Here is a 72,089-nt window from a genome sequence, read left to right as displayed (position 1 = left end):
TGAAGATTTTCTTCAGCGGGACGAACCTGCCAGTCCTATCCGACCTCCTGGAGCCCTTCTCCGGATACGCGATGCTGGATTCCTCGGTGGAGATTTTTACCTTCAGACTTAGTCGTTTTTTCGAGGTGAAAATCCTTCGACCGGGGTAAACCTGGATCTTGATCCGACGTCCATGGAGCCCTTCTCGGATACGATGGCTGAGAGGTCCCGGTCAACTTTTTACCTTCGGACTTAGGTGGTCATTCTGACCTCGGCGGTAAAAGGCGCCTACCGCCGGTCAGAAATCCTCCATAATCCCGCCGCGGTCGCGGAAACCCGCCACGGTCATTCTGACCCGCAGAAGGCAAACCTCCGAAAATCCGACCGCCACAACAGACCGCCAGACCAGCGGTCGGCGGAAAGGTGGAGGTGACAAAACCTCCACCGTCACGCCAACAGAAATACGCCCATGCCATTACGACCCACGAATCCACGCGGCGGTCATTCAAACGCGGTATTCCATTGGCGGGACACACCGCCGCGGTCAGAATACACACAAACGAACAAAACTCAGCCACATTGGACGATTTGAATCCCACACACCTGATACACATACACACACCACTCCCACACACACAATACAATATAAAACACCCACCCACATCACCCACAAACCCCTACGCTAAAAAATTCGTAAAGAAGGCAAGAGCGAGACACCAGCATCCAAAAAATAACAGCCACAGCCACTCAACACCATCACCCACACACTATCCACACAAAAACAACACACACCACCACACTCAACTCACTTAAATACACATACTCCACCCCACACATCATACACACCACCCCATGGCACCCCAAAGACAACCCCACTTCACAGACGAAGAACTCAGGGTCATGGTGGAGGAAATCGTTCGGGTAGAGCCCCAGCTGTTCGGCACACAGATACAATACACCAGCATTGCCCGGAGGACGGAGCTATGGCAGAGGATTGTCGACAGGGTGAACGCAGTGGGACAGCACCCCAGAAATCGGGAAGACATCAGGAAGCGATGGAACGACCTACGGGGGAAGGTGCGTTCCATGGTATCCAGGCACAACATCGCCGTGCATAAGACTGGCGGAGGACCCCCACCTCAACCCCCACAATTCACATCATGGGAGGAGGAAGTCTTGAACATCCTGCATCCTGACGGCCTCGCAGGAGTCGGCGGAGGAATGGATACTGGTAAGTTGAAGCTTCAATACTGCTTCCCCCCCACCTGCATGCCAAATCAGACCCCAACCCTCACCCCCATCCTCGAACCCCACCCTCACCCCCACCCCCATCCTCACCCCCACCCTCACCCCCACCACCATCCTCACCCCCACCACCATCCTCACCCCCACCACCATCCTCACCCCCACCCCCAGCACACCTATTCCCCGCCAATGTCTCACCATCACAACCCACACATCCCAAAACCTAGGCCTGCATGCGTCCACTAAGCATGGACACCCATCACCAAAGCATGCCCAATGCATATACACATCCCCCCCACAAGCCACCCTCACCAAAGCCCCCACACACGAATGCCAGCACTTGGGGACACGAGAACCCACAGATACACCCATATGCCACACATTGAAACTATAACCATACCTCTATACCCCTGCAGGACCCGACCGTCAACACACCGCGGCGGAGGGGCCAGAATTCTCCACACCCCCCACCCAAGAGGCCGTCAGCGATGACAGCAGCTCTGTCGACCTGGACACCGATGACCAGCCCGGACCATCGGGGACCTCTGGACAGTCGGTTCCCCTCACACAGGCCCAGGCCACTACAGACCCAAACCCCTCTGGGAACACCAGCACAGCTCCCACCCAGCGGGCCCATGCCTCTGTCTCCAGGGAGCGTCAATCTGCGGTGTGTCTACCACTACAGGGCACCCAGGATAACCCACCACCCCAACAACAACAGGGACCTGGGGGCAGTGGTAGTGGGCACACCGGCCAGGGGGCAGAGGCCAAGGGAAACAGGGGAACTCGGAGGGCAGCTGTGCGACAGGGGGGGGAGGAGAGGCCCAGGGAACCCACTCTCCACGAGGTCCTCACCACCATCATGGGAGCATACAACCGCTCCCAGGAGACGATGGCGACGGTACTGGCCCGGTTCCAGGAGATCCAGGTACTGCAGGAGGAACACTATCGGGGGTACAGGGAGGACATCAGAGCCATCAACACCACCCTGGTTACCATGGTAGGGCTGCTGCAGGACCTCGTCAACAACAGGGCGGACACTGAACAACACCCAAGGGCCCCTGCCACTAGCCTGGACCAAGAACAGCCAACCACCTCCGCCGGCGCTAGTGGACAGGAGGCCCCCGCACAGCAGCAGCCCACCAGACCCCCACCTCCTGCAGGAGAAGAACCACCCCGCAAGAGGGCCCTGAGATCTCGCAAGAAGACAGAGTAGGATGTCAAGACCCCCGCCAGCAATGGATACCACCTGATGTCATCCCACTGTCCCACATTGTCACCCTGTCCATCCTTGAACTGCCCATGCTCCATCTCTCCACAGGCCTCTGGACAATGCACCTGTGTGACTGTGACTCTGGACTCTGCCATGGACATTCCTTCACCATAGCCCCCACCCACTTGAAACCACCCATCCCATTTTGAGCACTTCAATAAACACCTATTTTGCACCAAAATATCTGGAGTCTGGCTGTGATTTCAATATATTGTAATTGACATGACAGTGCAAATATGTCCTTGTACATGGTGAAGTCAACAAACAGCTGCCACAAAGCTGTAGTCCATGGGGAAACGAAGCACAGGACTCGTAGTGGGGACCCCAGATCTGAAATAGGGAGGGAAAAGCCAAAACTCAGTCATCATACACTGGGGCAAATAGACAGGCAGCAGAGATGCTGGAGAGTAGTTAACATTTACTAAATTATCTTTGAAATGTTACCTGTGTCCTATTGGAAGTACTGTTCAATGATTCTGTCCCTGTTGTCTGTTTCAGCCCCGTCGTCTTCCTCCTCGTCACTCTCCTCAGGTTCCACCGCTGCCACAACACCACCGTCTCGACCATCCTCCTGCAGGAAAGGCACCTGGCGGCGCAAAGCCAGGTTGTGAAGCATGCAGCAGGCCACGATGATGTGAGACACCTTCTTAGGTGAGTACATTAGGGATCCACCTGTCATATGCAGGCACCGAAACCTGGCCTTTAGGAGGCCAAAGGTGCGTTCGATCACCCTCCTAGTACGCCCATGGGCCTCATTGTACCGTTCCTCTGCCCTGGTCCGGGGATTCCTTACTGGGGTCAGTAGCCACGACAGGTTGGGGTACCCAGAGTCCCCCACTAGCCATACACGGTGTCTCTGTAGCTGTTCCATCACGTAAGGGATGCTGCTATTCCTGAGGATGTAGGCGTCATGCACTGACCCTGGGAATTTGGCATTTACATGCGAGATGTACTGGTCAGCCAAACACACCACCTGGATGTTCATTGAATGGTAATTTTTTCTGTTCCTGTACACCTGCTCCCTGTCTCTTGGGGAACCAAAGCCACATGGGTCCCATCAATGGCACCAATTACGTTGGGAATATGTCCAAGGGCGTAGAAATCACCCTTCACTGTAGCCAATTCGCCCACCTCAGGGAAAATGATGTAGTTCCTCACGGATTTCATCAGGGCAGACAACACTCTGGATAACACCTTCGAAAACATGGGCTGAGACATCCCAGAAGCAATTCCCACGGTTGTCTGAAATGACCCACTTGCCAAGAAATGGAGTACTGACAGGACCTGCACCAGAGGGGGAATCCCTGTGGGTTGGCGGATGGGGGACATCAGGTCGGGCTCCAGCTGGGCACACAGTTCATGTATAGTGGCACGGTTAAGACGGTAGGTCAGGATAATGTGGCGTTCTTCCATTGTCGACAGGTCCACCAGCGGTCGGTACACGGGAGGATTCATCCGTCTCCTCGCCAAACCCAGCGGACGGTGCCTAGGAAGGACAACATGGAGCACACAGTCAAGCAACCCACAGGTACGTACTCACAGCTAGCACAGTAAACGATTCTCTATGCAGTGAATGGCGTGTCTGAGTGGCTATGCAAGGCCTAGGCCTGTGTGACGCAGTTGAAATTGAGCCATGTGGGCCCTGGAAATGGCGGCTGCCTGACCTGTGAAGTGTGACAATGGGATGTGAGGTCAATGCGCTGGCGTGGCACACCGCGGCGGGCGGCGGGCGAAGACCGCGGCGCAAAGCCGCATTGGTTAACATTGAAGCCTATGGGTTTCAGGAACCAATGGCGAAGGGCGCCGGCGGTGGCGGGACGCACCGCCGCGGTACGCACCGCCGCGGACGTCACCGCCATTTTCTATCTACTTATCCACTTGCGACTTGAACTTTCACAGGAGAGGACCTATACTGCAAGTGTTGCTGTGACCTCGGTCTGGAAGGGACAATGGCTGCTGCGCCTGGGGAAAGGGCCCCTGCCTTCACTGGAGAGGAGTTGGAGAAACTTGTGGATGGGGTCCTCCCCCAGTATGCGCTACTCTACGGTCCTCCAGACCAACAAGTGAGTTTAATTCAATATGGATTTGGGGCCACTGGCTGGCTTGGGGGCCTGGCGGGGAGCCTGGCGGGGATGGGGGGGCATGTTGGGCCTGGCGGGGGGCATGGCGGGGGGCCTGGCGGGGATGGGGGGGCATGTTGGGCCTGGCGGGGGGCATGGCGGGGGGCCTGGCGGGGATGGGGGGCATGTTGGGGCTGGCGGGGGGCATGGCGGGGGGCCTGGCGGGGATGGGGGGCATGTTGGGCCACTGGCAACGAAAATGCAGACAAACTTGAACGTGGTATTTCTCCCTCCCTGTACGTGTCACATAGGTCCGCGCCCATGAGAATATCGGGATTTGGCGTGCCATCGCCAAGGAAGTCCGGACCCTGGGGGTCCACCATCGACGGGGCACCCACTGCCGCAAGAGGTGGGAGGACATCCGCCGCGGGACCAAGAAGACCGCCGAGTCTCTGCTGGGGATGGCCTCCCAACGTAGGCGGGGTGCCTGCCGTCAACTGAGCCCCCTGATGTTCCGGATCCTGGCGGTGGCCTACCCTGAATTGGATGGGCGCGTGAGGGCAGCACAGTAGACACAAGGGGGTGAGTACAAGCATTATCTACTCTGTTGTCGCGCAGTGGAGGTGTCTGGTTGGGGGAGGAGGGCTGGGGGTCCCCCTAGGCCAGGGCGATATCTGTAGGCTGGGCACCCCCGTAAGCCCCTGTGTCCCCAGCCACCACCCTCAGTAGTTTGTCAGTACAGCCATCCCTGGGCCGTGTCATCCATGGGTGCAGTTGTCAACTCTAGGCGTGTAGGACATGTTCCACGGAATGCGTAGCGGACCCCAAGTGCGCAACTTAGTGCAGGGGGCATCTGTGTCTGTCATGTCCGCTAACTGTACCGGAGATCCATGTACTCAATATCCCTTTATTTCTCTCTCCCCCCCCCTTTTTGTTTGTCTTTCTGTGCTTGTGTGCATCAGCATCATCAGGCGGAGGAGAAGTGGCATCGGGGCAGGAGGGAGCTGCATCTCACATGGCCCAGGAGGGCCATGCCACAGAGTCAGACTGGACCAGTGAGACGGAGGGCGAGGGGAGCTCCACGACGGGGACGACTGGACCCTGCAGCGACACGGACACGTCCTCGGAAGGGGGCTCCCTTGCGGGGGTGGCACCATCCGTGCCCCCCGCCATTACAGGTACAGCCGCCACCCAGCGCACCATCTCCACCCTCCCAGCAGCCCCTCAGCGTTCGCCCCGTGCCCGCTCTGCCAGGAAGCCGGGCATCTCCTTCGCCCCAGGCACCTCAGGCCCTGCCCCTGTTACCCCCGCTGCCCTCAGTGAGGAGGTCATTGACCTCCTCCGAACGCTCATTGTTGGGCAGACTACCCTTTTGAATGCCAACCAGGGGGTGGAGAGGGAGGTTCATCGCAGCAATGCGTACCTGGAGGGCATTCATTCGGGTCAGGCTGCCCATCAGCGATCGTTCCAGGCTCTGGCCTCAGCACTGACGGCAGCCATTGTCCCTGTCTCCTGCCTGCCTCTACTAACTCCCTCCTCCCAGTCTCCTGTTCCTCTGCCTGTCCCACCCACACCATCAGACCAGCCTGCACACACCTCAACACCCAAGAGAAGCTCATCCAAACATAAGCACCACAGATCACGCAGACATTCACACACGCAACATTCCGATGCAGACATGCCAACAGTCACTACCACCTCTGTGACCCCCACCTCCTCGTCTCCCTCCTCCCTCCCTGTGACGTCTACACTCACACCTCCATTCACCTCACCATCAGCCAGTGTTTCCATCACCAGCACACCCTCCACTCCAGTCCGCACACGTGCAGTCAGCACCCCCACTGCCATTTACACGTCCCCTGTGTCCTCTCCCACTGTGTCTGTCACCCCCTCTTCCACACCACACAAACGCAGCCACCCACCCACCCAACAGCCATCCACCTCACGACAGCCTATCCCTCCTGCACCTGCACCCAAAGACAGCAAACGTGACTCACCTACAACCACATCCTCTCCCTCCACTCCCATTCCCACTGTACCTACCACTCTCCATTGTCCCAAGAAGCTCTTCCTCGCCACTACTAACTTCTTTCCTGACCCTGAGCCCCCCCCTCCTTCTCGTCGGGGTAAGAAGAGCACCTCAGCCACCACCAGCCCTGCAGCCCCCTTGACAAGGGTGCAGGGGTATTGGAGCCCGCCAGCCCGCATGTCTGGTTCTTCGCCCAGCAGCAAGGGGACAGCCAGCCCACCCCCTGGGAAGAGGAGCAGAAGGCGGAAGGGGCGCCGCAGGAGCCCGCCTTCTACATCCCCCCCGGACACCACCCAGAGACAGTCACCAGTCACAGCTCCAAAGGGAGGAAAGGGCCACAGGCCCACGACTAAGGAGGGCAAGGGCAGCAAGTCGGAGAGGTCAGGCAGCAGGCCTGCTGCCCAGGAGGAGCCCACAACCCCCATAGCCGCTGCCCCGGGAGGAACCGGCACAGCTGCCCCGGGAGAGCCCACCACCCCCATAGCCGCTGCCCAGGGAGGACCCAGCCCAGCTGGCCAGGAGGGCCCCACCACCCACAGCCCAGGTGGGCAGTGAAGGAGCACCATCCCCGCTGCCCAGGAGGGCACCACCAGGCAATTAGCAGTTGGCCATAGACCGGCCGCCGTCTCAAGAACCGCTGAACTGGGCCCCGCCGTCTCACGCACCACTCCGCTGGGCCCCGCCGTCTCAAGAACCGCTGAACTGGGCCCTTCAAGGCAAGAACCGCTGAACTGGGCCCCGCCGTCTCACGCACCGCTCCGCTGGGCCCCGCCGTCTCAAGAACCGCTGAACTGGGCCCTTCAAGGCAAGGAGCGCTGAACTGGGCCCCGCCGTCTCACGCACCGCTCCGCTGGGCCCCGCCGTCTCAAGAACCGCTGAACTGGGCCCTTCAAGGCAAGAACCGCTGAACTGGGCCCCGCCGTCTCACGCACCGCTCCGCTGGGCCCCGCCGTCTCAAGAACCGCTGAACTGGGCCCTTCAAGGCAAGGAGCGCTGAACTGGGCCCCGCCGTCTCACGCACCGCTCCGCTGGGCCCCGCCGTCTCAAGAACCGCTGAACTGGGCCCTTCAAGGCAAGGAGCGCTGAACTGGGCCCCGCCGTCTCACGCACCGCTCCGCTGGGCCCCGCCGTCTCAAGAACCGCTGAACTGGGCCCTTCAAGGCAAGGAGCGCTGAACTGGGCCCCGCCGTCTCAAGAACCGCTTAACTGGGCCCTTCAGGGCAAGGACCGCTGAACTGGGCCCCGCCGTCTCAAGCACCGCTCCGCTGGGCCCCGCCGTCTCAAGAACCGCTGAACTGGGCCCTTCAAGGCAAGAACCGCTGAACTGGGCCCCGCCGTCTCACGCACCGCTCCGCTGGGCCCCGCCGTCTCAAGAACCGCTGAACTGGGCCCTTCAAGGCAAGGAGCGCTGAACTGGGCCCCGCCGTCTCAAGAACCGCTTAACTGGGCCCTTCAGGGCAAGGACCGCTGAACTGGGCCCCGCCGTCTCAAGAACCGCTCCGCTGGGCCCCGCCGTCTCACGCACCGCTCCACTGGGCCCCGCCGTCTCAAGAACCGCTGAACTGGGCCCCGCCGTCTCAGGAACCGCTGAACTGGGCCCTTCAAGGCAAGAACCGCTGGCCCTTTGGCAGACGTGGCAGGGCAGGATCTATCTCGGGCAGGGCTGCAGGATGTCCTCTGGCCAACTTGCCTCCTCCAGTGGCAGTGGGGTCTGTTATGGACTGTATGGACTGTGGCTTTGCTCTCCCCAGGATGGCCCAGTGGGCAGGCCACCCACTGTATGGACTGTTTGGACTGTGGCTTTGCTCTCCCCAGGATGGCCCAGTGGGCAGGCCACCCACTGTATGGACTGTTTGGACTGTGGCTTTGCTCTCCCCAGGATGGCCCAGTGGGCAGGCCACCCACTGTATGGACTGTTTGGACTGTGGCTTTGCTCTCCCCAGGATGGCCCAGTGGGCAGGCCACCCACTGTATGGACTGTATGGACTGTGGCTTTGCTCTCCCCAGGATGGCCCAGTGGGCAGGCCACCCACTGTATGGACTGTTTGGACTGTGGCTTTGCTCTTCCCAGGATGGCCCAGTGGGCAGGCCACCCACTGTATGGACTGTTTGGACTGTGGCTTTGCTCTCCCCAGGATGGCCCAGTGGGCAGGCCACCCACTGTATGGACTGTTTGGACTGTGGCTTTGCTCTCCCCAGGATGGCCCAGTGGGCAGGCCACCCACTGTATGGACTGTTTGGACTGTGGCTTTGCTCTCCCCAGGATGGCCCAGTGGTCATGGAGTCCCCTCGTGGATCTGGCGTCGTGTACTCAAGTGGCTGAGGTGCCCCCCCTTCCCTTCCCCCTGAGGTGCCTGTCCTATTTTCTTTCTGATGCCCCTGCAGTGTTCTCTCCGTGGAGTTCTTGTCGTGGGACTGGGCCTTGCCCCTTTGCACAGGACCCCTGTGATCCACGGACAGTGGTTGGACTACATTTAGTAGCTGTATATATTTTGTACATAGTTTATTTATTTATTGGGATTACTGGTGTACATATTTCAATATATCTGCCCGTTTATGATCTCTTCTTTTGGTCTTTGCATTATTTCGGAGGGGGGTGGTTTGTGGGTTGTGACAGTGATCTGTGGGAATGCATTGATGTGTGTGTTGTAGTGGGTGTGGGTGGGTGGGTGTGTGCCGGTAATCTTTTCCCTCCCCTGTGTCGTAGGTGCAGTACTCACCGTTGTCTTCCGCGCCGCCGGGCGTACTCCTGGTATATGAGCAGGAATAGGAGTGCGGGGATGACCTGCAACTCTGGTTCCATACTGCCGGAATCTCGCGTGGAGTGCGTAGAGGTGAGCGTTTTCCCGTTCGTAGTCTGTTTCCGCCGTGTTCTTATCGGCGGTGCTCCCGCCCCGGAAAAGGTGGCAGATTGGTGGGTCGTAATAGGGTGGGCGGTACATTGTCTGCCGCCTGGCTGTTGGCGGGAACCGCCGCGCTGTTTGTTTGTACCGCTGTGGCGGGCGGAGTGTTAAGTTGGCGGGCTGTGTTGGCGGTTCCCGCCAGGGTCAGAATTGCATATTTTTGACCGCCGGCCTGTTGGCGGCTTGGCCGCCGCTTTATCACCGACCGCCAGGGTCAGAATGAGGGCCTTAGTCTCTTTTTCGGAGATTTTTCTTTACCGGGACGAACCACCAAATCAGGCCGGGTCGCGGTTGAGGCAAGTCGGCTAGAATTTCCGCGGCGGGTCGGTCCCTCTATGGAACTTTTTTGCAAAAATTCTCAAATCTTCTCCAAACTTCTGGGGCTTCACCCAGATGTTCTTTTAAGGTTCTTTTGGGGTCCACAGCTCACCCCAAGGGTCCAGAAGTTCTGAGATGGTCCTTGGGGGGTGCGGACTACCACTCCCAGAATGCACCTGGCGCAAACTCCTTTTTGGCCACTGGACAGTGGTCAGCTGGTCACTTTCTTCAGGAGTTGGTGCAGGGGACTCTGGATAGCAATTTATCACCTGTAGCAAACAGGGAGTCCCTCCTTGAACCAGTTGAAGCCAGGCAAAGTCCTTCTTGTGGTGAAGCCCAAGTGTGCAGCTGGTGCAGTCCTTCTGAGTGCAGGTTCCAGGTGCAGGCCAGGGGTCCAGCAAGGCAGTCCTTCTTCTCCTTTAGTTCTTTTCTTGTTGAATTCTGGTGGGGATCTGAGGTGTGGGTGCAGGTCTGCCAGTTTTATCCTTGCTCCTGGGTGAAAAGCAGGGGGGTCCTGGTTCTCCAATCAGGTACAGGGTCGTCCCCCTGTGATGACCACTTCCTGGGAAGTGTGGCAAAAATCCATCCCAGAGGGCAACATTCTCTAAAAATCCAACATGGCTGAATCTGATTTTTGGAGGTTACATCTGGCTGAGCCCACCCACTGGTGTGGCTAAAAATCATAAACACACCCCTCTCCTGCCCTCTCCTAATCTAATCAAGGGGGCACCTAGTTGTCTGGGGTTGCAGGATGTGGGGGTGTTGCTGGTTGCTCCAAATGTCCTTCTCTGCCTTTGAAGACCAGTTTGGCAGCCCTCCCCCTTCCTACCTCACCATCTGCTGAGGGGAGATTCTCTCCCACAAGCACATTCCTTTGTGTGAAGCCAGGCCACTTCACACCTCATCAAGGCAGCTTGGCTAAGCTGCTGCAGGCTGGCCAATCAGAGCACAGCAGCAAAAACAATGCAGGGCTGAAATTGGCAACTTTTTAGGTAAAGTCTAAAACTCTTTACCTGAACAAGTTATATTAAATCCAACAACTGGAAGTTGTGGGATTTATTACAACAATTAATTTGATACCAAATTCTTGGTATGCATCTTTTAAGGAGACTTTAAAATTTAAAACAAAGTCTCCCCATTCTAGCCTATGAAGGCCATTTACTTCAATGAGGGAAAAACGAATTTGGCTGTTTTTACCTCACCAGGGTTTATAAATCTATTTTTATAAAGTCCCTGCTTATAGTTACATGGCACCCAGCCCTAGGGGCACATAGGGCACACCTTAGGGGTGACTTATATGTAAAAATAAGGTAGTTTAAGACTTTGGAACTACTTTTAATTCCAAAGTCGAATTTGCATATAACTTTAGTTTAAAAGCAGCCAGCAAGGCAGGCCTGCCTTTAAAATGACACTGGGCCCCTCAGCAGTGCACCTATGGGTGCACCACCTATGCTGTGGTCCCTAAACCTACATGCCCTACCATATACTAGGGACTTATAGGTAGGTTAACTTAGCCAATTATAATTAGCCTAATTTGCATATCCATTTTACACAGAGCACAGGCCCTGGGACTGGTTAGCAGTACCCAGGGCACCATCAGAGTCAGGAAAACACCAGCAAAAAGTGGAAAATGGGGGCAAAAAGTTAGGGGGCCTCTGCAATCAGCCCTGTTTTCTCACACAAGCCCCCCCCAGCCCACACGCCCAGGAGACTCAGCCCAACCCTGGGAGAGTCTTCCTGTCTTGTTAGGCGAGGAAGACAGTGAAGAAAACTGGCTGTCCCTTTGCAGGGCCTACTCTGCCTTACATCCTCCTGTCATGGTCACTCCCTCTGGGTAGTGAAGCCATCCCAACAGTGAAAGGACCCATCTCAAACTGAAACTTCCCTCTAGGGGGGTCTTCCTCCTCTCTCTCTGCCAACTTGGGTAGTGAGGTGCCCACCTCCCCTACTCCTAACTTTGCTAGGGCAACACCTAGCTTACCCAAAGAGGTCACCCAACACTTGAGCAACCCCACCCTGACCAACAGGGTCAGGGGGCCTACTTTGCTATTGGCCCTGGGGTCTGCCTCCCAGGCCAAGTACAGTGCTGCCAGGAAGGCTAGCACCCAGCAGAGGCTACTGACAGCTGTCAGTATCCAGAACCACACCCTAAGCTCTCCACTGACAGGTGGCTGAGCTGCTTTAGTGGCAACTGTGGGGCCCTGGCACCCCTCTTGCTGTCTAGAGTGGGAGGCTACCACCTCCTGTGGCAGACACCCTCCTTCCACTCTCCCTTCTGTCAGTGCAGGGGCAACACCCTGCATCTGGACAGCTGCCTGACTACTCAGGACTTCCTTGGGGTCAGGTGAGGCCTCACCAGTGCCAACTCTGGGCTCCCCCCCTACTGGGGCAGAAGGCCTTTGGCCCCCTGGAACTCTCTTTAAGAGTGGCCTACCCTTCCTTTTCTTCTTTCCTTTTCTTGGGGACCCCTGTCTCCTAACTGTAGGGACTGACTCCCCAGGACTTTGGGTTGGGGGGGCGCCCTGGGCGACCGCCCCATCTGGGACCAGACCCACCTCTGGGAGGTCATTGCCCAGGATACAATCTAGGGGGAGGTCAGCACTGACTACCACCCTAAACCAGTCAAGGATACCCTCCCTCTCTAGGGGCACTATGGCTACAGGTTTGGAGGTGACCTCCCCTGTGGCTATCCTGACTTTCCTGGTCTCTCCTGGGACATACATGTCTGGGGTCACTAACCGGTCACTCACTATAGTGTGACTGGTACAGGTGTCTCTCAGGCCAGTGGTAGGGATCCCATTCACCTGAATGGGGTGGAAGTGCCTACTTCCACCCTCAGGGATCACCAGCTTACCATCTGGTCCTGTCTCCCAGCTCAATGCTAGGAGGACTTCATCATCTGAGGAGTCCTCCTCCATGGCTACACTGGACAGCCCAGTGCTAACCACCTTCTTTGGACAGGCTGCATCCCCTCTGAAGTGACCTGTCTGCTGACAGTCAAAGCAAGCCCTACTGTCCAAGAGCTTTTTTAACCCTGGGTCTCCCTGTCTCTGCTTGTCAGAGTGGGAGTGGGATTTACTCTCCTCCTTCTTAGGGTTCTGGGGTACAGAGGGAGTCTCTGTGGTGGGCTTACTACCTCCCTCCTTAGGTTTTTGGGGACCTGACCCCCCCTTCTTGGAGTCTCCCACCTGGGACTTGACAACCACCCTGGTTCTCAACCACTCATCAGCTGCCTCCCCTAGCTCTCTAGGGTTGGTCTGCTTAGAGTCCACTAGATGCTGGCGTAACCTTTCTTGGGTACAATTGGTCAAGATGTGCTCTCTCATGATCAGATTGTATAACCCCTCATAAGTATTTACTTTGTTACCAATAATCCAGCCCTCTAGTGCCTTTAGTGAGGTGTCTACAAAGTCAACCCAAGACTGGGTACTGACCTTCTGGGTGTCCCTGAACTTCATTCTATACTGCTCTGGGGTCAGACCAAACTTCTTGGCTAAGCACCTCTTCATACTAGGGTATGAATCTGCCTCCTCCCCCCTTAAGGTCAGAAGCCTATCCCTCCCTGAGTTGGGGACCAACTCCCACAAAAGGGAACCCCAGTATTGAGGCCTAACCCTTCTCATTTGGAGTGCCCTCTCAAAGGCCTCCAACCACTTGTCTATATCATCCCCCTCTACATAAGCAGGAACCACCCCCTTGGGTAATCTGGGGCAAACTCCCCCACCCATGGACACCTCAGCTTCTTTATCGCTGCCACCATCTCTTTTCTCCTTGTTTGCCCACTTTTTCTTTTCTAGGGCCAGCTTGTATGCTTCCAAAGCTATATATGCTAGCTGGGCCTCCAGCTCTCTTTCCCTGATGGATGGGTTCTCTCCTCCTGAAAGGACCCCCTTCCCACCACTAGCTTTGGGTCTGCCCCTAGTGACTGTATGTACTGAGGACCGTTCTTCCTCATCCTCACTTAGGCTCAGATGCCCTCCCTCCCCTGAGTGGTTAGAGCTAGCACCTTCCCCTGTTTCTCCCTCCTCTGGAGCTTCCTCTGGGTCTACCTCTCGGGCCTCAGCCCATGCTGTCAGGGATTTGATCAGGACTTGCTTCCTGAGGTCAGTGGTTGCAGGCAACCCTCTTTCAGTACACAACCCCCTAAGCTGGACTACTGTCAGTGTGGGTAGGCTAGCCAGATCAAGCTCCATGGTTCTCTAGTTTTGTGTCAACAAAAACTTTTTGCAAAAATTGGAAACAATAATTTAGAAAAATTACAAAAAATCAATCATAGAAATTAATCCAAATTAATAATTTTTTTTTTTTTAAACAACAATTTTTGCACTAAGACAATTTAAAGGATGTTTAATTTGTTTTACTTAAAACTGTAACGTGATACTGAACACAAGTACAGGATCCCACCGCTGCCACCAAAAATGTTGGAAAATGGGTTATTGGTAAGGGCAGGTAGGTACCTACACCTAGCAACAAGCCACTAACCTCTACTTAGGTCCAGTTAGGTCTCAGTAAATTAACCCCAGCTCAACCCTTGGTAGCTTGGCAACGAGCGTCAAGGCTTAACTTAGGAGACAGTGTGTAAAGCATTCAAATATCACAAAACAGTAATTAAATAAAACACAGGAAACAGTTTAAAAATCCAAAACCAATTTATAAAACTAGTTTATATTTTTATCTTTAAAATGACACCAAAACGAATAAAATCGGATAAAAGGAACCGGAGATATGAATTTTTAAAGAATTATTATTTTTCTAGCGCTTAGAAACAAAAAGCGCCAATCGGGTCATCTGGTTGCACCTCGACCGGGGCAAAGTCAAAGTTTCAGGCCGACCGCGATGGAGCCCTGCTCGGCTACAGGTCGCGGGAGGCCTCGGTTAAAAAGTTACCTTCTGACTTAGTCTTTATTTTGAAGATTTTCTTCAGCGGGACGAACCTGCCAGTCCTATCCGACCTCCTGGAGCCCTTCTCCGGATACGCGATGCTGGATTCCTCGGTGGAGATTTTTACCTTCGGACTTAGTCGTTTTTTCGAGGTGAAAATCCTTCGACCGGGGTAAACCTGGATCTTGATCCGACGTCCATGGAGCCCTTCTCGGATACGATGGCTGGGAGGTCCCGGTCAACTTTTTACCTTCGGACTAAGTCTCTTTTTCGGAGATTTTTTTTACTGGGACGAACCACCAAATCAGGCCGGGTCGCGGCTGAGGCAAGCCAGCTAGAATTTCCGCGGAGGGTCGGTCCCTCTATGGAGCTTTTTTACAAAAATTCTCAAATCTTCTCCAAACTTCTGGGGCTTCACCCAGATGTTCTTTTAAGGTTCTTTTGGGGTCCACAGCTCACCCCAAGGGTCCAGAAGTTCTGAGATGGTCCTTGGGGGGTGCGGACTACCATTCCCAGAATGCATCTGGCGCAAACTCCTTTTTGGCCACTGGACAGTGGTCAGCTGGTCACTTTCTTCAGGAGTTGGTGCAGGGGACTCTGGATAGCAATTTTTCACCTGTAGCAAACAGGGAGTCCCTCCTTGAACCAGTTGAAGCCAGGCAAAGTCCTTCTTGTGGTGAAGCCCAAGTGTGCAGCTGGTGCAGTCCTTCTGAGTGCAGGTTCCAGGTGCAGGCCAGGGGTCCAGCAGGGCAGTCCTTCTTCTCCTTTAGTTCTTTTCTTGTTGAATTCTGGTGGGGATCTGAGGTGTGGGTGCAGGCCTGCCAGTTGTATCCTTGCTCCTGGGTGAAAAGCAGGGGGGTCCTGGTTCTCCAATCAGGTACAGGGTCGTCCCCCTGTGATGACCACTTCCTGGGAAGTGTGGCAAAAATCCATCTCAGAGGGCAACATTCTCTAAAAATCCAACATGGCTGAATCTGATTTTTGGAGGTTACATCTGGCTGAGCCCACCCACTGGTGTGGCTAAAAATCATAAACACACCCCTCTCCTGCCCTCTCCTAATCTAATCAAGGGGGCACCTAGTTGTCTGGGGTTGCAGGATGTGGGGGTGTTGCTGGTTGCTCCAAATGTCCTTCTCTGCCTTTGAAGACCAGTTTGGCAGCCCTCCCCCTTCCTGCCTCACCATCTGCTGAGGGGAGATTCTCTCCCACAAGCACATTCCTTTGTTTGAAGCCAGGCCACTTCACACCTTATCAAGGCAGCTTGGCTAAGCTGCTGCAGGCTGGCCAATCAGAGCACAGCAGCAAAAACAATGCAGGGCTGAAATTGGCAACTTTTTAGGTAAAGTCTAAGGGCCTGATTACAACTTTGGAGGACGGTGTTAATCTGTCCCAAATGTGATGGATATACCACCTACTGTATTACAAGTCCATTATATCCTATGGAACTCGTAATACGGTAGGTGGTAAATCCGTCACATTTGGGACGGATTAACACCGTCCTCCAAAGTTGTAATCAGGCCCTAAAACTCTTTACCTGAACAAGTTATATTAAATCCAACAACTGGAAGTTGTGGGATTTATTACAACAATTAATTTGATACCAAATTCTTGGTATGCATCTTTTAAGGAGACTTTAAAATTTAAAACAAAGTCTCCCCATTCTAGCCTATGAAGGCCATTTACTTCAATGAGGGAAAAACGAATTTGGCTGTTTTTACCTCACCAGGATTTATAAATCTATTTTTATAAAGTCCCTGCTTATAGTTACATGGCACCCAGCCCTAGGGGCACATAGGGCACACCTTAGGGGTGACTTATATGTAAAAATAAGGTAGTTTAAGACTTTGGAACTACTTTTAATTCCAAAGTCGAATTTGCATATAACTTTAGTTTAAAAGCAGCCAGCAAGGCAGGCCTGCCTTTAAAATGACACTGGGCCCCTCAGCAGTGCACCTATGGGTGCACCACCTATGCTGTGGTCCCTAAACCTACATGCCCTACCATATACTAGGGACTTATAGGTAGGTTAACTTAGCCAATTATAATTAGCCTAATTTGCATATCCATTTTACACAGAGCACAGGCCCTGGGACTGGTTAGCAGTACCCAGGGCACCATCAGAGTCAGGAAAACACCAGCAAAAAGTAGAAAATGGGGGCAAAAGGTTATGTGGCCTCTGCAATTAGCCCTGTTTTCTCACACAAGCTCCCCCCAGCCCACACGCCCAGGAGACTCAGCCCAACCCTGGGAGAGTCTTCCTGGCTTGTTAGGCGTGGAAGACAGTGAAGAAAACTGGCTGTCCCTTTGCAGGGCCTACTCTGCCTTACATCCTCCTGTCATGGTCACTCCCTCTGGGTAGTGAAGCCATCCCAACAGTGAAAGGACCCATCTCAAACTGAAACTTCCCTCTAGGGGGGTCTTCCTCCTCTCTCTCTGCCAACTTGGGTAGTGAGGTGCCCACCTCCCCTACTCCTAACTTTGTAGGGCAACACCTAGCTTACCCAAAGAGGTCACCCAACACTTGAGCAACCCCACCCTGACCAACAGGGTCAGGGGGCCTACTTTGCTATTGGCCCTGGGGTCTGCCTCCCAGGCCAAGTACAGTGCTGCCAGGAAGGCTAGCACCCAGCAGAGGCTACTGACAGCTGTCAGTATCCAGAACCACACCCTAAGCTCTCCACTGACAGGTGGCTGAGCTGCTTTAGTGGCAACTGTGGGGCCCTGGCACCCCTCTTGCTGTCTAGAGTGGGAGGCTACCACCTCCTGTGGCAGACACCCTCCTTCCACTCTCCCTTCTGTCAGTGCAGGGGCAACACCCTGCATCTGGACAGCTGCCTGACTACTCAGGACTTCCTTGGGGTCAGGTGAGGCCTCACCAGTGCCAACTCTGGGCTCCCCCCCTACTGGGGCAGAAGGCCTTTGGCTCCCTGGAACTCTCTTTAAGAGTGGCCTACCCTTCCTTTTCTTCTTTCCTTTTCTTGGGGACCCCTGTCTCCTAACTGTAGGGACTGACTCCCCAGGACTTTGGGTTGGGGGGGCGCCCTGGGCGACCGCCCCATCTGGGACCAGACCCACCTCTGGGAGGTCATTGCCCAGGATACAATCTAGGGGGAGGACAGCACTGACTACCACCCTAAACCAGTCAAGGATACCCTCCCTCTCTAGGGGCACTATGGCTACAGGTTTGGAGGTGACCTCCCCTGTGGCTATCCTGACTTTCCTGGTCTCTCCTGGGACATACATGTCTGGGGTCACTAACCGGTCACTCACTATAGTGTGACTGGTACAGGTGTCTCTCAGGCCAGTGGTAGGGATCCCATTCACCTGAATGGGGTGGAAGTGCCTACTTCCACCCTCAGGGATCACCAGCTTACCATCTGGTCCTGTCTCCCAGCTCAATGCTAGGAGGACTTCATCATCTGAGGAGTCCTCCTCCATGGCTACACTGGACAGCCCAGTGCTAACCACCTTCTTTGGACAGGCTGCATCCCCTCTGAAGTGACCTGTCTGCTGACAGTCAAAGCAAGCCCTACTGTCCAAGAGCTTTTTTAACCCTGGGTCTCCCTGTCTCTGCTTGTCAGAGTGGGAGTGGGATTTACTCTCCTCCTTCTTAGGGTTCTGGGGTACAGAGGGAGTCTCTGTGGTGGGCTTACTACCTCCCTCCTTAGGTTTTTGGGGACCTGACCCCCCCTTCTTGGAGTCTCCCACCTGGGACTTGACAACCACCCTGGTTCTCAACCACTCATCAGCTGCCTCCCCTAGATCTCTAGGGTTGGTCTGCTTAGAGTCCACTAGATGCTGGCGTAACCTTTCTTGGGTACAATTGGTCAAGATGTGCTCTCTCATGATCAGATTGTATAACCCCTCATAAGTATTTACTTTGTTACCAATAATCCAGCCCTCTAGTGCCTTTAGTGAGGTGTCTACAAAGTCAACCCAAGACTGGGTACTGACCTTCTGGGTGTCCCTGAACTTCATTCTATACTGCTCTGGGGTCAGACCAAACTTCTTGGCTAAGCACCTCTTCATACTAGGGTATGAATCTGCCTCCTCCCCCCTTAAGGTCAGAAGCCTATCCCTCCCTGAGTTGGGGACCAACTCCCACAAAAGGGAACCCCAGTATTGAGGCCTAACCCTTCTCATTTGGAGTGCCCTCTCAAAGGCCTCCAACCACTTGTCTATATCATCCCCCTCTACATAAGCAGGAACCACCCCCTTGGGTAATCTGGGGCAAACTCCCCCACCCATGGACACCTCAGCTTCTTTATCGCTGCCACCATCTCTTTTCTCCTTGTTTGCCCACTTTTTCTTTTCCAGGGCCAGCTTGTCTGCTTCCAAAGCTATATATGCTAGCTGGGCCTCCAGCTCTCTTTCCCTGATGGATGGGTTCTCTCCTCCTGAAAGGACCCCCTTCCCACCACTAGCTTTGGGTCTGCCCCTAGTGACTGTATGTACTGAGGACCGTTCTTCCTCATCCTCACTTAGGCTCAGATGCCCTCCCTCCCCTGAGTGGTTAGAGCTAGCACCCTCCCCTGTTTCTCCCTCCTCTGGAGCTTCCTCTGGGTCTACCTCTCGGGCCTCAGCCCATGCTGTCAGGGATTTGATCAGGACTTGCTTCCTGAGGTCAGTGGTTGCAGGCAACCCTCTTTCAGTACACAACCCCCTAAGCTGGACTACTGTCAGTGTGGGTAGGCTAGCCAGATCAAGCTCCATGGTTCCCTAGTTTTGTGTCAACAAAAACTTTTTGCAAAAATTGGAAACAATAATTTAGAAAAATTACAAAAATTCAATAATAGAAATTTATCCAAATTAATTTTTTTTTTTTTTTTTTTTTTTAAACAACAATTTTTGCACTAAGACAATTTAAAGGATTTTTAATTTGTTTTACTTAAAACTGTAACATGATACTGAACACAAGTACAGGATCCCACCGCTGCCACCAAAAATGTTGGAACATGGGTTATTGGTAAGGGCAGGTAGGTACCTACACCTAGCAACAAGCCACTAACCTCCACTTAGGTCCAGTTAGGTCTCAGTAAATTAACCCCAGCTCAACCCTTGGTAGCTTGGCAACGAGCGTCAAGGCTTAACTTAGGAGACAGTGTGTAAAGCATTCAAATATCAAAAAACAGTAATTAAATAAAACACAGGAAACAGTTTAAAAATCCAAAACCAATTTATAAAACTAGTTTATATTTTTATCTTTAAAATGACACCAAAACAAATAAAATCGGATAAAAGGAACCGGAGATATGAATTTTTAAAGAATTATTATTTTTCTAGCTCTTAGAAACAAAAAGCGCCAATCGGGTCATCTGGTTGCACCTCGACCGGGGCAAAGTCAAAGTTTCAGGCCGACCGCGATGGAGCCCTGCTCGGCTACAGGTCGCGGGAGGCCTCGGTTAAAAAGTTACCTTCTGACTTAGTCTTTATTTTGAAGATTTGCTTCAGCGGGACGAACCTGCCAGTCCTATCCGACCTCCTGGAGCCCTTCTCCGGATACGCGATGCTGGATTCCTCGGTGGAGATTTTTACCTTCGGACTTAGTCATTTTTTCGAGGTGAAAATCTTTCGACCGGGGTAAACCTGGATCTTGATCCGACGTCCATGGAGTCCTTCTCGGATACGATGGCTGGGAGGTCCCGGTCAACTTTTTACCTTCGGACTTAGTCTCTTTTTCTGAGATTTTTCTTTACCGGGACGAACCACCAAATCAGGCCGGGTCGCGGTTGAGGCAAGCCGGCTAGAATTTCCGCGGCGGGTCGGTCCCTCTATGGAGCTTTTTTACAAAAATTCTCAAATCTTCTCCAAACTTCTGGGGCTTCACCCAGATGTTCTTTTAAGGTTCTTTTGGGGTCCACAGCTCACCCCAAGGGTCCAACAGTTCTGAGATGGTCCTTGGGGGGTGCGGACTACCACTCCCAGAATGCACCTGGCGCAAACTCCTTTTTGGCCACTGGACAGTGGTCAGCTGGTCACTTTCTTCAGGAGTTGGTGCAGGGGACTCTGGATAGCAATTTTTCACCTGTAGCAAACAGGGAGTCCCTCCTTGAACCAGTTGAAGCCAGGCAAAGTCCTTCTTGTGGTGAAGCCCAAGTGTGCAGCTGGTGCAGTCTTTCTGAGTACAGGTTCCAGGTGCAGGCCAGGGGTCCAGCAGGGCAGTCCTTCTTCTCCTTTAGTTCTTTTCTTGTTGAATTCTGGTGGGGATCTGAGGTGTGGGTGCAGGTCTGCCAGTTTTATCCTTGCTCCTGGGTGAAAAGCAGGGGGGTCCTGGTTCTCCAATCAGGTACAGGGTCTTCCCCCTGCGATGACCACTTCCTGGGAAGTATGGCAAAAATCCATCCCAGAGGGCAACATTCTCTAAAAATCCAACATGGCTGAATCTGATTTTTGGAGGTTACATCTGGCTGAGCCCACCCACTGGTGTGGCTAAAAATCATAAACACACCCCTCTCCTGCCCTCTCCTAATCTAATCAAGGGGGCACCTAGTTGTCTGGGGTTGCAGGATGTGGGGGTGTTGCTGGTTGCTCCAAATGTCCTTCTCTGCCTTTGAAGACCAGTTTGGCAACCCTCCCCCTTCCTGCCTCACCATCTGCTGAGGGGAGATTCTCTCCCACAAGCACATTCCTTTGTGTGAAGCCAGGCCACTTCACACCTCATCAAGGCAGCTTGGCTAAGCTGCTGCAGGCTGGCCAATCAGAGCACAGCAGCAAAAACAATGCAGGGCTGAAATTGGCAACTTTTTAGGTAAAGTCTAAAACTCTTTACCTGAACAAGTTATATTAAATCCCACAACTGGAAGTTGTGGGATTTATTACAACAATTAATTTGATACCAAATTCTTGGTATGCATCTTTTAAGGAGACTTTACAATTTAAAACAAAGTCTCCCCATTCTAGCCTATGAAGGCCATTTACTTCAATGAGGGAAAAAACGAATTTGGCTGTTTTTACCTCACCAGGGTTTATAAATCTATTTTTATAAAGTCCCTGCTTATAGTTACATGGCACCCAGCCCTAGGGGCACATAGGGCACACCTTAGGGGTGACTTATATGTAAAAATAAGGTAGTTTAAGACTTTGGAACTAGTTTTAATTCCAAAGTCGAATTTGCATATAACTTTAGTTTAAAAGCAGCCAGCAAGGCAGTCCTGCCTTTAAAATGACACTGGGCCTCTCAGCAGTGCACCTATGGGTGCACCACCTATGCTGTGGTCCCTAAACCTACATGCCCTACCATATACTAGGGACTTATAGGAAGGTTAACTTAGCCAATTATAATTAGCCCAATTTGCATATCCATTTTACACAGAGCACAGGCCCTGGGACTGGTTAGCAGTACCCAGGGCACCATCAGAGTCAGGAAAACACCAGCAAAAAGTGGAAAATGGGGGCAAAAAGTTAGGGGGCCTCTGCAATCAGCCCTGTTTTCTCACAAGGCTTATTTGAGCTGAGAAAGTGATAATGCATATAAACAACTATGAAGTATGACAATGATGGAAATATTGATAACAGCACATTTTCTACTGTTCTGAAGCAGTTCCTAGCTCATTAACCATTCATTTTCAACATAAATATCACTTGCTCGCTTGTATGCTAAAGTACGCCAAATGATGTTTAAAACACTCCCCACAGCCTTTAAACGCTGTTTTCATTGACTACAATCCAGATTCAAATATGAGCATTTTCTGCAATAGGAGAGCACGACTATCGCTCTCAAAGGCTTATTTGAGCTGAGAAAGTGATAATGCATATAAACAACTATGAAGTATGACAATGATGGAAAAGTTGATAACAGCACATTTTCTACTGTTCTAAAGCATTTCCTAGCTCATTAACCATTAATTTTCAACATAAATATCACTTGCTCGCTTGTATGCTAAAGTACGCCAAATGATGTTTAAAACACTCCCCGCGGCCTTTAAACGCTGTTTTCATTTACTTCAATCCAGATTCAAATATGAGCATTTTCTGCAATAGGAGAGCACGACTATCGCTCTAAAAGGCTTATTTGAGCTGAGAAAGTGATAATGCATATAAACAACTATGAAGTATGACAATGATGGAAAAGTGGATAACAGCACATTTTCTACTGTTCTGAAGCATTTCCTAGCTCATTAACCATTAATTTTCAACATAAATATCACTTGCTCGCTCGTATGCTAAAGTACGCCAAATGATGTTTAAAACACTCCCTGCGGTCTTTAAACGCTGTTTTCATTGACTTCAATCCAGATTCAAATATGAGCATTTTCTGCAATAGGAGAGCACGACTATCGTTCTAAAAGGCTTATTTGAGCTGAGAAAGTGATAATGCATATAAACAACTATGAAGTATGACAATGATGGAAAAGATGATAACAGCACATTTTCTACTGTTCTGAAGCATTTCCTAGCTCATTAACCATTAATTTTCAACATAAATATCACTTGCTCGCTTGTATGCTAAAGTACGCCAAATGATGTTTAAAACACTCCCCGCGGCCTTTAAACGCTGTTTTCATTTACTTCAATCCAGATTCAAATATGAGCATTTTCTGCAATAGGAGAGCACGACTATCGCTCTAAAGGGCTTATTTGAGCTGAGAAAGTGATAATGCATATAAACAACTATGAAGTATGACAATGATGGAAAAGTAGATAACAGCACATTTTCTACTGTTCTGAAGCATTTCCTAGCTCATTAACCATTACTTTTCAACATAAATATCACTTGCTCGCTTGTATGCTAAAGTACGCCAAATGATGTTTAAAACACTCCCCGCGGCATTTAAACGCTGTTTTCATTGACTTCAATCCAGATTCAAATATGAGCATTTTCTGCAATAGGAGAGCACGACTATCGCTCTAAAAGGCTTTTCTACTGTTCTGAAGCAAACCTGCGTCCTGAGGATGTCCTTCCAGCAAAGAGTGACCCTGTCCTCGCGCTGTGTCTGTTTTGTAGACGCAGCGCTGACGTCCTCTCTGCCGCACGATGCAGGGAGCAACTTTGCAAGAACGTTGCAACGTGCGCGCTTGCCAAAGGGGCCTGCGCGATGGGGGAAGGAAAGGTGCGCGCGCGCTCACGCGCGCGCCTTACATGGAACATTGCCCATGCAGATGGTCATCATTGCAGAGTGGTGCCTGCTGAAGCAGGGGCGTGACTCCTTCACTCCAAGGGAGATTCGTTCATTCTTCTGGTGCAGACTCAAGACAGGCTGTCCTCTGAGGATGCACGACCGTGAAACAGCTGCAGTTGCTGGCAGGAGCTGAAGTTAAAATGTTGCAGAAGTCGTCTTTGCTTCGTTGTTGCAGTTTAGTTCCTGGAGGGTCCAAATGCAGTTTCTTCGGTGAGAAGGTGAAGTAAAGGATGCAGAGAATTCCTGCTGGAGTCTTGCAATCTGAATTTGAAGATCCTCCCAAAGGAGAGACCCTGAATAGCCCTGAAAGGGGGATTGGTCAGCTAAACAGGTAAGCACCTATCAGGGAACGGCTCTGACACCACCTGCTGGCACTGGCCACTCAGATGCTCCCAGAGTTCACTGCCAACTTAGAATTCAAGATGGCACAACCCAGGGACCCTCTGGAGGAGCTCTGAGCACCACACCTGGGGTGGTGTGGTGATGGACAGGGGAGTGGTCACTCCCCTTTCCTTTGTCCAGTTTTGTGCCAGAGCAGAGACTGGGGGTACCTGAACTGGTGTAGACTGGATTATGTAAGGAGGGCACCAAATGTGCCCTTCAAAGCATTTCCAGTGGCCTGGGGAAGGAAGCTACCCCTTCCAAACCTATTTCCAAAGGGAGAGGGTGTAACACCCCTCCCACAAAGGAAATCCTTTGTTCTACCTTCCTGGGCTTGAGCTTGTCAAGCAACAGAAGGGCAGAAACATGTCTGAGAGGTGGCTGCAGCTGGGGCTGCCTGGAAAACCTCAGAAGGCTGGAATGGCAATACTGGGGGTCCTCTAAGGAACCCCCAGAGTGCATGAAATCATACAACCAATGCTTGCAAAAGCCTTGGGGTATGATTCCAACATGTTTGATACCAAACATACCTATGTTTGGAGTTACCATTATGTAGCTGGGAATAGGGAGTGACCTATTTCCAGTACACGTGTAAAATGGCATCCCCGCACTCCTGAAGTCTGGGAAAATGGTCCTGGAGGTCGTGGGGACACCTCTGCTAGTGCAGGGGTGCCCTCACACACAGGTACTCTGCACCCTGCACTCAGGGCTGGAGGGCCTGCTATAGGGGTGACTTATAAGTGACCTGGTGCAGTGTAACTGGCAGTGAAAGGGTATATGCACCTTTTCACGCAGGCTGCAATGGCAGTCCTGCAGAAGCCTTTGCATGGGCACCCTATGGCAAAAGAAATGCTGCAGCTCATAGGGATCTCCTGGAACCCCAATGCTCTGGGTACCCACGTACCATATAATAGGGACTTATAAGTGGGCACCAGTATGCCAATCTTGGGTGAAATACTGAGTTACCAGTATGCAACAACCATAACTTAAGGGAGAGAGCATAACTGTTGGGGTCCTGATTAGCAGGATCCCAGTAGACACACTCAAACACACTGGCAAACAGGCCAAATATGGGGGTAACCAAGCTAGAAAGAGGCTACTTTCCTACAAGGTAAGCATCCACAATAATGATTTACAAGCTTTTATACACCCACTTTTACATGAATGACTCAAATAGTGAATCAAGAACTCATTCGCTCATAGTACCTATGCTTATGCCAACTTATGTACAATATCACAAATTCAAGTCAAGGTACTTTGGCCTACGATATTTCAATCCCCTAGACAAGTATCAGGATCATCCTAAGCCTTCTTTAAGCTTGATTTAAAAGGGTTACAGAGTGCTTGTAACCAAAACGGCCAAGATAAATCTGACTCACGTCTCATATGAGTGACAAGGAAATCAATGGAGATCTGAATCTCTAATCAAGCGCCAATGCCATAAAGTAGTTGTAGAGTGGAGTAGTGTCACAGTGTAATAGAGTGTCATAGAGTGGAGTGGCAGAGTGTGGTAGAGTGGAAAGGCATAAGGAAGAGTGAACTGGAGTAGAATGAAGTAAAGTAACGTGAACTTGCATAGAGAAAGTTGGGTAGAGTGCTGTTGAGCATAGTACATTGTTGTATAGTGGAGTGGCATAGAGGGTTGTGCAGTGGTGTTGAGTAGAGTATCGTAGATTGAAGTGGCATAGAGTGGTGTGGAGTGGCATAGAGTGGAGTAAAGTGGAATGGAGTGGCGTATAGGGAGTTGTGTAGGGAGTTACAGAGTGGAGAAAGTGTTAGAGTTTAATGGAATAGAGTGTCAGAGTCTAGTATCATGGAGTGTAATGTCAGAGTGAAGTGTCATAGAGTGGAGTTGGGTGGTCTAGAGTGAAGTGGCATAGAGTACAGTGGTGCAAAGTAGATTGGTGTAGAGTGTGGTGGTATAGAGTGCGATAGTCTTGAGTAAAGTGGTGTAGAGTGCATTGACGAAGACTGCACTGGTTTAGCGTACAGTGCAGTAGCGTAGAGTGGTGAAGAGTAGAGGGGAGCAGAGTGGAGTGGCACAGCATAGATTGCAGTGGTTCAGAGTGATGTGTCATAGTGTGATGCAGTGCATGGTAGAGTGGAGTGGTGCAAGTTAGAGTAGACTGGTGCAGAGTAGAGTGGCATAGAGTGTAGTGGCATATAGTACATTGGTGTAGAGTGCAGTAGAGTGGCATATAGTTGAGCGGTGCAGAGTAGAGTGCCTTTGTGCAGAGTAGAGAGGAGTATAGTTCAGTGGCAGAGTGCAGTGTTGCAGAGCAGAGTGTCATAAAGGGCAGTGGTGTACAGTAGAGTGGCATAGAATGCATTGGTGTAGAGTGCAGTGATGTAGAGTAATGCAGAGTAGAGAAGAGTGGCTTAGAGTACAGTGGTACAGAGTAGAATAGAGTTGCATAGAGTGCCGTGGCATAGAGTAGATTGCTGCAGAGTACAGTATAGTGGTGAAGAGTAGATTGTTGCAGAGTGGAGCATAGTGATGTAGAGTGCAGTAGTATATAGCAGTGCAGAGCAGATTGGAGTGGCACAGGGTACATTGGAGGGGTGCAGGGTAGATTAGACTGGCATAGCAAAGAGTGGAATTGCGTAGATTGCAGTGGCATAGAGGAGATGATTTCAAAGTAGAATGAAGTGCCTACAGTGGAGTAGTGTAGAGTAGATTAGAGTGCCGTGGTGCAGAATAGACTGCATTGGGACAGAGTACAGTGGCATTGAATGCAGTGGTGCAGAGTAGAGTGGCGTGGAGTTCAGTGGCAGAGTGTAATGTTGCAGATTAGAGGGTTGCAGAGTACAGTGGTGTATTGTAGAGTGGCATAGAGTGCAGTCGCCTAGAGTGCAGTGGTGCAGAGTACAGTGGCATTGAAAGCAGTGGAATAGAGTGCTGTGGTGCAAAGTAGATTGGCATAGAGTGCAGTGGCATAGAGTGCATTGGTTTTGAGTAAAGTGGTGAAGAGTGCACTGGCAGAGTGCAGGGGTGTAGTGTACAATGGTTAGAGTAGAATAGCATAGATTGTAGTGGCATAGTGTAGAGTGCTGCAGAGTAGAGTGATGTAGAGTGGAGTGGTACAGCATAGATTGCAGTGGCGTAGAGTAGCACAGAGTGGAGAAAAGTGGTATAGGGTGCAGTGGCATAGGGTAGATTGTTTTAGAGTAGAGTGAAGAAAAGATAAAGAAAAGATAATATACTTCAATATACTTAAGTATGTAATGATAACAACAACATAAATAATAACGCTAGGCATAACGGCCCAAAATGAAATATGTCTTCTCCCTGTTAGCCACGCTATAATCAAGCCCTTCATTACCTAGATAAAAAAATAAATCAAAAGCATAAATCTTAGAAAAATATACCCTTCTAAAACCTAAATTGTTGTGGGAAAGGGTAAAATCTGGGCCCAATTTCGACTTCACTGTTTCACCAACTGGTGTGATCTTAGGCAACTACAAATACTGTGTTTCACAGTCTCCTTTCTAGCCTGCAGGCACCAGGCTGAGTGGGACTCTGTTTCCTCTTTAGATCTTCCTCATTGTTCTGCAGCTCCTCTTAAAGGCCTCCTGCAGTGCTCCTCTTCAAGGCGGTAGCAGGTGATGCAGAAAGTAATCATCCAAAACTCTTCTCCTCCTCGTGCCCCTTGTTCTTATGAGCACCCTTAATGCCCACAGCTGTGAACAGGACAAACAAAACGCCAGAGGGCCTCCTGACTCACCTTCATTCTGTTACCATCAGATTGGAGGATGGTCCCTACAGGGCTATTATAAGTAGCGCTTTTGTGCGCTAATGGCCCTCTGAATAATAGATGTAAAAGGGGAAATTATTTTGTCCACTTTTCCCCCCCATCTTCATCCCCCGTGTCCCCCACCCTCCAAAATCTGGGGGGGGATACGTCCCCCACACTTCCTACACCCATGAATGTCGGGAACAAATGATCAGCTCATCAAAAAGGGCTGCTGCTCCCTGAGAGCAAGATTGGAAATCGTTTTTGTTTTTTAAAGATGGGAAGTTCAACTTCAATGTAAAAATGTAGCAATGTTTGCATTGACCAGAGTGGAGTAGGGGGCACAGCTTGGTGGGTTCCCTGCCAGCTGCATACCTACTTATGTAAACCTAAATGTGCATTTGTACAGTGCATTTATTTAGACACTGCAAAGTAATCTGAATGGATATTTGCCTCTTTTTTTCGGAATGTCAATAATGAGTGTGTATTTTTTTGTTTTAGAACATAGGTCAAATTTACCTACTGCAAACCGACGGTGTTTTTTTAAGCCTTACACAATTGACTTCAAATGCTCATCTATAAACAAACACGCAATAACTTCTCAAAACAGAAACTGAAAGAATACTGCATTTGTTTGGAAATCCTTCAAAATGAATAAAGAGTAGGCGAACAGAGTACCTGACAGCCTGGCCCTGTTCTCCATAAAGGTACATACAGGATCACATAGGCCCTGTCTAACCTGGGAACTCATTCTCTATTGGATGACAGATCCCAATCGAGGGGCTACAGCGGTGCTCCTGAGAAGAGACGCAGCAGCGGGCCTGGGGCACTGTGACCAGGGCTTAATTTATAAAAAATAAGTGCCAGGGCGCTCAACAGGAGGCCACTGTAGCTTGTATCACGCATGCACGGGCAATACTAACACAACTTTTAATTATCACACGCCTACAAGTATGATAATTAAGACTATAACAGGCTCCCAAAGCTACAAGAACGGCTTAGATGGCAGGTATTAGTCATTTTTAGTGTATATTGAATTAGTAAAACCCTTTTGTTGTGCTTATTTCTAAGTTAGACAAACAGCACCACCATGTGGTAGACTGTCCTAAGTGTCAGTGTTGACAATTAAGTGCTAGTCCCAAGCATTTGAAACCACTGCCTCAAATTAAGCACTGACCCCAAATGTGAAGAGGAAGCACCTGGTGACCACGTGGTGCTAAGTGGTATGTTACTTCTGCGGCGAGGAGCACTTTCCGGGTGTTAGCGCTACGCTCCTGCCTCCACCTGGTCTGGGCACTGCTTAAAGGCTGCTGCTATCCCCTCACACAGCCTTTTTGCCTAGATTGTGTTGTAATGCTTCAAGGGCAACTAGACTGGAAATGGGGTTGGTCATGTGTCTGATGTCCCATGTTTCTGAGTACCCTGGACTGATATCACATCTGAAGGGCCATTAGCACTGGGAAGAGGCAGATATATTCGACATGTGTGCAGGTGCTGTGAAACTTGAGTGATAGATGAGGCACAGCGGCTCTGCACTCTGCCTTCAGAACAGAGGGAAGCTGAATCCTCAAAATGTGATAGTTCAGGTCACTAGTGTGCACAAGACCATTGTGTCAGAGGTGCATATATTCATTGACTAAAACACCTGTGCACCTCAGGGCCCTTGTTTTACAGGCATTGTGCTTTCATTTGGCAAAGGCTGTCTCTGCATAACCAGGAGGATGCTCTCTTAGGCCCATATTTATACTTTTTGACACAAATCTGCACTAGCGCAGATTTGTGTAAAAAAGTATAACGCCTGCGTCAAAAAGTATAATGCCGGCTACCGCCATTCCAACGCGCCAGCCGGGCGTCATATTTATGGAATGACGACAGCCGGCGCTGCAGCCTGGTTAGCGTAAAAATAAATGACTCTAACCGGGCAGCGGAGGTGTAGGGAAGTCTGGGGGTTGTGCGCCAAAGAATGGTGCAAGTCAGGTTAGAGTCCAAAATATTGACTCTAACTAGCGTCATTTTTTGATGCACACCCCTGTGGAAATGACTCCTGTCTTAGCAAAGACAGGAGTCATGCCCCCTGCCCAATGGCCATGCCCAGGGGACTTCTGTCCCCTGGGCATGGCCATCGGGCACAGTGGCATGTAGGGGGGCCCATGTTAGGCCCCCCTATGCCACTTCTACGTAAAAACCATAGATGGGTCCCCCCATCCATGGGTGTCCTCCAGGGGTGGGCGAGGGTGGCAGGGAGTGTCCCTGGGGGCAGGGAAGGGCACCTGTGGACTGCTTCCATGGTCAGTGACCATGGAAATGAGCCCACAGGTCCCTTAACCCCTGCCCTGACCCAGGCGTTAAAAAATGACTTTAAACCGGTTTAGAGTAATTTTTTAAGGCCCTCCCCCTCCTGTACATCATTTTTGCACAGGAGTACTAATAAGACACAAATGCCTCTCAGTTATTTTTTTGCCCGGGAACGCCTACCTTGCATGTCATTTACACAAGGTAGGTTTCCACTGTACAAAAATGACGCTCACTCGATCATTTTGGCGCTAGACGGGTCTAGCGGCAAGGTATAAATATGGAGTAAAGTTTGCGCCAAATTTGCGACAAAATAAATGACACAAATCCGGTGCAAACAGAGTATAAATATCCCCTTTAGTCTTTTGTCTCTGGCTAAATTCGTCGAGCTCATTAAATTGAGTTAATAGATTATGCAATAATAACATCTGCTACTTACAGCACTGAGAACTGGGAGGAATTGTTATTATTCAGTGTTGACATAAAAGTCAGAACAAATCATTGTCGAAATCAATTTTTTACATCCGTGAACTGCAATACCATTAAGCCTCAGAACAAGCTTTCTGTTGTGTGCCTCCTCATAAAAAAGGGCTTTTGAAATATGAACTGCAGTTATTGCACCTGTAGTAATATTTACTGTTCCAAAATAATTGCTCTGAGTGCACAGAGTAGTTGAATATTTCAAGATTACCACTACAGAGTCGCCCTTTATACCTAAATGTTTTATACAATGTTTTAAACAGAATGTGTTGTAAAACCTTACACCATGTTGACCTATTTTTTCATTTTTTCGCTCACATGCTCTTTTCAATTTGAGCAAATGTTGCACCCTACCACTTTCAAATTTCACCTTTGCTAAAAGACAATCAAGTGCTTGTACATAGGTCAAAGCCTATGCTGACACAAATTTATCTTCTACAAATAAATGCACATTTAATTGGAAAGTGCAAAAAGTATGTGATGTACATTTTGATGCAATTTTGTGGTAAACAATGTAGATTTTCCTAGTTCATGACGGAAAGTCTTAATTTTATTAAAGACACGGAGGCGAGTATTATGCGTTTCTTTTCTCGCTTTACTTAATTAGCAGCAGTCAAGAAAACTACAAATCCCATAAGGCTTAACATATACAGCCAATGGGATTAAAAACATAGTACAAAACACACAAGAACCAATAGTAATAATGTTATGCCATTCTGACGTCACTTGACTGCAAGCAGCCCTCTTTTCTTGCGAATGAAGTTAATTAACGGTGAACAACGGAAGTAATAAACAAAGAATAAACAGTGCCATAAGGAATGTAAACACATCAGAGCAAAAGTCTAAAATCTTGCAGAGGAAGGAATGGTCCGGCAAAACAGGAAGAGACGATCCAAAACTTGAAGGAAGCGGAACAGTCGGATGGTCTAACGAGGTCCAATTAGGACGTTGGCTGAGTGGTCGAGATCGGTACTAGAAGAAAGGGAGGGAGAAATAAAGTTATACAAGAGGTGGGATAATACTCGCCTCCGTGTCTTTACTAAAATTAAGTCTTTCCGTCATAAACTAGGAAAATCTACATTTTATGACAAGACCGGAGGCTCCTATCATGAGAGTTTAAAGCATATTAATTACATTCAATGAAACATTGTCAACCGTTTTGCAATAAAAAACTTTAAAAGTATTATCATTAGACCAGTCTGCAGATTTCAGAATATCCTCCAAACGAGATCCTGCCCAGAAGGCGTTGGAAGCCATAGCCCCTCTGGAGAAGTGAGCTCCAAATCTGGAAATGTCAATACCCGCTAGGGACAAAATCCATCTCACCCAACGAGCTAACGTAGCAGATAAAACCAGGTTGTAGGGTTTCCTGAAGGAGATAAGAAGTTGGGAAGAGGATGTTCTCAAATCTGCGGTCCTTTGTTCGTAAACCTTGAGACACTGACCCACAAATAATTTCGGTTGAAGTGGAAAATAAGGATAAAAGACTGACGATAAATTAGTTTTGGTACGTCGTACAACCGAAAATAACACTCCCGAAGGGGTGAATTGATGATTGGAAACGTCCAAAGCTTTTACATCTGATAAACGTTTACTAGGAATTAAACATAATAACATTGTCAATTTGGCTGATAAAAGTTTCAATAATAAACTTGAATTATCTGGCAATGAAATCAAATATTATAAAGCAATATTAACATCCCACAATTGATTATACTTTGGTAGAGGAGGTTTGGAAAATTTTACTCCCTTTAGTAATCGGCATACCATCGGATGTTCGCCTACCGGTTTTCCATGGACATGAATATGGTTGGAAGAAATAGCAAATCTATAAAGATTGATAGTGCGAAATGCTTTTCCTTTACTGGCTTCTGAGGCCAAAATATTTACGACAAAAATTACATCTGCTGAAAAGGGATAAATTTGCCTTCCCACACACCAGCAGCCTCATAGAGACCAGGCTGCCTTGTAGGCTTTTTTGGTGCCTGGGGCCCAGGAATTTGAGATGTATTGGGAAGCTTCTGCCGAAATGACAGGGGAAGATTGGGAACCCCTGAGATCCTCCAAGCGGATAGGGTTAGGATATTGTTCAGAATAAGGGAATGAGAATGTTGAAGAGGGTCTAGCAGTAGATCCGGGAAGGACGGAATTAACAAGGGAAAATCTATTGACAGTTCCAAAAGGGTGGGGAACCAAATTTGGGATTGCCAAAACGGGACTATGAGAATGAGAGAGGCATGTTGACGTCTGGCATGGGCCAGGACCCTGTTGATCACTATAAACGGGGGAAAGGCGTAGTTGAGGGAATGAGACCAGTCTTGTGAGAAAGCATCTGATGCTAAGGCTAAGGGATCTGGGCGCCAGCTGTAGAACTGAGGGAGTTTTGTGTTCAGTCAAGATGCAAATAGGTCTATGGAGAACGGACCCCATAAAGATTGTATGTTGTGAAACACTGAAGGGTGAAGTCTCCAATCGCTGGAGTCACAAAGGTGATGAGAATGCTAATCTGCCACCGTGTTGAGGACTCCTGGAAGGTACTTTGCATGGACCGAAAGATGGTTTGAGAGGCAAAACTCCCAAAAACTCTTGGCTAGATCCGACAAAGGTTTGGACTTTGTACCCCCAAGATGGTTTATGTATCTGACTGCGGAGATATTGTCCATCCTGAGAAGGATTGCACAATGTACTTTGTGTTTTGCTAGGCTTCTGATTGCAAAGGAGCCTGCAAGCATCTCTAAACAATTGATGTGCAATTTGGACTCCTCGGTTGACCATGTACCTCCAGTCGAGATGGGACCACAACGGGCCTCCCAACCTAGATGACTTGCAACAGATTCTAACTCAAGATCTGGGGCTGATGGAAAAATACTTTTCCCGTTCCAAGCATCTAAATGGTCTATCCACCACTGAAGCTCTGTGTGTGACTCTACGTCTAAAGGAACGAGATCGGAATACGAGAGCCCCTTTCTCAAGTGTTGAATCTTTAGTCTTTGAAGTGAGCGGTAATGTAGGGGACCTGGAAAGATTGCCTGGATAGAGGAGGAGAGAAGGCCTACAATTTGAGCTAAAGTTCGGAGAGAAATGAGAGAACTGCGAAGAATTTGTAGAATTTCTGATTTTATAGATTTTATTTTTGTCGAGGGTAGAAGAAGGGTAGCCGAAAGAGAATTGATCTGAAATCCCAAGAATTCTATGATTTGGGAGGGTATTAGGAGGGATTTTTCTCTGTTTATTATAAAACCCAAGTCTTCTAAAAGAGTGCAGGTCATTTCTAAGTGGGATAGAAGAGTTTGAGGCGACTGATTTAGAATGAGGATATCGTCTAGGTAAATTAATAATCTTATCCCCTGAGCTCTTAGAAAATCTACTACGGGCTTCATGAGTTTGGTAAAACACCACGGGGCTGACGAAAGACCGAAGGGCAGAGAGGTAAAGTGATACATTTGGTCCAACCATTTAAATTGAAGACATTTTTTGCATTCCGGATGAACAGGAACCACTAAATAAGCGTCCTGTAGATCCAGTCTGACCATCCAGTCGTTCTGAAGAAGTATGTCTCTGAGATGGAGAATTGTTTCCATTTTGAAATGCCGGTATACTACGAACCGGTTGAAATGTTTTAGATTGATGACTGGACGCATCTTTTTGTTCTTCTTTTGAACCAGAAAAATTGGGCTGATAAATCCCGATGGATGGGGATGAGTGGTTGCAATCGCCTGTTTCTGTAACAGGGTGTCTACTTCGAGAGATATTAGATGAACCATTTCTCTGGAAAAATGGGGAGGAGGTTGGAAAAAAAGTTAGCACCGGAGTAGAATAAAGTTCTATTTTGTAACCTTGCACCGTGTTTAACACCCAAACATCTGCGAGTAATTGCTTGCCAATTTGACAGAAAATGGAAAATACGACCCCCTGTCGGGAAAGAATCGACATGAGGGCTTACCTGCTGGGTTGGAGGTTCTGGAGTGTCTGGCGGACCTGGAGCGGTAACCTCTGCCACGTTGGGGGTAGAATTGTGGTCTGAAGTCCTGCTGGTAGGAACTGTGATAACCTCTGGAGCCTTGATTAGTGAATCCGCGGCCGGTAAAGCGACCCCTGCCTCTACCGGCCCTGGCAAAAACACGTTGGTGAAACATTTTCCTCATAGACTGTTGAGCTTTGTCCAACGTGGTAAAAGTAGCAACGTATTTGCTGAGGTCTTTTATGAAGAAATCTCCAACAAGTTGTCCATCTGACTGAAGCTGGGGTTGAACAGTCGCCAAATTAATGAGTTTGGGGTCTAGTTTAATAAGTAGGCATTTGCGCCTCTCATGAATAAGAGAGGAGTTTGCATTTCCTAGAAGACAGAAGCAACGTTGAACCCATAACGATAATTCTTCTAGATCTAAAAAGGTACCCTCTAGTCTGGCTGACTCGATAAGATCAAAAATCCTAGTAAGTGGACTCGTAACGTCTAAAAGTTTGTCCTGGCAAGAGGACCACGCTTTGTCCACGCCTTTGCGAGGGTCCTTACCCTGCTTGGTGAAGAAAGTCAACATTTGTTGGTCAATAGTAGGGGTAATGGTAGCCTTGTTCGGAAGTACAGGACGAGGGCATTCGGACTTCAGTTTAGATCTAGTTTGTTTATCTAGAGGCGAAAGTAATTTTTGTACCACATAACGACCCACATGGTCAGCGGGAACCACTCCGTAGAATTAGGATGATGAATTTGAGAGGGATCAAACATGGGGAACCATTCAGAATCAAAAAGAGAAGGAGTAGCTGAGGCTACTTTTGATTTCTTAGGGGGAGGAATGGAAAAAGTATCATCATCGCCCTTGTCAGATATATAAGAATCTGAATCTACATCAGGCATGTCCTCATCTGTATCCTGAATGACGGGAGTAATAACATGGAGAACATTACGTTCTTAAAATTTTCATTTTAAAGAAGAAGATTTTGAGGCCATATTATTATACTCCTTGGCAGGAGCCTTGTGAGGAACCGCGTCCTCTGGCGTATGTGAGATGGACTCACTTTCCTTTTGCGTCCCCGCACCTGGCTTTGTTGGTGGATGTTTACTGCATTCCCCCGCAGTCTGGGCCGAAGATTTGGAGAGTAAATTAGAAAAATTGTTTTCCAGATTTTTTGATAATTTTTGTATTGAGGACGAAACTGCCTGATGGACAGAACTCCTAATAAAATTACAGAGTTCATGTCTTATATCCTACAACTCAGTGGAAACACCCTGCTCCATTGTGGAAGTGCCAGGTTCCATGGTAGGAAAATATTAAAAAGAACAAAAGATAAATAAGATTTTTTTATAATTAAATCAAGGTACAGAAAAAACTGTATTAAAGGGGAAAAAATGAGGTTGAAATAAATTTGCTGGAATTATTAAAGAAAAACTTGCCAGGAAAAAACGAGGGTCACTTTAAGAAAAAAGGTTGGAGAAAAAACCAAGTCTATGGGTGCGCAGAGGTTAATAATAAAGTAAGTGCTGAATTGGTACAACGCAACGTTGTTACCAAAAGGGAAAATGACGCGATAAATCTCCCAACGGAGCACGCACTTCCGAGCAGATTCTTCGCCTCAGGAGCAATCCGAATGACGGTTGCTGCCTGAGGCAAAAGAATGCGAGGAATGCTAGGCGCGTTGAAGCGTTCAGTTCAGAACAGCGCGACCGCTGTGTAAGAACGAACGCTAGATAGTAAACACATGCGGCAACCTGCCGACGACATAATATGTTCAAACAATGAAATACATTAGAAAATGAACACCATTAAATTCAGTAAATAAAGAAAGAAGCGTGAGTAAATGAAAATGTGACTTATCTTGACAGCAGCAGCAAGAAAAGAGGGCTGCTTGCAGTCAAGTGACGTCACAATGGCATAACATTATTACTATTGGTTCTTGTGTGTTTTGGACTACGTTTTTAATCCCATTGGCTGTATATGTTAAGCCTTATGGGATTTGTAGTTTTCTTGACTGCTGCTAATTAATTAAAGTGAGAAAAGAAGCGCATAATAGGAGCCTCCGGTCTTGTCATAAAATCACATTTAGGCATTCTAAGCTTATAAAAGAAAGTCTAATGTACTGACTTAAGTTTGCTTAACTGCTGATGCCATATTGAAAATAATGCATCAACATTGCAAGGCCTATTTTGCCAATGAATAGTTGTTTGCAAGATATCTTTTTATTCTCTTTTGCTGCAGAGATGGTACTTTTCCAGAAGTCTTCTATTAGCTAGTGAATAGGCATTTGCTACTGAGTGTTAGAAATTGAGTTTCTGGTTGACCGAGGCATGTGCCCTGTCCAAGTAGGAGCCATAGTCAGAGTAAGTCAGATACACACCATAAATGAACCTGGCTCACCCTCTGGTAGCTTGGCACAGAGAAGGCAGGTTTAACTCAAAAGGTAATGATTTAAGTATTTGTGCAACACTTCAATTCAAACAGTAACACAGCGAAAAGACTACAAAAAGACTCTACACAAAGATAGAAAAATAAATTATATTTTTATGAACAAAACAAGACAAACAAGAAAAATCCAATACGTAATACCAGAGTTGTGAATTTTAAAATTAGCTTGAAGGCCCAACCATGGCTATCTGGTCGCGCTTTACCAGAGTGCATCCAAAGGTTCAGGCCGATAGCAATGGAGCATGGATACACAGACCAGCCTTGGTCTGCTGAAAAAGTACCTTGGTTTTTGGATGCATCGAAAATTGAAACCAAGACGCTCGAAGAAGAGGAGAAGATGAATCATCAATGATCCTTCAGTTGTATGTGGTGCGTCGGTGCTGAGCCATGCAAAGTCAGAGATGCATCACAAGCTGGAGACGATGAGCTGTGCAGGCAGCAATGAAGTGTCTGCGATCCTCGTGGCAGCAGCGATGCATCAGAGTTGAGAGAGATGTGCTGGTTCCAATTGGTGCAACGGCATTGATGCACAGGTTCTGGCAGTTGGAGCACTTTATACCCATATCCAAGGGCCCATGACTGGATTGGCACCTCTTGTCAAGGAACGATTTGCAGCAAGCAAAGTCCAGGTGCTGTTGCAGGATGGTGAGATGTCTTTGATGTTCCTGAACAGGGGACAAGTCAACATGCTTTTGGAGTCACTCTGGCTTCAAGTGAGATGGGTCCATCCCTTCCTCAGCAGGACAGAGGGTAGCAAAGAGTATGGCAGTACAGACGAAAAGCAGTACTTTCAGAGCAGCAGTTCAGAGTGGCAGTCCTTGTAGCAGCAGAGCAGTCCTTCCTCCTTGTAGAGTTCTTCACAAGTCCAGTGGTGTACAGAGTTGGTAGGGTCAGGGTCCAGTACTTATACCTAGTTGTGCCTTTGAAGTTGGAGTGACTTAAAATAAGGGTCTTTGAAGTGTACAGATGTCCTGTCTTTCTGCACTGGCTCCAGACTCACTGCAGGGGGGATGCAGTGTGGACAGGACACACCCTTTTCAGGTGTACATGTGAGGAACTAAACATAACAGATCTCCCTCTTTCCAATCAGGAATTACAGCTTATTAAATGTGATGAGGAATCTTCAATGTTATCCTAGGAGATGTGTAGGCCTCACAGTAGTGAAATTTGATGTTGGAAGTTTTTCACTATCAGGACATGTAAAACTTAAAAACACATGCCCCACCTTTTAGTTACATAGCATCCTGGCCTCTAGGCTACCTTGGGCCTACCTTAGTATTGGTTTATATGTTATAAAAGGGGAGTTTAAGACTTGGCAACAGGTTTTAAATGCCAAGTTGACATGGAAGGGTAAACTGCAAACACAGGCTCTGCAATGGCTGGCCTGAGACATGTTTAAGGGCTACTTGATTGGGTGGCAAAGCAGTGCTGCAGTCCCAATAGTGCACTTTAGCATTAGTCAGCAGTGCTTTCATGATTAGAGTCCTATGGGCAACAAAAAGAAATCAGCAAAATATTAGTCAAGGAAGCAAAATGTTAGGGGAAGACCACCCTATGGCTGTCAACATAACAGTGATGTTCTTACCTGGAGCAGAGGAGCCAACAGGAAAGATGATTCATGGGAAGAAAAGTCTGAACTGCAAAATCTGGATTAAATATCTCTTCCAGGACAAGTGTCCATGGTCTATTGTGTAGCTGTGATAAATTGGGGAGTGTGTCTATTCCCAGGAGGTTGCTAACATCCTATTGGAAATTGTGGATGAAGAAAAGACACTCGTTACCATCTAGAATGTCATGTGTTTATATTATCGCATGTTTCTAAAGCAGAGAGGGCTTTTTTCAGAGGCGTTTTGCTTTTAGAGGCCATTCTCTTAGAGGGATTCACTCGTATTTTCTGCGATCCTTTTCTGAGTTTCTTTCTTCATGGGAGATTCCTTAGCCAATTTTCTGATGACTGCTGATTACTAACTGAGAATACTTTCCAGCTTGATCTTTCTTTTCTGATGTGCAAAGGCTTTATGTTTATTCACGAACCCTTTATTGGGTATCTGAACTGATACCTTATTCTTTTTCCTTTCCAATTTACATTTAGATTAGGGATGTTCCATTATGAAACATAGTTGCTGTATTATTAGAATATTAACTGTAATTCTAACAAATATTGTATTCTTTCTTTTATCGAAATAGCGCATATTGGACTATATTCACTTCTAATGATGATGCTTAAATGCTTAAAAAACGAATATTGAATAATTAATGAAACTAAAGAATTTAAAGTAAAACAATTTAACTGAACTGAAATTCTCGTTAATGAACGTACGAAACACACCAATACTTTATCATGTTATTGGATTGAAATAGATGCTTGCTTCTTTATACTTCTCCTTGTCGGTGACCAAATGTCCAAATGACCAGTGGCAACCAGATTATACCCGATTATACCCAAAGATTAAGATATTGAAAACCCCACTCCATCGCCTACTGGTATGAGACATATTGTTGCTCATCAGGAGCATACAGGGAGTTGGACCTTTCCTACTGTGCACCATTGGTTGGCTTTCTTTGTCCCTCTCATTCCCCTGCTCTTTATTCATGTCCCAGCTTGTCAATCTTGTGTTTGTCCCTACCATGAAGCATTACCTCTTTACCTCTATTTCGATTGGTTGCCTTTGTGGCTTCCATTGCTTGCTTTTGGAGAATTTATGTGTTTTTGAGCTGTCTTCATTGTGTAATTTTCTCACCCTACATTACATGTTGCTTTGTCGTATATCTCCTTCTCCTCACCCATGTTGCATTCACCTGTGTCCTTCTCCACATTGCATCCCCCACCTGCTCCCTCTGTATTGCTTCAACCCAACTGCATCTTCCTTCTCTCTGACTGGTTGCTGCTTCTCCTCACATTCGTCGTCTGTATTGATTTCCCCAGCCCCCATGTTTCTTCTGCCCCTCCTGTCATCACTGTGTTGCTTCTGTTTTACCCATCTTCCTCTGCGTTGTTTCCACACCCCTCCCCTTACCACATGTGACTTCTGTGGCAGGTGTTGCTTATGCCCCAATGTTTCTGCTCCTCTACACCAAGTTTTAAAGAAAAAAAAAGCTACTGCATGTTTCATTTTCATTTGCTTTTTAGGTACAGAGTCAATTTGGATTTGTAACTAAAAAGAAAAGTGCCCCACATCATTTTGTAGGGCACCTTCATAAAATCAAGGTCCTTGTTTGTGTTTTGCCATCATTGTCATGTCTATATTAAATTGTTCCTTTGAAGACAGAGATTCCTAGAAAGACCAATTCTTTGTGATTAAGTGACAGTTTTCATTCAGAATGTTGTAAAATGTTGCTTCATTTATTTGCCTATTGTTAGACCTGACAGCCTTAGGGTGGTCACCCCCCTCAACATTTTTACAGCCTCCCTCCATTTTTTCTGACCCTGTTTTTGTTGGCCTTAGGACTCTGCACACTTTACTACTGCTGTCCAGTGCTAAAGTGCCTATGCTCTCTCCCCTAAACATGGTAATATTGGTTCCTACCCAATTGGCATATTTAATGTACCTGTAAGTCCCTAGTAAAGTGCACTACTTGTTCCCAGGGCCTGTAAATCAAGTTCTACTAGTGGTCCTGCAGCACTGATTGTTCCACCCACATAAGTAGCCCCTTAACCTTGTCTCAAGCCTGCCACTGCAAGACCCGTGTGTGCAGTTCCACTGCCACTTCGATTTGGCATTTACAACTACTTGGCAAGTCTTAAACTCCCCTTTTTCTACATATAAGTCACCCTTAGGATAGGCCCTGGGTTACCCATAGGGCAGGGTGCTAGGTAGGTAAGAGGCAGGGCATGTACGTATGTGTTTTACATGTCCTGGTAGTGAAAAACCCATAAATTCGTTTTCCCCTACTGTGAGGCCTGCTCTTCTTATAGACTAGCATTAGAACTGCTGTCATATACTTTTGAGTGGTAGATTCTGATCTGGAAAGAGTAGCCCTGCCATATTTAGTATTGCCAGAATGGTAATAGAAAATCCTGCTTACTGGTGAAGTTGGATTTAATATAACTTTTTTAGAAATGCCACTTTTAGTGGGAATTTCTCTGCACTTACTGCCATCTGTGCCTTACAGCCCTGTCTCCAATCCACGTCTGGTCTGTGCTGGTTGACAGCTCCCCTTGTGCATTTGAGCCAGACAGCCAAAAACACAGGATACTCAGGGGCAGATTTAAGAGATGTGGCGCCACCTTTCTTGCACCCCTTAGCGACCCCTAACGCCACCATTGCTAATCCTGCAAAGCTGATTGAGGCCCATTATAAATAATTGTGTGCCTCCTTTTAATGCCTGCTCTGAAACACCACCTTTGCATACATTATGCATGGCACATGCATGATGTAGCCCAAAGGGGTACAGAGTGGGGCAATGCATGCATTGCGCTTATTTTTTAAATCTGCCACAGTGTTTTTGGTCATCTAACACCACATTAGCATTGAAAAAATGACACTAATGTGTCGCTAGATGGCAGGGGCTCTTAAATCGTCCCCTCAGTCTCATCTTCATTCATCTACATACTGAATGGATCTCCCTGGGCAGGAAGGGTGGAGGGGTTCTCTCTCCCTTACTCAAAGGACTGATAGCCCCCCAAAGGGATCCTGGCAGAGAAAACTAGGCTGAAAGGGGAACCTGTGCACTTCGAGACCACTTTTGAAGTTTCTCCCACTTAAAAGGCATTTTTGGGTTTATAAACTCAGTCTCCGACTCCACCCAGTCATTTCTGGATCTACACCTGCATTCTGTCAGAGGAACTGCCTGGCTGCTCGAAGGACTCATCTGGACTGCTTTGCTGAGAAGGACTGCTGCCCTGCTGTTGCACTGATGCCTGCTGGCTTCTGATCTTGCTGGAAGGACTCTGCCTTCCCCAAAAGTGCACTCCAAGGGCTTGGATTGAGCTTGCCTCCTGTTCTGAAGTCTCAGGGACAGCAGAGAATTCATCTTTAGCTTTTAGCCAGTTTTCAAACTCCAGCAATGCCAGGAACGACTTCAGCAATGCCAGCATGATGCCACAGCCTGTTCCCGCTCCGTGGACATTGCTGCAACGACCGCAGCCTGCAACGCAAGTCCGACGTTGCTGCAATGCCTCACACACAGTGTGATCGCATGTTAGAACTGGCATCCTTGGTGTGGTCTCCCCTAACTTTTTTGCCTCTGCTTCCCAGGCTGTTGATGTGCACTGACCTCTGTTTTTGCTGTTTTTGATAGTCTGGGCACTGAACCACTGATAACCAGTGCTAGTGTGCAAGTGCTCCTATGTAAAATGCATGTGTAATTTGTTTTTCCGTGATTGGCATATTTGATTTACTAGTAAGTCCCTAGTACAGTGCACTAGAGGTAGCCAGGGCCTGTAAATCAAAAGCTACCAATGGGCCTGCAGCACTGGTTGTGCCATCCACATGAGTAGCCCTGTTAACCCCTTCGCTGCCAGGCCTTTTCCCCCTCCTGTGCCGAGCCTTTTTTTGGCTATTTGGAGCAGTTCGCGCTTAGGCCCTCATAACTTTTTGTTCACATAAGCTACCCACGCCAAATTTGCGTCCTTTTTTTCCAACATCCTAGGGATTCTAGAGGTACCCAGACTTTGTGGGTTCCCCAGAAGGAGGCCAAGAAATTAGCCAAAAAACAGTGACAATTTCATTTTTTTTTTTTTTAAATTGAAAAATGGGCTGCAGAAGAAGGCTTGTGGTTTTTTCCCTGAAAAGGGCATCAACAAAGGGTTTGCGGTGCTAAAATCACCAGCTTCCCAGCTTGCAGGAACAGGCAGACTTGAATCAGAAAACCCAATTTTTCAACACAATTTTGGCATTTTACTGGGACATACCCCATTTTTACGATTTTTTGTGCTTTCAGCCTCCTTCCAGTCAGTGACAGAAATGGGCATGAAACCAATGCTGGATCCCAGAAACCACAACATTTCTGAAAAGTAGACAAAATTCTGAATTCAGCAAGAGGTAATTTGTGTAGATCCTACAAGGGTTTCCTACAGAAAATAGCAACTGAAAAAGAACAATATTGAAATTGAGGTGAAAAAAACATCTTTTTTCTCTACGTTTTACTCTAACTTTTTCCTGCAATGTCAGATTTTCGAAAGCAATATACCGTTACGTCTGCTGGACTCTTCTGGTTGCGGGGATATATAGGGCTTGTAGGTTCATCAAGAACTCTAGGCACCCAGAGCCAATAAATGACCTGCACTCTGCAGTGGGTTTTCATTCTATGCCGGGTATACAGCAATTCATTTGCTGAAATATAAAGAGTAAAAAATAGCTATCAAGAAAACCTTTGTATTTCCAAAATGGGCACAAGATAAGGTGTTGAGAAGCAGTGGTTATTTGCACATCTCTGAATTCCGGGGTGCCCATACTAGCATGGGAATTACAGGGCATTTCTCAAATAGACGTCTTTTTTACACACTGTCTTACATTTGGAAGGGAAAAATGTAGAGAAAAACAAGGGGCAATAACACTTGTTTTGCTATTCTATGTTCCCCCAAGTCTCCCGATAAAAATGATACCTCACTTGTGTGGGTAGGCCTAGCGTCCGCGACAGGATATGCCCCAAAACACAACGTGGACACATCACAGAAAACAGAGCTGTTTTTAGCAAAGTGCCTACCTGTAGATTTTGGCCTCTAGCTCAGCCGCCACCTAGGGAAACCTACCAAACCTGTGCACTTCTGAAAACTAGAGACCTAGGGGAATCCAAGATGGGGTGACTTCTGTGGCTCGGACCAGGTTCTGTTACCCAGAATCCTTTGCAAACCTCAAAATTTGGCTAAAAAAACACATGTTCCTCACATTTCTGTGGCATAAAGTTCTGTAATCTGAGAGGAGCCACAAATTTCCTTCCACCCAGCGTTCCCCCACGTCTCCCGATAAAAATGATACCTCACTTCTGTGGGTAGGCCTAGCGCCCGCGACAGGAAACGCCCCAAAGCGCAACATGGACACATCCAAATTTTTGAAGGAAAACAGAGCTGTTTTTAGCAAAGTGCCTACCTGTAGATTTTGGCCTCTAGCTCAGCCGCCACCTAGGGAAACCTACCAAACCTGTGCACTTCTGAAAACTAGAGACCTAGGGGAATCCAAGATGGGGTGACTTGTGTGGCTCGGACCAGGTTCTGTTACCCAGAATCCTTTGCAAACCTCAAAATTTGGCTAAAAAAACACATGTTCCTCACATTTCTGTGGCAGAAAGTTCTGGAATCTGAGAGGATCCACAAATTTCCTTCCACCCAGCGTTCCCCCACATCTCCCTATAAAAATGATACCTCACTTGTGTGGGTAGGCCTAGCGCCCGCGTCAGGAAACGCCCCAAAGCGCAACGTGGACACATCCAAATTTTTGAAGGAAAACAGAGGTGTTTTTTGCAAAGTGCCTACCTGTAGATTTTGGCCTGTAGCTCAGCCGCCACCTAGGGAAACCTACCAAACCTGTTCATTTCTGAAAACTAGAGACCTAGGGGAATCCAAGATGGGGTGACTTGTGTGGCTCGGACCAGGTTCTGTTACCCAGAATCCTTTGCAAACCTCAAAATTTGGTTAAAAAAACACATGTTCCTCACATTTCTGTGGCAGAAAGTTCTGGAATCTGAGAGGAGCCACAAATTTCCTTCCACCCAGCGTTCCCACACGTCTCCCGATAAAAATGATACCTCACTTCTGTGGGTAGGCCTAGCGCCCGCGACAGGAAACGCCCCAAAGCGCAACGTGGACACAGCCCAATTTTTGAAGGAAAAGCAGAGGTGTTTTTTGCAAAGTGCCTACCTGTAGATTATGCCTCTGAGTTCTTTTTTTGCCTGGGAACGCCTACCTTGCATGTCATTTACACAAGGTAGGTTTCCACTGTACAAAAATGACGCTCACTCGATCATTTTGGCGCTAGACGGGTCTAGCTGCAAGGTTTAAATATGGAGTAAAGTTTGCGCCAAATTTGCGACAAAATAAATGACACAAATCCGGTGCAAACAGAGTATAAATATCCCCTTTAGTCTTTTGTCTCTGGGTAAATTCGTCGAGCTCATTAAATTGAGTTAATAGATTATGCAATAATAACATCTGCTACTTACAGCACTGAGAACTGGGAGGAATTGTTATTATTCAGTGTTGACATAAAAGTCAGAACAAATCATTGTCGAAATCAATTTTTTTAGTGCAGTAACCTAGTTACATCCGTGAACGGCAATACCATTAAGCCTCAGAACAAGCTTTCTGTTGTGTGCCGCCTCATAAAAAAGGGCTTTTGAAATATGAACTGCAGTTATTGCACCTGTAGTAATATTTACTGTTCCAAAATAATTGCTCTGAGTGCACAGAGTAGTTGAATATTTCAAGATTACCACTACAGAGTCGCCCTTTATACCTAAATGTTTTATACAATGTTTTAAACAGAATGTGTTGTAAAACCTTACACCATGTTGACCTATTTTTTCATTTTTTCGCTCACATGCTCTTTTCAATTTGAGCAAATGTTGCACCCTACCACTTTCAAATTTCACCTTTGCTAAAAGACAATCAAGTGCTTGTACATAGGTCAAAGCCAATGCTGACACAAATTTATCTTCTACAAATAAATGCACATTTAATTGGAAAGTGCAAAAAGTATGTGATGTACATTTTGATGCAATTTTGTGGTAAACAATGTAGATTTTCCTAGTTCATGACGGAAAGTCTTAATTTTATTAAAGACACGGAGGCGAGTATTATGCGTTTCTTTTCTCGCTTTATTTAATTAGCAGCAGTCAAGAAAACTACAAATCCCATAAGGCTTAACATATACAGCCAATGGGATTAAAAACATAGTCCAAAACACACAAGAACCAATAGTAATAATGTTATGCCATTCTGACGTCACTTGAGTGCAAGCAGCCCTCTTTTCTTGCGAATGAAGTTAATTAACGGTGAACAACGGAAGTAATAAACAAAGAATAAACAGTGCCATAAGGAATGTAAACACATCAGAGCAAAAGTCTAAAATCTTGCAGAGGAAGGAATGGTCCGGCAAAACAGGAAGAGACGATCCAAAACTTGAAGGAAGCGGAACAGTCGGATGGATAACGAGGTCCAATTAGGACGTTGGCTGAGTGGTCGAGATCGGTACTAGAAGAAAGGGAGGGAGAAATAAAGTTATACAAGAGGTGGGATAATACTCGCCTCCGTGTCTTTACTAAAATTAAGTCTTTCCATCATAAACTAGGAAAATCTACATTTTATGACAAGACCGGAGGCTCCTATCATGAGAGTTTAAAGCATATTAATTACATTCAATGAAACATTGTCAACCGTTTTGCAATAAAAAACTTTAAAAGTATTATCATTAGACCAGTCTGCAGATTTCAGAATATCCTCCAAACGAGATCCTGCCCAGAAGGCGTTGGAAGCCATAGCCCCTCTGGAGAAGTGAGCTCCAAATCTGGAAATGTCAATACCCGCTAGGGACATAATCCATCTCACCCAACGAGCTAATGTAGCAGATGAAACCGGGTTGTAGGGTTTCCTGAAGGAGATAAGAAGTTGGGAGGAGGATGTTCTCAAATCTGCGGTCCTTTGTTCGTAAACCTTGAGACACTGACCCACAAATAATTTCGGTTGAAGTGGAAAATAAGGATAAAAGACTGATGATAAATTAGTTTTGGTACGTCGTACAACCGAAAATAACACTCCCGAAGGGGTGAATTGATGATTGGAAACGTCCAAAGCTTTAACATCTGATTAACGTTTAATAGGAATTAAACATAATAACATTGTCAATTTGGCTGATAAAAGTTTCAATAATAAACTTGAATTATCTGGCAATGAAATCAAATATTTTAAAGCAATTTTAACATCCCACAATTGATTATACTTTGGTAGAGGAGGTTTGGAAAATTTTACTCCCTTTTGTAATCGGCATACCATCGGATGTTCGCCTACCGGTTTTCCATGGACATGAATATGGTTGGAAGAAATAGCAAATCTATAAAGATTGATAGTGCGAAATGCTTTTCCTTTACTGGCTTCTGAGGCCAAAATATTTACGACACAAATTACATCTGCTGAAAAGGGATCAATTTGCCTTCCCACACACCAGCAGCCCCATAGAGACCAGGCTGCCTTGTAGGCTTTTTTGGTGCCTGGGGCCCAGGAATTTGAGATGTATTGGGAAGCTTCTGCCGAAATGACAGGGGAAGATTGGGAACCCCTGAGATCCTCCAAGCGGATAGGGTTAGGATATTGTTCAGAATAAGGGAATGAGAATGTTGAAGAGGGTCTAGCAGTAGATTCGGGAAGGACGGAATTAACAAGGGAAAATCTATTGACAGTTCCAAAAGGGTGGGGAACCAAATTTGGGATTGCCAAAACGGGACTATGAGAATGAGAGAGGCATGTTGACGTCTGGCATGGGCCAGGACCCTGTTGATCATTATAAACGGGGGAAAGGCGTAGTTGAGGGAATGAGACCAGTCTTGTGAGAAAGCATCTGATGCTAAGGCTAAGGGATCTGGGCGCCAGCTGTAGAACTGAGGGAGCTTTGTGTTCAGTCAAGATGCAAATAGGTCTATGGAGAACGGACCCCATAAAGATTGTATGTTGTGAAACACTGAAGGGTGAAGTCTCCAATCGCTGGAGTCTCAAAGGTGATGAGAATGCTAATCTGCCACTGTGTTGAGGACTCCTGGAAGGTACTTTGCATGGACCGAAAGATGGTTTGAGAGGCAAAACTCCCAAAAACTCTTGGCTAGATCCGACAAAGGTTTGGACTTTGTACCCCCAAGATGGTTTATGTATCTGACTGCGGAGATATTGTCCATCCTGAGAAGGATTGCACAATGTACTTTGTGTTTTGCTAGGCTTCTGATTGCAAAGGAGCCTGCAAGCATCTCTAAACAATTGATGTGCAATTTGGACTCCTCGGTTGACCATGTACCTCCAGTCGAGATGGGACCACAACGGGCCTCCCAACCTAGATGACTTGCAACGGATTCTAACTCAAGATCTGGGGCTGATGGAAAAATACTTTTCCCGTTCCAAGCATCTAAATGGTCTATCCACCATTGAAGCTCTGTGCGTGACTCTACGTCTAAAGGAACGAGATCGGAATACGAGAGCCCCTTTCTCAAGTGTTGAATCTTTAGTCTTTGAAGTGAGCGGTAATGTAGGGGACCTGGAAAGATTGCCTGGATAGAGGAGGAGAGAAGGCCTACAATTCGAGCTAAAGTTCGGAGAGAAATGAGAGAACTGCGAAGAATTTGTAGAATTTCTGATTTTATAGATTTTATTTTTGTCGAGGGTAGAAGAAGGGTAGCCGAAAGAGAATTGATCTGAAATCCCAAGAATTCTATGATTTGGGAGGGTATTATGAGAGATTTTTCTCTGTTTATTATAAAACCCAAGTCTTCTAAAAGAGTGCAGGTCATTTCTAAGTGGGATAGAAGAGTTTGAGGCGACTTATTTAGAATGAGGATATCGTCTAGGTAAATTAATAATCTTATCCCCTGAGCTCTTAGAAAAGCTACTACGGGCTTCATGAGTTTGGTAAAACACCACGGGGCTGACGAAAGACCGAAGGGCAGAGAGGTAAAGTGATACGTTTGGTCCAACCATTTAAATTGAAGACATTGTTTGCATTCCGGATGAACAGGAACCACTAAATAAGCGTCCTGTAGATCCAGTCTGACCATCCAGTCGTTCTGAAGAAGTATGTCTCTGAGATGGAGAATTGTTTCCATTTTGAAATGCCGGTATACTACGAACCGGTTGAAATGTTTTAGATTGATGACTGGACGCATCTTTTTGTTCTTCTTTTGAACCAGAAAAATTGGGCTGATAAATCCCGATGGATGGGGATGAGTGGTTGCAATCGCCTGTTTCTGTAACAGGGTGTCTACTTCGAGAGATATTAGATGAACCATTTCTCTGGAAAAATGGGGAGGAGGTTGGAAAAAAGTTAGCACCGGAGTAGAATAAAGTTCTATTTTGTAACCTTGCACCGTGTTTAACACCCAAACATCTGCGAGTAATTGCTTGCCAATTTGACAGAAAATGGAAAATACGACCCCCTGTCGGGAAAGAATCGACATGAGGGCTTACCTGCTGGGTTGGAGGTTCTGGAGTGTCTGGCGGACCTGGAGCGGTAACCTCTGCCACGTTGGGGGTAGAATTGTGGTCTGAAGTCCTGCTGGTAGGAACTGTGATAACCTCTGGAGCCTTGATTAGTGAATCCGCGGCCGGTAAAGCGACCCCTGCCTCTACCAGCCCTGGCAAAAACACGTTGGTGAAACATTTTCCTCATAGACTGTTGAGCTTTGTCCAACGTGGTAAAAGTAGCAACGTATTTGCTGAGGTCTTTTATGAAGAAATCTCCAACAAGTTGTCCATCTGACTGAAGCTGGGGTTGAACGGTCGCCAAATTAATGAGTTTGGGATCTAGTTTAATAAGTAGGCATTTGCGCCTCTCATGAATAAGAGAGGAGTTTGCATTTCCTAGAAGACAGAAGCAACGTTGAACCCATAACGATAATTCTTCTAGATCTAAAAAGGTACCCTCTAGTCTGGCTGACTCGATAAGATCAAAAATCCTAGTAAGTGGACTCGTAACGTCTAAAAGTTTGTCCTGGCAAGAGGACCACACTTTGTCCACGCCTTTGCGAGGGTCCTTACCCTGCTTGGTGAAGAAAGTCAACATTTGTTGGTCAATAGTAGGGGTAATGGTAGCCTTGTTCGGAAGTACAGGTCGAGGCCATTGTGACTTCAGATTAGATCTAGTTTGTTTATCTAGAGGCGAAAGTAATTTTTGTACCACATAACGACCCACATGGTCAGCCGGGAACCACTCCGTAGAATTAGGACAATGAATTTGAGAGGGATCAAACATGGGGAACCCTTCAGAATCAAAAAGAGAAGGAGTAGCTGAGGCTACTTTTGATTTCTTAGGGGGAGGAATGGAAAAAGTATCATCATCGTCCTTGTCAGATATATAAGAATCTGAATCTACATCAGGCATGTCCTCATCTGTATCCTGAATGACGGGAGTAATAACATGGAGAACATTACGTTCTTAAAATTTTCATTTTAAAGAAGAAGATTTTGAGGCCATATTATTATACTCCTTGGCAGGAGCCTTGTGAGGAACCGCGTCCTCTGGCGTATGTGAGATGGACTCACTTTCCTTTTGCGTCCCCGCACCTGGCTTTGTTGGTGGATGTTTACTGCATTCCCCCGCAGTCTGGGCCGAAGATTTGGAGAGTAAATTAGAAAAATTGTTTTCCAGATTTTTTGATAATTTTTGTATTGAGGACGAAACTGCCTGATGGACAGAACTCCTAATAAAATTACAGAGTTCATGTCTTATATCCTACAACTCAGTGGAAACACCCTGCTCCATTGTGGAAGTGCCAGGTTCCATGGTAGGAAAATATTAAAAAGAACAAAAGATAAATAAGATTTTTTTATAATTAAATCAAGGTACAGAAAAAACTGTATTAAAGGGGAAAAAATGAGGTTGAAATAAATGTGCTGGAATTATTAAAGAAAAACTTGCCAGGAAAAAACGAGGGTCACTTTAAGAAAAAAGGTTGGAGAAAAAAACAAGTCTATGGGTGCGCAGAGGTTAATAATAAAGTAAGTGCTGAATTGGTACAACACAACGTTGTTACCAAAAGGGAAAATGACGCGATAAATCTCCCAACGGAGCGCGCACTTCCGAGCAGATTCTTCGCCTCAGGAGCAATTCGAATGACGGTTGCTGCCTGAGGCAAAAGAATGCGAGGAATGCTAGGCGCGTTGAAGCGTTCAGTTCAGAACAGCGCGACCGCTGTGTAAGAACGAACGCTAGATAGTAAACACATGCGGCAACCTGCCGACAACATAATATGTTCAAACAATGAAATACATTAGAAAATGAACACCATTAAATTCAGTAAATAAAGAAAGAAGCGTGAGTAAATGAAAATGTGACTTATCTTGACAGCAGCAGCAAGAAAAGAGGGCTGCTTGCAGTCAAGTGACGTCACAATGGCATAACATTATTACTATTGGTTCTTGTGTGTTTTGGACTACGTTTTTAATCCCATTGGCTGTATATGTTAAGCCTTATGGGATTTGTAGTTTTCTTGACTGCTGCTAATTAATTAAAGCGAGAAAAGAAACGCATAATAGGAGCCTCCGGTCTTGTCATAAAATCACATTTAGGCATTCTAAGCTTATAAAAGAAAGTCTAATGTACTGACTTAAGTTTGCTTAACTGCTGATGCCATATTGAAAATAATGCATCAACATTGCAAGGCCTATTTTGCCAATGAATAGTTGTTTGCAAGATATCTTTTTATTCTCTTTTGCTGCAGATATTGTACTTTTCCAGAAGTCTTCTATTAGCTAGTGAATAGGCATTTGCTACTGAGTGTTAGAAATTGAGTTTCTGGTTGACCGAGGCATGTGCCCTGTCCAAGTAGGAGCCATAGTCAGAGTAAGTCAGATACACACCATAAATGAACCTGGCTCACCCTCTGGTAGCTTGGCACAGAGAAGGCAGGTTTAACTCAAAAGGTAATGATTTAAGTATTTGTGCAACACTTCAATTCAAACAGTAACACAGCGAAAAGACTACAAAAAGACTCTACACAAAGATAGAAAAATAAATTATATTTTTATGAACAAAACAAGACAAACAAGAAAAATCCAATACGTAATACCAGAGTTGTGAATTTTAAAATTTGCTTGAAGGCCCAACCATGGCTATCTGGTCGCGCTTTACCAGAGTGCATCCAAAGGTTCAGGCCGATAGCAATGGAGCATGGATACACAGACCAGCCTTGGTCTGCTGAAAAAGTACCTTGGTTTTTGGATGCATCCAAAATTGAAACCAAGACGCTGGAAGAAGAGGAGAAGATGAATCATCAATGATCCTTCAGTTGTATGTGGTGCATCGGTGCTGAGCCATGCAAAGTCAGAGATGCATCACAAGCTGGAGACGATGAGCTGTGCAGGCAGCAATGAAGTGTCTGCGATCCTCGTGGCAGCAGCGATGCATCAGAGTTGAGAGAGAAATGCTGGTTCCAATTGGTGCAACGGCATTGATGCACAGGTTCTGGCAGTTGGAGCACTTTATACCCATATCCAAGGGCCCATGACTGGATTGGCACCTCTTGTCAAGGAACGATTTGCAGCAAGCAAAGTCCAGGTGCTGTTGCAGGATGGTGAGACGTCTTTTATGTTCCTGAACAGGGGACAAGTCAACATGCTTTTGGAGTCACTCTGGCTTCAAGTGAGATGGGTCCATCCCTTCCTCAACAGGACAGAGGGTAGCAAACAGTATGGCAGTACAGACGAAAAGCAGTACTTTCAGAGCAGCAGTTCAGAGTGGCAGTCCTTGTAGCAGCAGAGCAGTCCTTCCTCCTTGTAGAGTTCTTCACAAGTCCAGTGGTGTACAGAGTTGGTAGGGTCAGGGTCCAGTACTTATACCTAGTTGTGCCTTTGAAGTTGGAGTGACTTAAAATAAGGGTCTTTGAAGTGTACAGATGTCCTGTCTTTCTGCACTGGCTCCAGACTCACTGCAGGGGGGATGCAGTGTGGACAGGACACACCCTTTTCAGGTGTACATGTGAGGTACTAAACATAACAGATCTCCCTCTTTCCAATCAGGAATTACAGCTTATTAAATGTGATGAGGAATCTTCAATGTTATCCTAGGAGATGTGTAGGCCTCACAGTAGTGAAATTTGATGTTGGAAGTTTTTCACTATCAGGACATGTAAAACTTAAAAACACATGCCCCACCTTTTAGTTACATAGCATCCTGGCCTCTAGGCTACCTTGGGCCTACCTTAGTAGTGGTTTATATGTTATAAAAGGGGAGTTTAAGACTTGGCAACAGGTTTTAAATGCCAAGTTGACATGGAAGGGTAAACTGCAAACACAGGCTCTGCAATGGCTGGCCTGAGACATGTTTAAGGGCTACTTGATTGGGTGGCAAAGCAGTGCTGCAGTCCCAATAGTGCACTTTAGCATTAGTCAGCAGTGCTTTCATGATTAGAGTCCTATGGGCAACAAAAAGAAATCAGCAAAATATTAGTCAAGGAAGCAAAATGTTAGGGGAAGACCACCCTATGGCTGTCAACATAACAGTGATGTTCTTACCTGGAGCAGAGGAGCCAACAGGAAAGATGATTCATGGGAAGAAAAGTCTGAACTGCAAAATCTGGATTAAATATCTCTTCCAGGACAAGTGTCCATGGTCTATTGTGTAGCTGTGATAAATTGGGGAGTGTGTCTATTCCCAGGAGGTTGCTAACATCCTATTGGAAATTGTGGATGAAGAAAAGACACTCGTTACCATCTAGAATGTCATGTGTTTATATTATCGCATGTTTCTAAAGCAGAGAGGGCTTTTTTCAGAGGCGTTTTGCTTTTAGAGGCCATTCTCTTAGAGGGATTCACTCGTATTTTCTGCGATCCTTTTCTGAGTTTCTTTCTTCATGGGAGATTCCTTAGCCAATTTTCTGATGACTGCTGATTACTAACTGAGAATACTTTCCAGCTTGATCTTTCTTTTCTGATGTGCAAAGGCTTTATGTTTATTCACGAACCCTTTATTGGGTATCTGAACTGATACCTTATTCTTTTTCCTTTCCAATTTACATTTAGATTAGGGATGTTCCATTATGAAACATAGTTGCTGTATTATTAGAATATTAACTGTAATTCTAACAAATATTGTATTCTTTCTTTTATCGAAATAGCGCATATTGGACTATATTCACTTCTAATGATGATGCTTAAATGCTTAAAAAACGAATATTGAATAATTAATGAAACTAAAGAATTTAAAGTAAAACAATTTAACTGAACTGAAATTCTCGTTAATGAACGTACGAAACACACCAATACTTTATCATGTTATTGGATTGAAATAGATGCTTGCTTCTTTATACTTCTCCTTGTCGGTGACCAAATGTCCAAATGACCAGTGGCAACCAGATTATACCCGATTATACCCAAAGATTAAGATATTGAAAACCCCACTCCATCGCCTACTGGTATGAGACATATTGTTGCTCATCAGGAGCATACAGGGAGTTGGACCTTTCCTACTGTGCACCATTGGTTGGCTTTCTTTGTCCCTCTCATTCCCCTGCTCTTTATTCATGTCCCAGCTTGTCAATCTTGTGTTTGTCCCTACCATGAAGCATTACCTCTTTACCTCTATTTCGATTGGTTGCCTTTGTGGCTTCCATTGCTTGCTTTTGGAGAATTTATGTGTTTTTGAGCTGTCTTCATTGTGTAATTTTCTCACCCTACATTACATGTTGCTTTGTCGTATATCTCCTTCTCCTCACCCATGTTGCATTCACCTGTGTCCTTCTCCACATTGCATCCCCCACCTGCTCCCTCTGTATTGCTTCAACCCAACTGCATCTTCCTTCTCTCTGACTGGTTGCTGCTTCTCCTCACATTCGTCGTCTGTATTGATTTCCCCAGCCCCCATGTTTCTTCTGCCCCTCCTGTCATCACTGTGTTGCTTCTGTTTTACCCATCTTCCTCTGCGTTGTTTCCACACCCCTCCCCTTACCACATGTGACTTCTGTGGCAGGTGTTGCTTATGCCCCAATGTTTCTGCTCCTCTACACCAAGTTTTAAAGAAAAAAAAAGCTACTGCATGTTTCATTTTCATTTGCTTTTTAGGTACAGAGTCAATTTGGATTTGTAACTAAAAAGAAAAGTGCCCCACATCATTTTGTAGGGCACCTTCATAAAATCAAGGTCCTTGTTTGTGTTTTGCCATCATTGTCATGTCTATATTAAATTGTTCCTTTGAAGACAGAGATTCCTAGAAAGACCAATTCTTTGTGATTAAGTGACAGTTTTCATTCAGAATGTTGTAAAATGTTGCTTCATTTATTTGCCTATTGTTAGACCTGACAGCCTTAGGGTGGTCACCCCCCTCAACATTTTTACAGCCTCCCTCCATTTTTTCTGACCCTGTTTTTGTTGGCCTTAGGACTCTGCACACTTTACTACTGCTGTCCAGTGCTAAAGTGCCTATGCTCTCTCCCCTAAACATGGTAATATTGGTTCCTACCCAATTGGCATATTTAATGTACCTGTAAGTCCCTAGTAAAGTGCACTACTTGTTCCCAGGGCCTGTAAATCAAGTTCTACTAGTGGTCCTGCAGCACTGATTGTTCCACCCACATAAGTAGCCCCTTAACCTTGTCTCAAGCCTGCCACTGCAAGACCCGTGTGTGCAGTTCCACTGCCACTTCGATTTGGCATTTACAACTACTTGGCAAGTCTTAAACTCCCCTTTTTCTACATATAAGTCACCCTTAGGATAGGCCCTGGGTTACCCATAGGGCAGGGTGCTAGGTAGGTAAGAGGCAGGGCATGTACGTATGTGTTTTACATGTCCTGGTAGTGAAAAACCCATAAATTCGTTTTCCCCTACTGTGAGGCCTGCTCTTCTTATAGACTAGCATTAGAACTGCTGTCATATACTTTTGAGTGGTAGATTCTGATCTGGAAAGAGTAGCCCTGCCATATTTAGTATTGCCAGAATGGTAATAGAAAATCCTGCTTACTGGTGAAGTTGGATTTAATATAACTTTTTTAGAAATGCCACTTTTAGTGGGAATTTCTCTGCACTTACTGCCATCTGTGCCTTACAGCCCTGTCTCCAATCCACGTCTGGTCTGTGCTGGTTGACAGCTCCCCTTGTGCATTTGAGCCAGACAGCCAAAAACACAGGATACTCAGGGGCAGATTTAAGAGATGTGGCGCCACCTTTCTTGCACCCCTTAGCGACCCCTAACGCCACCATTGCTAATCCTGCAAAGCTGATTGAGGCCCATTATAAATAATTGTGTGCCTCCTTTTAATGCCTGCTCTGAAACACCACCTTTGCATACATTATGCATGGCACATGCATGATGTAGCCCAAAGGGGTACAGAGTGGGGCAATGCATGCATTGCGCTTATTTTTTAAATCTGCCACAGTGTTTTTGGTCATCTAACACCACATTAGCATTGAAAAAATGACACTAATGTGTCGCTAGATGGCAGGGGCTCTTAAATCGTCCCCTCAGTCTCATCTTCATTCATCTACATACTGAATGGATCTCCCTGGGCAGGAAGGGTGGAGGGGTTCTCTCTCCCTTACTCAAAGGACTGATAGCCCCCCAAAGGGATCCTGGCAGAGAAGACTAGGCTGAAAGGGGAACCTGTGCACTTCGAGACCACTTTTGAAGTTTCTCCCACTTAAAAGGCATTTTTGGGTTTATAAACTCAGTCTCCTACTCCACCCAGTCATTTCTGGATCTACACCTGCATTCTGTCAGAGGAACTGCCTGGCTGCTCGAAGGACTCATCTGGACTGCTTTGCTGAGAAGGACTGCTGCCCTGCTGTTGCACTGATGCCTGCTGGCTTCTGATCTTGCTGGAAGGACTCTGCCTTCCCCAAAAGTGCACTCCAAGGGCTTGGATTGAGCTTGCCTCCTGTTCTGAAGTCTCAGGGACAGCAGAGAATTCATCTTTAGCTTTTAGCCAGTTTTCAAACTCCAGCAATGCCAGGAACGACTTCAGCAATGCCAGCATGATGCCACAGCCTGTTCCCGCTCCGTGGACATTGCTGCAACGACCGCAGCCTGCAACGCAAGTCCGACGTTGCTGCAATGCCTCACACACAGTGTGATCGCATGTTAGAACTGGCATCCTTGGTGTGGTCTCCCCTAACTTTTTTGCCTCTGCTTCCCAGGCTGTTGATGTGCACTGACCTCTGTTTTTGCTGTTTTTGATAGTCTGGGCACTGAACCACTGATAACCAGTGCTAGTGTGCAAGTGCTCCTATGTAAAATGCATGTGTAATTTGTTTTTCCGTGATTGGCATATTTGATTTACTAGTAAGTCCCTAGTACAGTGCACTAGAGGTAGCCAGGGCCTGTAAATCAAAAGCTACCAATGGGCCTGCAGCACTGGTTGTGCCATCCACATGAGTAGCCCTGTTAACCCCTTCGCTGCCAGGCCTTTTCCCCCTCCTGTGCCGAGCCTTTTTTTGGCTATTTGGAGCAGTTCGCGCTTAGGCCCTCATAACTTTTTGTTCACATAAGCTACCCACGCCAAATTTGCGTCCTTTTTTTCCAACATCCTAGGGATTCTAGAGGTACCCAGACTTTGTGGGTTCCCCAGAAGGAGGCCAAGAAATTAGCCAAAAAACAGTGACAATTTCATTTTTTTTTTTTTTAAATTGAAAAATGGGCTGCAGAAGAAGGCTTGTGGTTTTTTCCCTGAAAAGGGCATCAACAAAGGGTTTGCGGTGCTAAAATCACCAGCTTCCCAGCTTGCAGGAACAGGCAGACTTGAATCAGAAAACCCAATTTTTCAACACAATTTTGGCATTTTACTGGGACATACCCCATTTTTACGATTTTTTGTGCTTTCAGCCTCCTTCCAGTCAGTGACAGAAATGGGCATGAAACCAATGCTGGATCCCAGAAACCACAACATTTCTGAAAAGTAGACAAAATTCTGAATTCAGCAAGAGGTAATTTGTGTAGATCCTACAAGGGTTTCCTACAGAAAATAGCAACTGAAAAAGAACAATATTGAAATTGAGGTGAAAAAAACATCTTTTTTCTCTACGTTTTACTCTAACTTTTTCCTGCAATGTCAGATTTTCGAAAGCAATATACCGTTACGTCTGCTGGACTCTTCTGGTTGCGGGGATATATAGGGCTTGTAGGTTCATCAAGAACTCTAGGCACCCAGAGCCAATAAATGACCTGCACTCTGCAGTGGGTTTTCATTCTATGCCGGGTATACAGCAATTCATTTGCTGAAATATAAAGAGTAAAAAATAGCTATCAAGAAAACCTTTGTATTTCCAAAATGGGCACAAGATAAGGTGTTGAGAAGCAGTGGTTATTTGCACATCTCTGAATTCCGGGGTGCCCATACTAGCATGGGAATTACAGGGCATTTCTCAAATAGACGTCTTTTTTACACACTGTCTTACATTTGGAAGGGAAAAATGTAGAGAAAAACAAGGGGCAATAACACTTGTTTTGCTATTCTATGTTCCCCCAAGTCTCCCGATAAAAATGATACCTCACTTGTGTGGGTAGGCCTAGCGTCCGCGACAGGATATGCCCCAAAACACAACGTGGACACATCACAGAAAACAGAGCTGTTTTTAGCAAAGTGCCTACCTGTAGATTTTGGCCTCTAGCTCAGCCGCCACCTAGGGAAACCTACCAAACCTGTGCACTTCTGAAAACTAGAGACCTAGGGGAATCCAAGATGGGGTGACTTCTGTGGCTCGGACCAGGTTCTGTTACCCAGAATCCTTTGCAAACCTCAAAATTTGGCTAAAAAAACACATGTTCCTCACATTTCTGTGGCATAAAGTTCTGTAATCTGAGAGGAGCCACAAATTTCCTTCCACCCAGCGTTCCCCCACGTCTCCCGATAAAAATGATACCTCACTTCTGTGGGTAGGCCTAGCGCCCGCGACAGGAAACGCCCCAAAGCGCAACATGGACACATCCAAATTTTTGAAGGAAAACAGAGCTGTTTTTAGCAAAGTGCCTACCTGTAGATTTTGGCCTCTAGCTCAGCCGCCACCTAGGGAAACCTACCAAACCTGTGCACTTCTGAAAACTAGAGACCTAGGGGAATCCAAGATGGGGTGACTTGTGTGGCTCGGACCAGGTTCTGTTACCCAGAATCCTTTGCAAACCTCAAAATTTGGCTAAAAAAACACATGTTCCTCACGTTTCTGTGGCAGAAAGTTCTGGAATCTGAGAGGATCCACAAATTTCCTTCCACCCAGCGTTCCCCCACATCTCCCTATAAAAATGATACCTCACTTGTGTGGGTAGGCCTAGCGCCCGCGTCAGGAAACGCCCCAAAGCGCAACGTGGACACATCCAAATTTTTGAAGGAAAACAGAGGTGTTTTTTGCAAAGTGCCTACCTGTAGATTTTGGCCTGTAGCTCAGCCGCCACCTAGGGAAACCTACCAAACCTGTTCATTTCTGAAAACTAGAGACCTAGGGGAATCCAAGATGGGGTGACTTGTGTGGCTCGGACCAGGTTCTGTTACCCAGAATCCTTTGCAAACCTCAAAATTTGGTTAAAAAAACACATGTTCCTCACATTTCTGTGGCAGAAAGTTCTGGAATCTGAGAGGAGCCACAAATTTCCTTCCACCCAGCGTTCCCACACGTCTCCCGATAAAAATGATACCTCACTTCTGTGGGTAGGCCTAGCGCCCGCGACAGGAAACGCCCCAAAGCGCAACGTGGACACAGCCCAATTTTTGAAGGAAAAGCAGAGGTGTTTTTTGCAAAGTGCCTACCTGTAGATTATGCCTCTGAGTTCTTTTTTTGCCTGGGAACGCCTACCTTGCATGTCATTTACACAAGGTAGGTTTCCACTGTACAAAAATGACGCTCACTCGATCATTTTGGCGCTAGACGGGTCTAGCTGCAAGGTTTAAATATGGAGTAAAGTTTGCGCCAAATTTGCGACAAAATAAATGACACAAATCCGGTGCAAACAGAGTATAAATATCCCCTTTAGTCTTTTGTCTCTGGGTAAATTCGTCGAGCTCATTAAATTGAGTTAATAGATTATGCAATAATAACATCTGCTACTTACAGCACTGAGAACTGGGAGGAATTGTTATTATTCAGTGTTGACATAAAAGTCAGAACAAATCATTGTCGAAATCAATTTTTTTAGTGCAGTAACCTAGTTACATCCGTGAACGGCAATACCATTAAGCCTCAGAACAAGCTTTCTGTTGTGTGCCGCCTCATAAAAAAGGGCTTTTGAAATATGAACTGCAGTTATTGCACCTGTAGTAATATTTACTGTTCCAAAATAATTGCTCTGAGTGCACAGAGTAGTTGAATATTTCAAGATTACCACTACAGAGTCGCCCTTTATACCTAAATGTTTTATACAATGTTTTAAACAGAATGTGTTGTAAAACCTTACACCATGTTGACCTATTTTTTCATTTTTTCGCTCACATGCTCTTTTCAATTTGAGCAAATGTTGCACCCTACCACTTTCAAATTTCACCTTTGCTAAAAGACAATCAAGTGCTTGTACATAGGTCAAAGCCAATGCTGACACAAATTTATCTTCTACAAATAAATGCACATTTAATTGGAAAGTGCAAAAAGTATGTGATGTACATTTTGATGCAATTTTGTGGTAAACAATGTAGATTTTCCTAGTTCATGACGGAAAGTCTTAATTTTATTAAAGACACGGAGGCGAGTATTATGCGTTTCTTTTCTCGCTTTATTTAATTAGCAGCAGTCAAGAAAACTACAAATCCCATAAGGCTTAACATATACAGCCAATGGGATTAAAAACATAGTCCAAAACACACAAGAACCAATAGTAATAATGTTATGCCATTCTGACGTCACTTGAGTGCAAGCAGCCCTCTTTTCTTGCGAATGAAGTTAATTAACGGTGAACAACGGAAGTAATAAACAAAGAATAAACAGTGCCATAAGGAATGTAAACACATCAGAGCAAAAGTCTAAAATCTTGCAGAGGAAGGAATGGTCCGGCAAAACAGGAAGAGACGATCCAAAACTTGAAGGAAGCGGAACAGTCGGATGGATAACGAGGTCCAATTAGGACGTTGGCTGAGTGGTCGAGATCGGTACTAGAAGAAAGGGAGGGAGAAATAAAGTTATACAAGAGGTGGGATAATACTCGCCTCCGTGTCTTTACTAAAATTAAGTCTTTCCATCATAAACTAGGAAAATCTACATTTTATGACAAGACCGGAGGCTCCTATCATGAGAGTTTAAAGCATATTAATTACATTCAATGAAACATTGTCAACCGTTTTGCAATAAAAAACTTTAAAAGTATTATCATTAGACCAGTCTGCAGATTTCAGAATATCCTCCAAACGAGATCCTGCCCAGAAGGCGTTGGAAGCCATAGCCCCTCTGGAGAAGTGAGCTCCAAATCTGGAAATGTCAATACCCGCTAGGGACATAATCCATCTCACCCAACGAGCTAATGTAGCAGATGAAACCGGGTTGTAGGGTTTCCTGAAGGAGATAAGAAGTTGGGAGGAGGATGTTCTCAAATCTGCGGTCCTTTGTTCGTAAACCTTGAGACACTGACCCACAAATAATTTCGGTTGAAGTGGAAAATAAGGATAAAAGACTGATGATAAATTAGTTTTGGTACGTCGTACAACCGAAAATAACACTCCCGAAGGGGTGAATTGATGATTGGAAACGTCCAAAGCTTTAACATCTGATTAACGTTTAATAGGAATTAAACATAATAACATTGTCAATTTGGCTGATAAAAGTTTCAATAATAAACTTGAATTATCTGGCAATGAAATCAAATATTTTAAAGCAATTTTAACTTCCCACAATTGATTATACTTTGGTAGAGGAGGTTTGGAAAATTTTACTCCCTTTTGTAATTGGCATACCATCGGATGTTCGCCTACCGGTTTTCCATGGACATGAATATGGTTGGAAGAAATAGCAAATCTATAAAGATTGATAGTGCGAAATGCTTTTCCTTTACTGGCTTCTGAGGCCAAAATATTTACGACAAAAATTACATCTGCTGAAAAGGGATCAATTTGCCTTCCCACACACCAGCAGCCCCATAGAGACCAGGCTGCCTTGTAGGCTTTTTTGGTGCCTGGGGCCCAGGAATTTGAGATGTATTGGGAAGCTTCTGCCGAAATGACAGGGGAAGATTGGGAACCCCTGAGATCCTCCAAGCGGATAGGGTTAGGATATTGTTCAGAATAAGGGAATGAGAATGTTGAAGAGGGTCTAGCAGTAGATTCGGGAAGGACGGAATTAACAAGGGAAAATCTATTGACAGTTCCAAAAGGGTGGGGAACCAAATTTGGGATTGCCAAAACGGGACTATGAGAATGAGAGAGGCATGTTGACGTCTGGCATGGGCCAGGACCCTGTTGATCATTATAAACGGGGGAAAGGCGTAGTTGAGGGAATGAGACCAGTCTTGTGAGAAAGCATCTGATGCTAAGGCTAAGGGATCTGGGCGCCAGCTGTAGAACTGAGGGAGCTTTGTGTTCAGTCAAGATGCAAATAGGTCTATGGAGAACGGACCCCATAAAGATTGTATGTTGTGAAACACTGAAGGGTGAAGTCTCCAATCGCTGGAGTCTCAAAGGTGATGAGAATGCTAATCTGCCACTGTGTTGAGGACTCCTGGAAGGTACTTTGCATGGACCGAAAGATGGTTTGAGAGGCAAAACTCCCAAAAACTCTTGGCTAGATCCGACAAAGGTTTGGACTTTGTACCCCCAAGATGGTTTATGTATCTGACTGCGGAGATATTGTCCATCCTGAGAAGGATTGCACAATGTACTTTGTGTTTTGCTAGGCTTCTGATTGCAAAGGAGCCTGCAAGCATCTCTAAACAATTGATGTGCAATTTGGACTCCTCGGTTGACCATGTACCTCCAGTCGAGATGGGACCACAACGGGCCTCCCAACCTAGATGACTTGCAACGGATTCTAACTCAAGATCTGGGGCTGATGGAAAAATACTTTTCCCGTTCCAAGCATCTAAATGGTCTATCCACCATTGAAGCTCTGTGCGTGACTCTACGTCTAAAGGAACGAGATCGGAATACGAGAGCCCCTTTCTCAAGTGTTGAATCTTTAGTCTTTGAAGTGAGCGGTAATGTAGGGGACCTGGAAAGATTGCCTGGATAGAGGAGGAGAGAAGGCCTACAATTCGAGCTAAAGTTCGGAGAGAAATGAGAGAACTGCGAAGAATTTGTAGAATTTCTGATTTTATAGATTTTATTTTTGTCGAGGGTAGAAGAAGGGTAGCCGAAAGAGAATTGATCTGAAATCCCAAGAATTCTATGATTTGGGAGGGTATTATGAGAGATTTTTCTCTGTTTATTATAAAACCCAAGTCTTCTAAAAGAGTGCAGGTCATTTCTAAGTGGGATAGAAGAGTTTGAGGCGACTTATTTAGAATGAGGATATCGTCTAGGTAAATTAATAATCTTATCCCCTGAGCTCTTAGAAAAGCTACTACGGGCTTCATGAGTTTGGTAAAACACCACGGGGCTGACGAAAGACCGAAGGGCAGAGAGGTAAAGTGATACGTTTGGTCCAACCATTTAAATTGAAGACATTGTTTGCATTCCGGATGAACAGGAACCACTAAATAAGCGTCCTGTAGATCCAGTCTGACCATCCAGTCGTTCTGAAGAAGTATGTCTCTGAGATGGAGAATTGTTTCCATTTTGAAATGCCGGTATACTACGAACCGGTTGAAATGTTTTAGATTGATGACTGGACGCATCTTTTTGTTCTTCTTTTGAACCAGAAAAATTGGGCTGATAAATCCCGATGGATGGGGATGAGTGGTTGCAATCGCCTGTTTCTGTAACAGGGTGTCTACTTCGAGAGATATTAGATGAACCATTTCTCTGGAAAAATGGGGAGGAGGTTGGAAAAAAGTTAGCACCGGAGTAGAATAAAGTTCTATTTTGTAACCTTGCACCGTGTTTAACACCCAAACATCTGCGAGTAATTGCTTGCCAATTTGACAGAAAATGGAAAATACGACCCCCTGTCGGGAAAGAATCGACATGAGGGCTTACCTGCTGGGTTGGAGGTTCTGGAGTGTCTGGCGGACCTGGAGCGGTAACCTCTGCCACGTTGGGGGTAGAATTGTGGTCTGAAGTCCTGCTGGTAGGAACTGTGATAACCTCTGGAGCCTTGATTAGTGAATCCGCGGCCGGTAAAGCGACCCCTGCCTCTACCAGCCCTGGCAAAAACACGTTGGTGAAACATTTTCCTCATAGACTGTTGAGCTTTGTCCAACGTGGTAAAAGTAGCAACGTATTTGCTGAGGTCTTTTATGAAGAAATCTCCAACAAGTTGTCCATCTGACTGAAGCTGGGGTTGAACGGTCGCCAAATTAATGAGTTTGGGATCTAGTTTAATAAGTAGGCATTTGCGCCTCTCATGAATAAGAGAGGAGTTTGCATTTCCTAGAAGACAGAAGCAACGTTGAACCCATAACGATAATTCTTCTAGATCTAAAAAGGTACCCTCTAGTCTGGCTGACTCGATAAGATCAAAAATCCTAGTAAGTGGACTCGTAACGTCTAAAAGTTTGTCCTGGCAAGAGGACCACACTTTGTCCACGCCTTTGCGAGGGTCCTTACCCTGCTTGGTGAAGAAAGTCAACATTTGTTGGTCAATAGTAGGGGTAATGGTAGCCTTGTTCGGAAGTACAGGTCGAGGCCATTGTGACTTCAGTTTAGATCTAGTTTGTTTATCTAGAGGCGAAAGTAATTTTTGTACCACATAACGACCCACATGGTCAGCCGGGAACCACTCCGTAGAATTAGGACGATGAATTTGAGAGGGATCAAACATGGGGAACCCTTCAGAATCAAAAAGAGAAGGAGTAGCTGAGGCTACTTTTGATTTCTTAGGGGGAGGAATGGAAAAAGTATCATCATCGTCCTTGTCAGATATATAAGAATCTGAATCTACATCAGGCATGTCCTCATCTGTATCCTGAATGACGGGAGTAATAACATGGAGAACATTACGTTCTTAAAATTTTCATTTTAAAGAAGAAGATTTTGAGGCCATATTATTATACTCCTTGGCAGGAGCCTTGTGAGGAACCGCGTCCTCTGGCGTATGTGAGATGGACTCACTTTCCTTTTGCGTCCCCGCACCTGGCTTTGTTGGTGGATGTTTACTGCATTCCCCCGCAGTCTGGGCCGAAGATTTGGAGAGTAAATTAGAAAAATTGTTTTCCAGATTTTTTGATAATTTTTGTATTGAGGACGAAACTGCCTGATGGACAGAACTCCTAATAAAATTACAGAGTTCATGTCTTATATCCTACAACTCAGTGGAAACACCCTGCTCCATTGTGGAAGTGCCAGGTTCCATGGTAGGAAAATATTAAAAAGAACAAAAGATAAATAAGATTTTTTTATAATTAAATCAAGGTACAGAAAAAACTGTATTAAAGGGGAAAAAATGAGGTTGAAATAAATGTGCTGGAATTATTAAAGAAAAACTTGCCAGGAAAAAACGAGGGTCACTTTAAGAAAAAAGGTTGGAGAAAAAAACAAGTCTATGGGTGCGCAGAGGTTAATAATAAAGTAAGTGCTGAATTGGTACAACACAACGTTGTTACCAAAAGGGAAAATGACGCGATAAATCTCCCAACGGAGCGCGCACTTCCGAGCAGATTCTTCGCCTCAGGAGCAATTCGAATGACGGTTGCTGCCTGAGGCAAAAGAATGCGAGGAATGCTAGGCGCGTTGAAGCGTTCAGTTCAGAACAGCGCGACCGCTGTGTAAGAACGAACGCTAGATAGTAAACACATGCGGCAACCTGCCGACAACATAATATGTTCAAACAATGAAATACATTAGAAAATGAACACCATTAAATTCAGTAAATAAAGAAAGAAGCGTGAGTAAATGAAAATGTGACTTATCTTGACAGCAGCAGCAAGAAAAGAGGGCTGCTTGCAGTCAAGTGACGTCACAATGGCATAACATTATTACTATTGGTTCTTGTGTGTTTTGGACTACGTTTTTAATCCCATTGGCTGTATATGTTAAGCCTTATGGGATTTGTAGTTTTCTTGACTGCTGCTAATTAATTAAAGCGAGAAAAGAAACGCATAATAGGAGCCTCCGGTCTTGTCATAAAATCACATTTAGGCATTCTAAGCTTATAAAAGAAAGTCTAATGTACTGACTTAAGTTTGCTTAACTGCTGATGCCATATTGAAAATAATGCATCAACATTGCAAGGCCTATTTTGCCAATGAATAGTTGTTTGCAAGATATCTTTTTATTCTCTTTTGCTGCAGATATTGTACTTTTCCAGAAGTCTTCTATTAGCTAGTGAATAGGCATTTGCTACTGAGTGTTAGAAATTGAGTTTCTGGTTGACCGAGGCATGTGCCCTGTCCAAGTAGGAGCCATAGTCAGAGTAAGTCAGATACACACCATAAATGAACCTGGCTCACCCTCTGGTAGCTTGGCACAGAGAAGGCAGGTTTAACTCAAAAGGTAATGATTTAAGTATTTGTGCAACACTTCAATTCAAACAGTAACACAGCGAAAAGACTACAAAAAGACTCTACACAAAGATAGAAAAATAAATTATATTTTTATGAACAAAACAAGACAAACAAGAAAAATCCAATACGTAATACCAGAGTTGTGAATTTTAAAATTTGCTTGAAGGCCCAACCATGGCTATCTGGTCGCGCTTTACCAGAGTGCATCCAAAGGTTCAGGCCGATAGCAATGGAGCATGGATACACAGACCAGCCTTGGTCTGCTGAAAAAGTACCTTGGTTTTTGGATGCATCCAAAATTGAAACCAAGACGCTGGAAGAAGAGGAGAAGATGAATCATCAATGATCCTTCAGTTGTATGTGGTGCATCGGTGCTGAGCCATGCAAAGTCAGAGATGCATCACAAGCTGGAGACGATGAGCTGTGCAGGCAGCAATGAAGTGTCTGCGATCCTCGTGGCAGCAGCGATGCATCAGAGTTGAGAGAGATGTGCTGGTTCCAATTGGTGCAACGGCATTGATGCACAGGTTCTGGCAGTTGGAGCACTTTATACCCATATCCAAGGGCCCATGACTGGATTGGCACCTCTTGTCAAGGAACGATTTGCAGCAAGCAAAGTCCAGGTGCTGTTGCAGGATGGTGAGACGTCTTTTATGTTCCTGAACAGGGGACAAGTCAACATGCTTTTGGAGTCACTCTGGCTTCAAGTGAGATGGGTCCATCCCTTCCTCAACAGGACAGAGGGTAGCAAACAGTATGGCAGTACAGACGAAAAGCAGTACTTTCAGAGCAGCAGTTCAGAGTGGCAGTCCTTGTAGCAGCAGAGCAGTCCTTCCTCCTTGTAGAGTTCTTCACAAGTCCAGTGGTGTACAGAGTTGGTAGGGTCAGGGTCCAGTACTTATACCTAGTTGTGCCTTTGAAGTTGGAGTGACTTAAAATAAGGGTCTTTGAAGTGTACAGATGTCCTGTCTTTCTGCACTGGCTCCAGACTCACTGCAGGGGGGATGCAGTGTGGACAGGACACACCCTTTTCAGGTGTACATGTGAGGTACTAAACATAACAGATCTCCCTCTTTCCAATCAGGAATTACAGCTTATTAAATGTGATGAGGAATCTTCAATGTTATCCTAGGAGATGTGTAGGCCTCACAGTAGTGAAATTTGATGTTGGAAGTTTTTCACTATCAGGACATGTAAAACTTAAAAACACATGCCCCACCTTTTAGTTACATAGCATCCTGGCCTCTAGGCTACCTTGGGCCTACCTTAGTAGTGGTTTATATGTTATAAAAGGGGAGTTTAAGACTTGGCAACAGGTTTTAAATGCCAAGTTGACATGGAAGGGTAAACTGCAAACACAGGCTCTGCAATGGCTGGCCTGAGACATGTTTAAGGGCTACTTGATTGGGTGGCAAAGCAGTGCTGCAGTCCCAATAGTGCACTTTAGCATTAGTCAGCAGTGCTTTCATGATTAGAGTCCTATGGGCAACAAAAAGAAATCAGCAAAATATTAGTCAAGGAAGCAAAATGTTAGGGGAAGACCACCCTATGGCTGTCAACATAACAGTGATGTTCTTACCTGGAGCAGAGGAGCCAACAGGAAAGATGATTCATGGGAAGAAAAGTCTGAACTGCAAAATCTGGATTAAATATCTCTTCCAGGACAAGTGTCCATGGTCTATTGTGATAAATTGGGGAGTGTGTCTATTCCCAGGAGGTTGCTAACATCCTATTGGAAATTGTGGATGAAGAAAAGACACTCGTTACCATCTAGAATGTCATGTGTTTATATTATCGCATGTTTCTAAAGCAGAGAGGGCTTTTTTCAGAGGCGTTTTGCTTTTAGAGGCCATTCTCTTAGAGGGATTCACTCGTATTTTCTGCGATCCTTTTCTGAGTTTCTTTCTTCATGGGAGATTCCTTAGCCAATTTTCTGATGACTGCTGATTACTAACTGAGAATACTTTCCAGCTTGATCTTTCTTTTCTGATGTGCAAAGGCTTTATGTTTATTCACGAACCCTTTATTGGGTATCTGAACTGATACCTTATTCTTTTTCCTTTCCAATTTACATTTAGATTAGGGATGTTCCATTATGAAACATAGTTGCTGTATTATTAGAATATTAACTGTAATTCTAACAAATATTGTATTCTTTCTTTTATCGAAATAGCGCATATTGGACTATATTCACTTCTAATGATGATGCTTAAATGCTTAAAAAACGAATATTGAATAATTAATGAAACTAAAGAATTTAAAGTAAAACAATTTAACTGAACTGAAATTCTCGTTAATGAACGTACGAAACACACCAATACTTTATCATGTTATTGGATTGAAATAGATGCTTGCTTCTTTATACTTCTCCTTGTCGGTGACCAAATGTCCAAATGACCAGTGGCAACCAGATTATACCCGATTATACCCAAAGATTAAGATATTGAAAACCCCACTCCATCGCCTACTGGTATGAGACATATTGTTGCTCATCAGGAGCATACAGGGAGTTGGACCTTTCCTACTGTGCACCATTGGTTGGCTTTCTTTGTCCCTCTCATTCCCCTGCTCTTTATTCATGTCCCAGCTTGTCAATCTTGTGTTTGTCCCTACCATGAAGCATTACCTCTTTACCTCTATTTCGATTGGTTGCCTTTGTGGCTTCCATTGCTTGCTTTTGGAGAATTTATGTGTTTTTGAGCTGTCTTCATTGTGTAATTTTCTCACCCTACATTACATGTTGCTTTGTCGTATATCTCCTTCTCCTCACCCATGTTGCATTCACCTGTGTCCTTCTCCACATTGCATCCCCCACCTGCTCCCTCTGTATTGCTTCAACCCAACTGCATCTTCCTTCTCTCTGACTGGTTGCTGCTTCTCCTCACATTCGTCGTCTGTATTGATTTCCCCAGCCCCCATGTTTCTTCTGCCCCTCCTGTCATCACTGTGTTGCTTCTGTTTTACCCATCTTCCTCTGCGTTGTTTCCACACCCCTCCCCTTACCACATGTTACTTCTGTGGCAGGTGTTGCTTATGCCCCAATGTTTCTGCTCCTCTACACCAAGTTTTAAAGAAAAAAAAAGCTACTGCATGTTTCATTTTCATTTGCTTTTTAGGTACAGAGTCAATTTGGATTTGTAACTAAAAAGAAAAGTGCCCCACATCATTTTGTAGGGCACCTTCATAAAATCAAGGTCCTTGTTTGTGTTTTGCCATCATTGTCATGTCTATATTAAATTGTTCCTTTGAAGACAGAGATTCCTAGAAAGACCAATTCTTTGTGATTAAGTGACAGTTTTCATTCAGAATGTTGTAAAATGTTGCTTCATTTATTTGCCTATTGTTAGACCTGACAGCCTTAGGGTGGTCACCCCCCTCAACATTTTTACAGCCTCCCTCCATTTTTTCTGACCCTGTTTTTGTTGGCCTTAGGACTCTGCACACTTTACTACTGCTGTCCAGTGCTAAAGTGCCTATGCTCTCTCCCCTAAACATGGTAATATTGGTTCCTACCCAATTGGCATATTTAATGTACCTGTAAGTCCCTAGTAAAGTGCACTACTTGTTCCCAGGGCCTGTAAATCAAGTTCTACTAGTGGTCCTGCAGCACTGATTGTTCCACCCACATAAGTAGCCCCTTAACCTTGTCTCAAGCCTGCCACTGCAAGACCCGTGTGTGCAGTTCCACTGCCACTTCGATTTGGCATTTACAACTACTTGGCAAGTCTTAAACTCCCCTTTTTCTACATATAAGTCACCCTTAGGATAGGCCCTGGGTTACCCATAGGGCAGGGTGCTAGGTAGGTAAGAGGCAGGGCATGTACGTATGTGTTTTACATGTCCTGGTAGTGAAAAACCCATAAATTCGTTTTCCCCTACTGTGAGGCCTGCTCTTCTTATAGACTAGCATTAGAACTGCTGTCATATACTTTTGAGTGGTAGATTCTGATCTGGAAAGAGTAGCCCTGCCATATTTAGTATTGCCAGAATGGTAATAGAAAATCCTGCTTACTGGTGAAGTTGGATTTAATATAACTTTTTTAGAAATGCCACTTTTAGTGGGAATTTCTCTGCACTTACTGCCATCTGTGCCTTACAGCCCTGTCTCCAATCCACGTCTGGTCTGTGCTGGTTGACAGCTCCCCTTGTGCATTTGAGCCAGACAGCCAAAAACACAGGATACTCAGGGGCAGATTTAAGAGATGTGGCGCCACCTTTCTTGCACCCCTTAGCGACCCCTAACGCCACCATTGCTAATCCTGCAAAGCTGATTGAGGCCCATTATAAATAATTGTGTGCCTCCTTTTAATGCCTGCTCTGAAACACCACCTTTGCATACATTATGCATGGCACATGCATGATGTAGCCCAAAGGGGTACAGAGTGGGGCAATGCATGCATTGCGCTTATTTTTTAAATCTGCCACAGTGTTTTTGGTCATCTAACACCACATTAGCATTGAAAAAATGACACTAATGTGTCGCTAGATGGCAGGGGCTCTTAAATCGTCCCCTCAGTCTCATCTTCATTCATCTACATACTGAATGGATCTCCCTGGGCAGGAAGGGTGGAGGGGTTCTCTCTCCCTTACTCAAAGGACTGATAGCCCCCCAAAGGGATCCTGGCAGAGAAGACTAGGCTGAAAGGGGAACCTGTGCACTTCGAGACCACTTTTGAAGTTTCTCCCACTTAAAAGGCATTTTTGGGTTTATAAACTCAGTCTCCGACTCCACCCAGTCATTTCTGGATCTACACCTGCATTCTGTCAGAGGAACTGCCTGGCTGCTCGAAGGACTCATCTGGACTGCTTTGCTGAGAAGGACTGCTGCCCTGCTGTTGCACTGATGCCTGCTGGCTTCTGATCTTGCTGGAAGGACTCTGCCTTCCCCAAAAGTGCACTCCAAGGGCTTGGATTGAGCTTGCCTCCTGTTCTGAAGTCTCAGGGACAGCAGAGAATTCATCTTTAGCTTTTAGCCAGTTTTCAAACTTCAGCAATGCCAGGAACGACTTCAGCAATGCCAGCATGATGCCACAGCCTGTTCCCGCTCCGTGGACATTGCTGCAACGACCGCAGCCTGCAACGCAAGTCCGACGTTGCTGCAATGCCTCACACACAGTGTGATCGCATGTTAGAACTGGCATCCTTGGTGTGGTCTCCCCTAACTTTTTTGCCTCTGCTTCCCAGGCTGTTGATGTGCACTGACCTCTGTTTTTGCTGTTTTTGATAGTCTGGGCACTGAACCACTGATAACCAGTGCTAGTGTGCAAGTGCTCCTATGTAAAATGCATGTGTAATTTGTTTTTTCCGTGATTGGCATATTTGATTTACTAGTAAGTCCCTAGTACAGTGCACTAGAGGTAGCCAGGGCCTGTAAATCAAAAGCTACCAATGGGCCTGCAGCACTGGTTGTGCCATCCACATGAGTAGCCCTGTTAACCCCTTCGCTGCCAGGCCTTTTCCCCCTCCTGTGCCGAGCCTTTTTTTGGCTATTTGGAGCAGTTCGCGCTTAGGCCCTCATAACTTTTTGTTCACATAAGCTACCCACGCCAAATTTGCGTCCTTTTTTTCCAACATCCTAGGGATTCTAGAGGTACCCAGACTTTGTGGGTTCCCCAGAAGGAGGCCAAGAAATTAGCCAAAAAACAGTGACAATTTCGTTTTTTTTTTTTTTTAAATTGAAAAATGGGCTGCAGAAGAAGGCTTGTGTTTTTTTCCCTGAAAAGGGCATCAACAAAGGGTTTGCGGTGCTAAAATCACCAGCTTCCCAGCTTTCAGGAACAGGCAGACTTGAATCAGAAAACCCAATTTTTCAACACAATTTTGGCATTTTACTGGGACATACCCCATTTTTATGATTTTTTGTCCTTTCA

Source organism: Pleurodeles waltl, chromosome 8 (genome assembly GCF_031143425.1).
Source record: "Pleurodeles waltl isolate 20211129_DDA chromosome 8, aPleWal1.hap1.20221129, whole genome shotgun sequence".
Lineage (NCBI taxonomy): Eukaryota > Metazoa > Chordata > Amphibia > Caudata > Salamandridae > Pleurodeles > Pleurodeles waltl.
This window is presented reverse-complemented; position numbering follows the sequence as displayed.